Genomic DNA, 72089 nt, shown 5'->3' with positions numbered 1-72089 from the left:
ATGGTCGTACTATGGATTACTTAAATTACTTAGATTGAAGCAAATTTGCGTCAATTGACTCCAAGGGGTTAAACAGGTTAATCTTCACAGACAGATTACCAGGACGCGTACTCAGAGCATGCACTGACCTTCTTCACTGACATTTTAAAACGTCTCCCCTGACCGCGTCTGTAATACCTACATGTTTCAAGCAGAGGCATTAATATGGAGTTGGTCCCCCTTTGCTGCTATAACAGCCTCCACTCTTCTAGGAAGGCTTTCCACTAGATGTTGGAACATTGCTGCGGGACTTGCTTCCATTCAGCCACAAGAGCTTTAGTGAGGTCGGGCACTGACGTTGGGCGATTAGGCCTGGCTTGCAGTCGGCCTTCCAATTCATTCCAATGGTGTTTGATGGGGTTGAGGTCAGGGCTCTGTGCAGGCAAGTCAAGTTCTTCCACACCGATCTCGACAAACCATTTCTGTTTGGACTTTCTGCTTTACGCACAGGGGCATTGTCATGCTGAAACAGGAAAGGGCCTTCCCGAGCTGTTGCCACAAAGTTGGAAGCACAGAATCGTCTAGAATGTCACTGTATGCTGTAGCGTTAAGATTTCCCTTCACTGGAACTAAGGGGACCGAACCATGAATAACAGCCCCAGGCCATTATTCCTCCTCCACCAAACATTACAGTTGGCACTATGCATTGGTGCAAGTAGTGTTCTCCGGGCGTCCGCTAAACCCAGATTCGTCCGTCGGATTGATCACTCCAGAGAACGCCTTTCTACTGCTCCAGAGTCCAATGGCAGCGAGCTTTACACCACTCCAGCCGACACTTGGCATTGCGCATGGTGATCTGGGGCTTGTGTGCGGCTGCTCGGCCATGGAAACCCATTTCATGAAGCTCCCGACTAACAGTTATTCTGCTGACGTTGCTTCCAGAGGCAGTTTGGAACGCGCTTCAGCACTCGTGGGCCCGTTCTGTGAGCTTGTGTGGCCTACCACTTCGCAGTTCAGCCGTTGTTGCTCCTAGACGTTTCCACTTCACAATAACAGCACTTACAGTTGACCGGGGCAGATCTAGCAGGGCAGAAATTTGACGAACTGACTTGTTGGAAAGGTGGCATCCTATGACGGTGCTACGTTTAAAGTCACTGAGCGCTTCAGTAAGGCCATTCTACTGCCAACGTTTGTCTATGGAAATTGCATGGCTGTGTGCTCGATTTTATACACCTGTCAGCAACGGTTGTGGCTGAAACAGCTGAATCGACTAATTTGAAGGGGTGTCCACATACTTTTGTATATATAGTGTATTTGCAACTGCTCGAGCTAAAAAATCTCTGTCGACAAAACAGCCTATCGACCAAACAATCGACCAGTCGACTAGGGTCAGCCCTAAAAAAAATGAAAATACATTTGCAGAATATTATCCAATGACTTATCAACAGCTCCAACAATTTGACCCCCACAGGAAAGCCTCACTGGCAGATATAGAAAGACCCATATACTGTATAGCCATTGATTCCTGAAGAATATAACTTTTAAATGCCTCAAATGTTTCAACTGTCTTACCCCATCAGAAACCAAAATATAAGCTTGTATAACGCCACTGTTTGTAAACAAACACTGTATAGCCTCAATTTGGTTAAAACTGTGATTTTGACCTTATGGACGGCCAGTCCTTGTATTCATAGTGTAGTGAATTCCAGGGGTAGCCCTGAGCTGGACTCAAACCTGGGTCCAGAGACTGTCAAGCCAACACCTTATAACTGTTATACCAAGATGTCTGAACTTCTTGATGAGGTCCGCTAGGTTTTGGGTTAAGGTTGCTGCAATCGCTTTCTCTATGAATTTGAGAGTGGTTACATTTCTCCAGCCCCCATCCCTCAGCTGTTTACCAAACCAAGTCTAAGGGCAGCCATTTTGTTGCTGTTTAAATCCTAGGTTGTCCTTTTAAAAAAGCCACATCAATCAATCAACCAATCTGCAGTTCAAACAATTACAAAGCTGTCATTCTGCCACTGTTTTGGTAATAAGATGATGATGGGGGCTGAGAAATGTAACTACTCTCACATTCATAGACAGACCTATGGATGCAAGGACTGACCATCCATGATATCACCATTATAGTTTTAACCATGTTGAGGCGATACAGTGTTGGTTTACATTTACATTGTTTCTAAACATTGGAGTAAAAAAAGCTTATTTTGGGATCTGATGGGGTAAGACAGTTGAACTAAGCTCATGAGGCATGTGTTATATTCTTCAAGAATCAATGGCTATATATAAATAATTTAAAAGTCCAAATATAGATGTAGCAACTGCAGATCCCCCCTTTAACACCACACATCAGTTGAACAACTGCAGAGTTTGTGCCTCTGTTTTTAAGACAGTACTTACTAGTGTTAATCAGGGCTCGGTTTCTCAAAAGTATCTTACTGCTAAGTTCATCATTAGAACCATTGGATGCCTTAAGATGCCTTTGGGAAACCGGAACCAGATATCCAGTTTCCTCCTCTTCTTCCTCCTCCTTTTTCGATGTGACAGTCATCTCCCCCTCCTCCTCTTTCACTCCAAAAACGGGAGCCTCCTCTTCTTTCACTGTAACATCCCCCTCCTCTTTCACTCTGAACACATCTTCCTCTTCTTTCACTGTAACATCCTCTTCCTCTTTCACTCTGAACGCGTCTTCCTCTTCTTTAACTGTAACGTCTTTCTCTTCTTCTTTCACGGTAACAGCTTCACCCTCTACTTGTTTTTGTATTGTAACATCCTCCTCTTCCTCCTCCTCTTTCACTAGAGCTTCTTTCTCCGTCCAGCAGACCTCCTCTTCTTTAGCAGGAGGAGAGTAGCTTAGTGACCTCATGGTCGGGGATGTTAGCTAGCTAGGCTAGTGCTAACTTAACCAGCTAGCTAGCTGACCAATACCAACAACACCGTAAATATGAAATTAAATGAGATAACTAACTAGACGACAGAAGTAGGTTTAAAACACAGTGGCTAATATACACGAAAGCGTCTAAAGAGCTTTATTGGATCGGCTATTTTGTCTAGCAAGCTACCGAGGTGTCTGACTAACTGTTGCTGCTGTTGAAAGAAGCGTCCCGTCCACTAGATTATACGTCACACTAGCAGCATAGCCTTAAAGTCCCACATCGCCATCTGCTGACTGGAGTGGGTAACGAAGTTGAGTAAAATGTAGATTTTATTTTCAGACAAAAAGTTAAAGGGTAGGAAGCATGAGTTTTTACTCACCAATGTAACAACACAGTGTCGTTTTAAAGACGTAATAACGTAGTTGTAGTCACGATCTGGTTAACTATAAGTACAAACATTATTATGTTTTTGGGGTTATTACATATTTATTAACTTATTTCCAATATCTTCTAAACTACCCACAATGCACTATTTCTCAACATCATATTGATCTAGTCTGTGCTACAGTTTGTATGCTAGCCCCTCTAACGAAAGGTTTAATTACTCTAACCTAAAAAAAATACTTGTTACTCATTGATAATTGGCGTCCACTTTGTCTTTTAAATAACGATTCTAAGCTAATAGCTCTGGTTTTGGATGCCGTTATAGATGAGTCCCGGTCAGGGTTGATGAGAAATAGACAAATCTCGAATAATGTCACACTGGTATTAAATATCATAGATTACTCAGATTTGGTCTCTGATGAGAGTTTTATTCTCTTTTGGGATTTTATAAAGCCTTCGATACATTTTAGTCATTTTAGCAGACGCTCTTATCCAAGTTAGTGAGTGCATACATTTTCATACTGTCCCCCCCGTGGGAAACTAACCCACAACCCTGGCGTTGCAAGCGCCATGCTCTACCAACTGAGCTACAGGGATAAAGTAGAACATTACAATTTGTCATGCCCTTAAAACATTTGTCTTTGGAGATTTATTTTGTAAATATATTAATACTCTATATAGAAATGATAATAGCTCTATCAAATTGAAAGCAGAAACGTACTTAATATGCCATTTAGCAGACGCTTTTATCCAAAGCAACTTACAGTCATGTGTGCATACATTTTTACCTATGGGTGGTCCCGGGGATCGAACCCACTACACTGGCGTTACAAGCGCCATGCTCTACCAATTGAGCTACAGAGGACCACAAGGTTTGAATTAATGTGGGGTATCAGACAAGGGTGACCAAGTTCACCTCTCTTCCTATTAGACACACAGCTTCTTACTTCTCATATTAAGAGAAGTGTTTTAAAGGGTATTTCTACTGCAGGAGATCATTATTAGTCAGTTAGCGGATGACCCCACCCTCTTTCCATTGATCATCCTTGAGATGTTTCAACAACTTGAATTGGAGTCCTCCTGGGGTAAATTCAAATGATTGAACATGATTTGGAAAGGCGCACACACCTGTCTATATAAGGTCCCACAGTTGACAGTGCACGTCAGAGCAAAGACCAAACCATGAGGTCGAAGGAATTGTCTGTAGAGCTCCGAGACAGGATTGTGTCGAGGCACAGGTCTGGGGAAGGATACCAAAACATTTCTGCAGCATTGAAGGTCCCCAAGAACACAGTGGCCTCCATCATTCTTAAATGAATATGTTTGGAACCACCAATACTCTTCCTAGAGCTGGCCACATGGCCAAACTGAGCAATCGGGGGAGAAGGTCCTTGGTCAGGAGGTGACCAAGAACCCGGTGGTCACTCTGACAGAGCTCCAGAGTTCCTCTGTGGAGATGGGAGAACCTTCCAGAACGACAACCATCTCTGTAGCACTCCACCAATCAGGCCTCTATGGTAGAGTGGCCAGAGGGAATCCACTCCTCAGTAAAAAGGCACATGACAGCCCACTTGGAGTTTGCCAAAAGGCACCTAAAGGATTCTCAGACCATGAGAAACAAGATTCTATGGTCTGATGAAACCAAGATAGAACTCTTTGGCCTGAATGCCAAGCGTCATGTCCGGAGGAAACCCTGGCACCATCCCTACGGTGAAGCATGGTGGTGGCAACATCATGCTGTGGAGATGTTTTACAGCGGCAGGGACTGGAAGACTAGTCAGCATCGAAGGAAAGATGATCGGAGCAAAGAACAGAGAGATCCTTGATGAAAATCTGCTTCAGAGTGCTCAGGACCTCAGACTGGGGCGAAGGTTCGCCTTCAAACAGGACAGCGATCCTAAGCACACATCCAAGACAATGCAGGAGTGTCTCTGAATGTCCTTGAGTGGCCCAGTCAGAGCCCGGACTTTAATCCGATCGAACATCTCTGGAGAGACCTGAAAATAGCTGTGCAGTGAAGCTCCCCATCCAACCTGACAGAGGATCTGCAGAGACAAATGGGAGAAAATCCCCAAATACAGATGTGCCAAGCTTGAAGCGTCATACCCAGGAAGACTCGAGGCTGTAATCGCTGCCAAAGGTGCTTCAACAAAGTACTGAGTAAAGGGTCTAAAATACTTATGAAATGTATTATAGTGTATTGTGTGTAGATTGATGAGGGGAAAAACAATTTAATCCATTTTAGAATAAGGCTGTAACGTAACAAAATGTGGAAAAAGTCAAGGGGTCTGAATACTTTTCGAATGCAATGTAAATGCAACATTTAAAGTTTTGATTTCATGAGCCTGAAATAATAAATGTTTCATACGCACAACATTTTTGTTTATATCCCTGTCAGTGAGCATTTCTCCTTTGCCAAGATAATCCATCCACTTGGCAGGTGTGGCATATCAAGAAGCCGATTAAACAGTATGATCATTACACAGGTGCACCTTGTGCTGGGGACAATAAAAGGCCACTTTAAAATGTGCAGTTTTGTCACACAACACAATGCCACAGATGTCTCAAGTTTTGAAGGAGCGTGCAATTGGCATGCTGACTGCAGGAATGTCCACCAGAGCTGTTACCAGAGAATTTAATGTTCATTGCTCTACCATAAGCCGCCTCCAACATCGTTTTAGAGAATTTGGCAGTATGTCCAACCGGCCTCACAACCGCAGACCACGAATATGGCGTCATGTTTGCGAGCGGTCATCATTGTGAACATAGTGCCCCCATGTTGGCGGTGGGGTTATGGTATGGGCAGGCATAAGCTATGGACAACAAACACAATTGCATTTTATCGATGGCAATTTGAACGCACAGAGATACCATGAGCTGAAAATGTCCCAGTTCTTCCATGGCCTGCATACTCGCCAGATGACATGGGTGACATACCCATTGAGCATGTTTGGGATGCTGTCGTGTCTCGGCTGCTGCTGGGGGGTATTGCTGTCAATCAAGGAGTCCGCTTAGGCTGCACCGTGTTTAAAGGCTTTTATTAAAATCACGAGGTTACAGCATAAGTTACAGACCCGCGGTGTCTGGAGAAGCCCCGTCCCAAATTAATCTGAATGCTTCTGACTTGTCCTTTGTCTAACCCATACTTATAAACAATGTCAATAAATGGGTTGCTCCCTTTTTCGTCCAATCACCGGTCTCCCCTGAAGGCGTCACCCTCCAACTGCTACATTCAAACCAAGATAAACAGTTCTTCTTTGTGTCACGATCGCCAATAAAGTAGGACCAAAGCGCAGCGTTGGGAGTGAACATGATGACTTTAATGTTGAAATAACGACAAAACAAAACACGATCCGTAACGTCCTCAGTACACCGACTGAACATAGAACAAAAACCCACAACCCCCAACGGAAAACAAACAGATTAAATATGGCTCCCAATCAGAGATAACTGAGCCGACAGCTGACACTCGTTACCTCCGATTGGGAGTCACTTGACCAAACACATAGAAATACACCCAAAAGAATGAACAACCCTGGCTCAATATTCAGAGTCCCGGAGCCAGGGCGTTACAGTACCCCCTAAAGGCGCGGACCGCGACCGCGCCTCAACAAGGGCTACACAAGGGAGGGCTGGGTGGGCACACCTCCTCGGTGGCGGCTCGGCTCCGGCCCTGATCCCCACTCCCTCTCCAACCCCCAAAGTACCCCCGGTCCTGTCTAGCCCCGCTGGCCGGAGCCGGACTGACGACACGCGCCCCTGGCTTGGTGCGTGGAACAGGAATGGGCCTTACCAGGCTGACGACTCGCCCCCTGGCTTGGTGCGAGTGGCAGGAACAGGCCGGGCCGGGCTGGCGACGCGCACCGTATCCCTGGTGCGAGTGGCATGAACAGGCCGGGTCGGGCTGGCGACGCGCACCGTATCCCCGGTGCGAGTGGCCGGAACAGGCCGGGCCGGGCTGGCGACGTGCACCGTATCCCTGGTGCGAGTGGCCGGAACAGGCCGGGTCGGGCTGGCGACGCGCACCGTATCCCTGGTGCGAGTGCCCGAACAGGCCGGGCAGGGCTGTCGACGCACACCGTATCCTTGGTGCGTGGAGCAGGAACAGGCCGGGCAGGGCTGTCGACGCACACCGTATCCTTGGTGCGTGGAGCAGGAACAGGCCGGGCAGGGCTGTCGACGCTACACCGTATCCTTGGTGCGTGGAGCAGGGACAGGCCGGGCTGGGCTGTCGACGCACACCGTATCCTTGGTGCGTGGAGCAGGGACAGGCCGGGCTGGGCTGGCAAAACGCACCACAGACTTGGTGCGGGCGCAGGAACAGGCCGAGCTGGGCTGGCGACGCACCCCGTAGGCTTGGTGCGTTGAGCAGGGACAGACAGAACCGCACTGGGGACACACACCCCTGGCCCTACACGGGGATCAGGAACGGGCCGGACCGGACTGGAAACACCCCCCAGTACCTCTCGCCGTGCCTCCACACTTTCCATCCCCTTCGTAACCAGTGGCCCCTAAACTGGCGGCCATATCTGCCAACCTCTTGCACTCCTCCGGGCCGTACACCTTCTGCCCCCGACGTCGTGAGCCCCCTAAAAAAATTTCTGGGGGTCTCTCCTCTCGGTGGACCAGGCCTCCATAGTCCTCTCCCAACCTTCGCTCTTCTGGCTCCACCACTCGTTATCCAACTGCTGCTTGGTCTCGTTGTGGTGGGTTTTTCTGTCACGATCGCCAATAAAGTAGGACCAAAGCGCAGCGTTGGGAGTGAACATGATGACTTTAATGTTGAAATAACGACAAAACAAAACACGATCCGTAACGTCCCTCAGTACACCGACTGAACATAGAACAAAACCCACAACCCCCAACGGAAAACAAACAGATTAAATATGGCTCCCAATCAGAGATAACGAGCCGACAGCTGACACTCGATTACCTCCGATTGGGAGTCACTTGACCAAACACATAGAAATACACCCAAAAGAATGAACAACCCTGGCTCAATATTCAGAGTCCCGGAGCCAGGGCGTTACACTTTGTCCCTCAAGACTAGTCATAATCTTCATACACGACATATCCCCCCTTCGAGACTAAACAGTCTCGAAAACAAACAGAATAGGATTATGACAAATGACAATTTATCTTATTGAGTATCTTTAACATTAAACCAAAAACATTATTCTCTAGAGTGTAAATACCTTTCTATGAAATATGAATAACTGTTTATGAAGTGTGAATACATTACTATGAAATATGAACAAATCTTTATGGAGTGTAAGAGCGAAAAACTGTCCGGCAGCAATCTTTTCAGATATCCATCCATCAATCAAGACAGTAAAATTCTCTCACGGTCCCTCTGCCCCAGGCAACCACCTAGATACTCCAGATAAACTCATAAACCATGTAAATGCATTTGAAACTATGATGCAATTAAATACACATGTAAGCCCCTGCAAACAAAATCCTATCCAAAAATATCCACTCTAAGGCTGGTCAACCCATTGGACCCTACAGTGGACCTCTCCCTGCCTAGACTCCCTGTCCCTAAGCATTCACGAAATAAACAAAAACATCTAAGTTCCCCACATGTATTCAATAACATCAAACATCATTCTACAAAAATTAATACCTAAGAATATGACACAATTATGTATTACACATGCAAATATGTCTATATTTCATTGCAGACACTGGAATGTAGTCTACTACACTTCATCTCCCCGTAGTCTCGACTTCCAATGGATTGTTGATGATGGAATCGGCCACACCCTCCTTGTTTCATCTCCTCCAGTCATATTGTCCCTTCATATTGTCCTTGTTTGAGTATTTCAATCTCCACATGTTCCCCCAAATGCTTCTGGAAGAAAAGGAAAGACCAAACAGTATCTTTTGCAAAACAACACTTTCAAATTAAACATCAATATCAACTAAGAATATGAAAATGATATATAAATGATATCAACTAAGAATATAAAAATTATATATAAATGATATCAACTAAGAATATAAAAATGATATATAAATGATATCAACTAAGAATATAAAAATGATATATAAATGATGTATGAATCACATTATCCTCTTCCCCCCTTTGATTCATAAAATCATACTAAAAATCACACTAATATTGAAAAAAATTGAAAAATGATCAAATAATCAAAAAGGATATTTATCCATGAGTACTCCATCCAGACCCCCTTGTCCATCTTCGTCCAGATCAGGAACAGTCAACAACGGCATCTGAGTGTTGTCTCCATGTCACGCCCTGGCTCGGGGGACTCTCGTATGTTGAGCCAGGGTGTTAGTTTCTATGTTTTTGTTGTGGGTCTAGGTTACTTATTTCTATGTTGGTCTGAGTGACTCCCAATCAGAGGCAACGAGTGTCAGCTGGTTGTCTCTGATTGGGAGCCATATTTAAACAGTCGGGTTTTCATTCGTGTTTGTGGGTTTTTGTTTCGAGTCTGTTTATGGTAACCGTGAACTGTCACGTATCGTTCGTTGTTTTGTTCGTGTTGCCTTCAGTGAGAATAAATATGTTTGCATTCAACGCTGCGCATTGGTCCACTCTGTTAGACGATCTTGACAGAAAAACCCACCTCAACTGGACCAAGCAGCGAGTCGAGGAGCCATCGCCAGGGAAATCGCTGGCAGATCTCCGTGGCAGCTCGACTGGGTCCAGCCCATTGAGGAGCTGAGTGACGAGGGTTGGAGACAGAGGAGCGAGAGGTGGGGAGAATGATGGAGGCCTGGCCCACGGGGAGGAGAGACCCCCAGAACATTTTTAGGGGGGGGCTCACGACGTCGGGGCAGCAGGAGGCCGCTATGGAGCGGTCCAGCGGGGTTGCAGAGGAGGCCGCCAGGTTACGGGGGCCACTGGTAGAAGAGGGGATGGAAGGCGTAGAGGCACGGCGAGAGGTACTGGGGTGTGTTACCAGTCCGGTCCGGCCCGTTCCAGATCCCGGTGTAGGGCCAGTGGTGTGTGTCCCTAGTACGGTCCGGTCTGTTCCTGCTCCCGCATCAAGTCTGTGGTGCGTCTCGTCAGCCCGGCTCTGCCGTTCCTGCTCCCCGCACCAGGTCTGTGGTGCGTTTCGTCAGCCCTGTCCGGCCCGCTCCTGCTCCCCACACCAGGCCAGTGGTGTGCGTCGTCAGTTCAGCGCGGCCCGTGCCTGTTCCCCACACCAAGCCAGTGGTGTGCGTCGTCGGTCCGGCACGGCACGTGCCTGTTCCACTGGTGCCTGGTCCGGCGCCGGTCAGATGCGTTACGCCGGAGCTAGAGCAATCCCGCTCCACCAGTGTGCAGTCCAGCTCCGGTCAGCAGGACCAGACCGGACCAGGGGTGCTTTGGGGGTTAGAGAGCGAGTGGGGATCATGCCCGAGCCGGATCAGCCGCCTAGGCGGAGTGCCCACCGGTCCCTCCCCTGTTGTAGTCGTTGGCGCGGTCGGAGTCCGCGCCTTTAGGGGGGTACTGTCACGCCTGGCTCGGGGACTCTCGTATGTTGAGCCAGGGTGTTAGTTTCTATGTTTTTGTTGTGGGTCTAGGTTACTTATTTCTATGTTGGTCTGAGTGACTCCCAATCAGAGGCAACGAGTGTCAGCTGGTTGTCTCTGATTGGGAGCCATATTTAAACAGTCGGGTTTTCATTCGTGTTTGTGGGTTTTTGTTTCGAGTCTGTTTATGGTAACCGTGAACTGTCACGTATCGTTCGTTGTTTTGTTCGTGTTGCCTTCAGTGAGAATAAATATGTTTGCATTCAACGCTGCGCATTGGTCCACTCTGTTAGACGATCTTGACACTCCAGGCATCACAACACCAACCCATCTTAATATCATAGCTTTGCAAAAGGTCAGTAACAAAGTACAAAAGCAAAACATTACACACAACGCTATCAGAGCTGCAATTAAAATCTGAACCATCACTGCTCCTATTGGGCCTAACTGATCTTGCAACCAAGACTTCGCTGACCATCCAGCTCCCTCAGATCTCCCAAATGCATCCCTTATATTCTTCAACGCATCTATAACACTCGTGATATTATCGGAACTATCTGGGATCAAAGTATAACAATCATCCCCGTCAGATGCATAGCCAAACATAAGCCACCTTGTTTTGCCAAAATATAATCAAGAGCCATGTCATGTTTCAACAGCGTCAGTCTGTGACTTCTTTGAGTATTTGACAGAAGGTTAAACCCTCTTATTGTTTCATTCGCAAACCCCTGCAAAGTATATGTAATATTATCAATATGATCTGCTAGAAATGTTACACCATACCATGGAAAAAGACCAAGTCCCCACTTCTCTCCCAGACTTATTCTCCAATGGTAGGCTTCAAGATTATTAAATGTAGCCATATCTCTTTTCACCCGGTTTTCAACTCTAGTTTCAGATTGATCTGTGTTCGGTGCTACCCCTCTTTTAATGGTAAAAACCTCATATGGAAGCTTCAACGTCGACATGTAACAACATCCTTTCCATCCATAGGGTAAGAATATATATGCTTTATCACCACAAACCCACCAAATATCTCTAAAATTCCCAATAGTTACGTTGACAGGCAAAAGCTGATCTTTCACCATCAAAGTCCTGCTCTTCTTACTACCTGGTACATAAAAAGTTACATTATATTTGTCCTCTCTAACCTTATGTTCGTGCTTATCCAAAGTCATCATATAATCATCACAATCTGATATTCCCATGAACATACCCTTTACATTATCTGTTTTATTAGAACAAAAACAACTTTTAGCCCTCACTGCTTTCACTTCAAATGCTTCAGGGTTAGCTGCTACCTGACTTTCTTTACCATCCAACATATTCACATAGGGTAATTCATTTAACCAAGAACACTTATACCTAGGCTTAAACAAATGTTGTGACAACGACATTACCTTATCTGTCAATGCTCGTTGCTGATACAACAGCCATCTCAACGCATAGGACTGACACACACTTGATAGCGGTTGAGCGACCGTCTCTAAAATGGAACCCCACGTCTCTGGTGCTGGAATTCTCAACAGACATGGACCCTCAAGATTCCTCACTGATCTTACAGAATGAGTTAACTGCTGGAACCAAAGATTTCTCCCTGCCCATTGATCTTTAATCTTCAAAACAGACGAATCAAATCCATATGCTTTCCATTTAGCTTCTCTTTTCCCTAACGAGCGGTATTGATCAGATGTATCTTCTGATGTTAGGTTGAACCCAAAGAACTCACCCTGTACCTCCATGATATTATCCTGTACTATTTCAGATGAACCTATATTGTTCTCTACCACTATTTGCTGAGTCATTCCTGTTACATCGTTTACTTTTAGAAAAGTTGTTGTCGGTGTCGGTGTCATACCTCCTACATTTGTTATTGCCGTCGTACCATTAAATCCTTCCAAAGTTACCATTAAAGTAGTTGATTTAGTTGATGTATTAACCTTAATTATTTCTAGTGGGAAAATTACCGATTTTCTCTGTGTATTATTCATTGTTGGAGTGACTACTGTGATAAACTTATCCTGAACTCCTTTGGTGACCGTGGAGGCTACAACAGACCTCAAATCTTCCATTATAATCGTCACTTTACGAATTACATAGCCTTTTAACCAATAATTCTTAACCGGAACAAATTTTTAACGCTTGCACTAGATAAGTACACATATATTCTCCCTGATCTTTCTCTGTAACATTACGCAACATAAGTGAACAATCATTCACAACCGTCTTCCCCTCCATATTGTTGTACAAAATATACTTTTGTTCACTAGGGGGCACCGCTTCTACATCTGGTCCTGATAACAATACTTCTCCTCCATAATTATCTCTCCATGTGGGAGGAACGTCCCCTCCCCCACTCCATCTCTCACAGCTACACGGAAGATGAGCTGTCTCACCCCTCCTAACCTTAATAACAGTCTTTTGTTCTAAAATTGGTGCTGGAGCTATTGGTTCCCTTGTAATCGAATGCGATATATTTATGGTTTTAACAACTGTCAATGTTGAAAGAGTTAAATTGCTTCCCACTGTTGTTATAACAGACTGAAGTGTTGATGTTATTGTTGTTACTTCATCCCTAGTTTTCGTAACGTTTTGGTCTGACTTTTCTCCTAACTGGTCTAGGCCTACTTTGTCTAACTGAATCACTAGCTTCTCCTGTAACAGAGTTGCCCTTGGTGATCTCTGCTGCTTCACATCCCACTGAAATATTCCCTATTGCTTCTGGGACGTATTGGAAATAAATTTCCCCAAATCCCCTTTCCTTTCCATCCCCTGCATAGTCATCTCTGGCATCATCAGAAGTGTCACCAGTATCAACGTTAACCCCAACACTGACAATCTCTCCCTCTTCCTGTTCTCCCCTATCTCCATCCTCTCTCTCTCCCGCGCGTGGCACCTCTTCTGTAGGTGCTTTAACACAATGTGACAAATGATACCACGTAGGGAGACCCCTTAACCTGGACAGCTGTTCCAGTACTACGAACCACTTCAAATGGTCCTTCACGACGTTCGTTATACCACTTCCTTCTGAATACCTTTACGAATACTTTGTCTCCCGGTTGTACTGTATTCCTCTTATCCTCCTCAAGCGCCTTCTGCACCTCTTCTTGTCTTTGCCTGTCAGAAACATATGTGGACAACTTTTTATGAAAATTGGCCATATATGTAACGTACGCTCTCATTTCATCTTCCAACAGGGCCAAGCTTGGACCCTTTCCGCTTGTTCGCAAACAAGGTGTAGGCATCCTTCTTCCTGTTACCAACTCATGGGGCGTCATACGTAGATCACGTAACTCACTTGAGCGACACACCATTAGTGCTAAAGGAAGCGCCGCTATCCAGTTTAGACCTGTATGTTGACAAATTTTCACAATGCGATTTTTCAAGACACCGTTCATTCTTTCACACATCCCTTGACTTTGTGGGTGATAAACTGCTCCAAGACGTTGCTTAATTCCCAATTTTTGCAACATCAATTTAACTGATTTATCCACAAATTCCCTTCCATTGTCTGAGGATATTCAATCGGGTAATCCCCACCTGCTTATGACTTCTTTACACAAGAACTTGGCAACCGACTGAGCATCCTTACGCTTGGTTGGACAAGCTTCCGTCCATCGTGAAAATCTATCTACAACCACTAACATGTATCTTTTCCCATCAACTGGTTTTATCATATCAACAAAGTCAATAACCAACTCACGCATAGGACCCCTTGGTGTAGGAATGTAACCTGGATGAACAGGTATCCCTCTTCGAACATTATTTTTCAGACAGATAGTGCACCTTCCTATCATATAATCAATTTGTTCAAACAAATATGGAGCCCAAAAACCATATTCCTTTGTGATCTTTCTGTTAACCTCCCCCCGTAACATGAGCTAACCCATGTGCTTCTTGAATCATCAGACCTAAGAGGTCTAGAGGCGCTACTATCAACCCCTCATGGTTTCTCCACAGACCAGTAGCATCTTTGGCCACTCCTCGGTCTAGCCATAGCTGTTTGTCGATCATAGAAGCAGCTTCTTGCATCAAAATTACATCCCGAAGCGTAATTTTGTCTTCCAAGTCCACTACATGAGTGACCAGCAAAACTTTTCCCAATTTATCCGCTCCTGCGACGGCTTTTGCAGCTTCATCAGCAGCTTTGTTCCCTTGTGTCACTCTTGACATATCTGTCTTGTGAGCTGCACACTTAGCTATCGCTATCTCTTTAGGCTTCATCATAGCATGCAACAGTTTCATTATCTGCGCATGATGTTGTATCGGAGAACCATCCGTTTTTTTAAACCCTCGACCTTTCCATACTGCCCCAAACAAATGACATACACTATGTGCATATGCTGAATCAGTGTATATGGTTACTCGCTTTCCTTCTGCTAACAAACATGCTTCTGTTAGCCCCACAAGTTCAGCAAGTTGTGCAGACGCAGGCTGTGGTATTACTTCAGCCTTTTTCCACAACAAATCCCGTTCCTCTGCCTCTAACTACTGCATAACCAGCACATAATTTATCTCCCACCCGATAGCAAGACCCATCAGTCCAATACTCCAGGTCTGCCTCACGTAATGGAAAGGCTTGTAAATCTGATCTAAGCCTCGAATATCTCTCTGCTTCTTGGACACAATCATGTGGCTCACCATCCTCTGAAGTTGGTAAACTCTCGGCTGGATTTACTGTATCACACCTCACTAGGGTGACATCTTCCTGCTCTAAGAGCCTATGATAGTCTCTGAGCCTAGGCATAGTCAATGTATATTTCCCATAGTTCAGAAGATTTCTGAGACTATGATGGGTAAGAATTGTCACTGGGTAGCCCATCGTGACCGATGATGCTTTGTCATACATTGAATATACCCCCACCATTGCTCTGTAGCACAGTGGTAACCCTAGTTCTACCTCTGAATAAGCCGTAGAGTAGTAGGGAAATAGGCTGAGGATTCGTCCCCGTGCCTGTCGGTTGACAAAGAACCGCACACGCATATCTACCTCCAGTAGAAGTAGACACATATAGCAAAAAGTTCTTCGAGTAATCTGGTAGTGCAAGTGCAGGTGCCTCCTGCAACCTCTGTTTGATCGTTTCAAATGCCACATGGCCTTCCTGTGTCCAGGAAAGATTGCTATGGAGTTGACCACTCTCAGTACCCCTAACCATAGCTCTCAACGGTGCCATCAAACTAGTATAATCCTCTACCCAAGCTGAGGAATAACCAGCAATACCCAGAAATGTCATCATTTCTCTGACTGTTCTAGGTTTTGGAGCCTTACAAATAGTTTCCACCTGCTTGTCCGAAATGTTTCTGTGGCCATGAGTTATGTTTTGACCTAAATATACAACTTTCTCCTGACAATATTGCAGCTTTTTTGTGACACCTTATGCCCCTTTTCTGCCAATACCTGTAGAAATTTAATTGAGTCCCTATGACATGTTTCCTTATTTTGTGAGCAAACCATTATATCATCCACGTACTGAATGACAGTGCTCTGCAATATCTGATCTATCCCTACCAAATCTTCCTTCAGTACTTTATTGAAGATATGCGGCGAATGCCGGTACCCTGTGGCATTCTACTGTACTCATAGAACTGTCCCTTATATGTGAACCCAAATAAATCCTGACTCTCTACACTAAGTGGAACACTGAAAAATGCTCCACATAAGTCTAGTACTGTAAAATGTGTCGCATCCGGAGGAACTTGAGCTAACAAGGTATGAGGGTCTGGCACTTCTGCTGGAAAGTCAGTCACTACCTCATTTACTGCTCTCAAATAATGAGCTACACGATAACTTCTATCTGGTTTTTCTACAGGCCACAAAGGCGTGTTACTCCGAGGGTTTTTTGTTGTCCTTAAAACACCTGCTTTCGAAAGTCCTTCAATTTGTGGTTCAATCCCTTTGATTGCTTCCTCTTTCAATGGATACTGATTTTTCCATGGAGGTCTGGCTCCTGGTCGAAGTTCAACCTTCACAGGTTGGGCTGATTTCACAGGTCCAATATCAGTACTATGTTGAGACCACAACCCTTCTGGAACTTTTTGCAACATCTCCTCTTTCATAGTGTCTGAATCAATTTTCATATTGCAAATAGATTCATGTGTCATTCCTACAGCCTGTGGCTCTCCTTGTCCTTGAGCCGAAATCATTATTTTAAGAAATTGTTGATCTTCACTTCTCCAGATCGCCAAATTCTCTTTCATTGGTCTGAAACAAAGTTTCTCTGCTTCTGTCATCATTTCTCCTATTTGCTTTTGCTCATAGCCTTCCCGAAACCAACAAGGTAACATGTGGCACACTCTTCTCAATATCAAATTCTCTATTCAGATAATCGTCTGTGTTTATCTTCATAGCTGCTCCTTGTGGTCCTAAAATAATGCAACTTGAGCTAAGTTGAACATTCTTTGGTTGATGACTCAACCATTCCTCTGAGTGTGGTTGAGCAGCATTCTTGAAATACTTGAGCGTACAATGGAATGGATATTCCGAAGCTTCGCATCCGGCATATTTGCAACAATAAATCTTTCCCATATCTTAGCCTGCTTCATAAAATCTTCACTGAGATTTCCAATCCAGAATACTGAAGACGAATCCATCTCCGTCATCATCGACAATTGGTAAACCTTTTTCCTTTGGCATTTCTATCAGACAGCCGTCTGGTGTACATCTTATTGTACAGTTCAACTTACACAATGCATCTCTTCCCAATAACGCAACAGGTGTATGTTCTGATACCAGTATGGGTATTGTAATTTTCTGATCTTTATAGCATAACTCAATTGGTTCCGTAAGAGGAATCAGCTGTTTTACTCCCTCAAATCCGATTGTCCTAACGAGTTGATTGGACATAGGGAGATGTGTAGCATCTTCAGGTCGAACACAGGTGAACGCAGCTCCGCTATCCGCCATCACTTCCAATGGTCGGTTGTTTATTTTCACCTCAATTGTTGGATCTCTTTCCGGTCCTGATGCTACCAGCTGACACCCTCTTTCGGATCATCTAGGCACCTCTAGAATCCTTGCTCCGGACCCCTGTAGGGGTTCACCGGTCCTCCAGATGATCTTGACTGGCCCCTGTATCTTCCTCTGAAATTCCCTCTGATGTTTCCTCCTGACCAATTGCAGTCCCTGACATAGTGACCACCCTGTCCACAATTATAACACACATATTGAGATTGCTGGAAGTGTGGCTGAAACCTTCCTCTTCCTTCGAAGCCTTCTCGTCCTCTTCCTCTCCAATTCTGTGTCTGTCCAGATATTGGCTGTGGATATGAACCAACTGGTGCCGCCATTGGTGGCTGGTACACTTGCGGTTGGAACTGTTCTGGTTGAAGCTGTGGCAGTGATTGTTGGTTTGGTGCATACTGACTCTGCATAACCAAAGCTTGTTTCTTATCCTTTTTATTCTCCCCCAGTTGTATTTGATTGAGTTTTCTGAGAGTTTCTTCGTCCCTGCTCTTTCTGGTTGAGTTCCTTTTTCCTGTACAGATCCACTTGATGAGCTATGTGATCTGTATAGACACCTTTTGTCATGCTTCCAAGTCCAACCACTTCTGCCAGTTTGCCTCTTACTGGTGAGGGCAGTCCCATTTGCAGTTTAGCTCTCAAAATTGACTGCTCAATTTGACTCACATCTGGATCATGTCCAGTAATATTTCTCCACACTTGATGAACTCTTGACACATAGGCTCTCGGATTTTCTTGTTGTCCTAGTGGGTCAATCAGAATATTATCAGGATGCACATTTGTTGGAAATGTATCTTTCAATGCTCTCCACAGACGATTCCTACTTGCAGCCAACAGTTCAGGATCGTTCACTGCAGTCCCTACATATCTAATGAGTCCAGCTCTCTGAAAGACTTCTTCCATATCTGGAATCCCAATGAGATTAGCCAACAGTCTCTTAACGTCTCCTATGGCGGACTGTGTTCCCACCGTAATTTCTTCCAATTTCGAAATCCAAGGATAGGCCCCATTCTGAAGAATAGGCAACTTCTCAAGTATATTTGACATATCGGTATTCTGCAACGGCTTATATTCAAAGTTTTGACCTCGAATGATAACTGGTACCATTTTGCTCGTGGTATCTTTCCTTGACCTTAATGCATATTTTGTCTCACCTTTTTTGGATTCTCTTTTCAGCTGTTTCTCCTTCTGTATGGTCAGCGTCTGGAGTTCTTCCTCTAGCTCTCTTACCTCTCCTGCAGTCCTTGCACTCTTCAGTTCTGATAAGCATCGGTCTATATCTCCTTCTATTTCTTCTGTGCCAGTCTTTGCAGGATAAACTCCTTTCGAATACACAGCACCTTCAGTCTCCTCTTTATCACTGTCTTCATCTTTGCTTTCCTCAGCACTCGAATATATTGTATCCTTCTTCTTCGAACCTTCCTCAGCACTGTAATATCTTGTATCCTTCTTCTTCAAACCTTCCTTACCCCTTCTCTCCGTTCTGGCCAACCTCCGTTTGATGACAGGATCATATCCACCCATGATCACCTCTAAATCACTCTGATCATCATCGTCCTCATCCAGTTCCATCCTACTTAACCTCATTCCACCCTTAATTTTCAGACTTCTCGTTTTCTTTTTACCTTTGGAGCTTGGATGCATTTTTATGGTCGTTTCTGCTTGTCCTCTCTCTATTATTTGTTCATCTTCATCTCTGATGTAATAATCACCCTGCTGGAGGATCACTGGAAGCTGAGGATAAGCATCCCTAAGCTCTACTTCCTTCTCATAAGGTGGGGGTCTTTTCGCCGAATCCGTATGTGAGAAAGGTATACCGACTTCTACCCTCAGTTTCTCTGTCGACGTCTCTTCCTTTAGCCTTTTCTCCATAACTTTGCTTCCCTTGTCGTTGGTATCTTTCATCAGTTTTTGTCCTTCATCTTCAAACAATTTAAGAACCCCCAGCTCCCTTTGTCTCTTCTCTTTACGTCGTTCCTTTTGTTTTCCCTTCTTCTGTTCTGCCTTGTAAATTGACAGAAGCACTTTCATGATGTTGATGACGTCAGGGTTAAGAGTCCCTTCCACTGGCCATGGTTGTTCAATGTCAGGCCAATGTTTGTTCCATTTGCCGGATAATCTCGCAATACCCTTAACTAAAGGATTACTATGTTCCACTATATCAACCGGTGTAATAACTTTCATAGCCTTGCTATCCTTTCTCCCCATCGTAACTACTCTTTTATGTTCCTTTATTGTGACCTATTTTATTTTTTAGCCTATATAGCCTATGGCTTCCCCCCCTATAATTATTAATATAACCTAAACAACCCGAAAAAAAAAAAAATTAAAAAAATATCAATCAAAATATCAATTAAAAATTATGAATAATTAACACAAATCTTTTATTTCTACACCTATTTTACCAATTTATCAATGAGTGGCCCACTTACCTTAACGAATCCGGAAAGTGAATACCAGTAGTCAACTTCACAGCAATCAAAACACAAGGACTTCCAATCTACAACACCACCACACCAATAAATTCCATTGTTTAATATGAACCCAAGTATTTTAATATCACAAAATAATGTCAGTACCTGCTTTCCAACCGAACCCCCAATCAAGCCCAGTAATGCACAGAGACACCAAAATGCAAATTTTATTCAAATGATCAGTCCGCTGCCAAGCGTCTGAGAGAGTGTCATTGCATCCAACATCCTATAGGGAAGATTTGTAGACAAAAAAGCACTAGCCTGATTTTGAATGATCCTCTGCCTGCGTCACACCTCGTCACGTCACGCACCCGTTAGCCCCTCCTCTCTCTCCCTTTGCTCCGTTTCTATAGCCTCATATGACAAGGGAACAAAACGGTACAGACAAGCATTTAAAGTTTATACACTTAACCAAGTTATCCACATTCAATATTCCCCCACTCATATTTGCCATAAGACTGAACCCAGGACTAAATAGATCGCTCAAAACATTTTTATTTTATTTTAATCCGTCATTTAATTCAATTCATTATACTCCGTCAACATATATTTAATTTATAAATTTACTACATCTCAACCAATAGTTTCACGTTCGAATAACAGTCACTTTAACAATTTAGAAGATTCGTGTTACTTCCCCTTATCTGTGGCTATTTTCCCTTGCAGGGTAACCCCAAATGGGACCTATGACCCTTACCCACCATGCAGTGTTTTGTAGGCTTAGCACATAACCGCATGTCGTAGTTTTAGCCCCGTAAACTCAAGCGCATGCGCACATCCACTTAACCCCATGCTTACCATACCATAGAACGCCAGCGTCCTACCTCAGTTCTCTATTTTACCCTTATAATCAGACAATTACACATAACAGACCTTACATTTGCGTAGAACTCTGAATTCCACCCAAATGCAAACAAGTTTAAGAGGCTTTAACCCATCGCAATGGACCTCTAAGGACACGTTAGCATGTAGCACGCAACACAATTAGCATCAGCATTTAGCATTAGCCTTAGCCGCTATGTAGAATGTAGCATGACCCACACTTCAGCATTTAGAATTAGCCTTAGCCGCTATGTACCACGTGGCCTGAAACATAATCAAGCATTTAGAATTAGCCTTAGCCTTTAGCTAACTGCGGCCTACCACACAAATACATATCCTGCACTGCCCTATTTATTTTGAACATATTTATCCTACCGTTTTTGCTACCGTGGATTAATGACCATTACACCGAGAAATCAAACCCAATCAAACCCCCCATCGGACGAGAGTCGAGTCATAATCACAATCAGATAAATCCCATCAAACCGAGTTCTTCCTTTAAAAAAAAACCCACCATCTTGCAATTCTATCGTGTAAGAGGATTTGCCGCCCATCATCTAAATGGCCCCTCGGGTCTTAAGCGGTACAGTGCCCTATTGATGCGCATATCTGCCTTAATTGTACACTTTCAATACTTAATTCCTACCGTTTCATGCTCTAAATTTCCAATTACCTGCCGTTACCAATGGAATATATTTTTGAATATTTTTAAAGACCCGTAATCGACCGCAACACCCCACATCAACAACGATCCAAGTACTTTTAATCTGTACACCTTCAATGCCCTCTCCCCAATCAGCAGAATAACTAATGCCCAAATTTTGTGAGTAATCTCACCTTTAAAACCGGCTTGGGCAGTAGTCACCTCGCGCCTCAGGAAGGGAACCAGAACGATGCAATCAGAATCTCGGTAGGGACCTCCATTTGTATCGCGTCGAATGCTGGTGGGTATTGCTGTCAATCAAAGAATCCACTTAGCTGCACCGTGTTTTAGAGGCTTTTATTAATATCACGAGGTTACAGCATAAGTTAACAGACCACTGGAGATCTGGAGAAGCAGTCCCAAATAAATCTCAATGCTTTCTGCCCCTCCGTCGTTTTCCCCCCAGTATATATAACCTCCCAAGATGTGGGTGGCTCCCTCTACTGTCCAATCCCCGTGTCTACACCACACTTCCTGTCTGTTGTATGTGGCGTTACGCTAAAACATTCCCTCTTGATACCAAAATCAACATTCTTTCAGTTCCACTTAAAAAAACATTTAACACCATCATAATCTTAATACACAACACTGTTTAGGAAGAACACTTCTACAGCCAGAGAGCTGTTGAGGGACTGGTTAGGAAAGAACACTTCTACAGCCAGAGAGGTGTTGAGGGACTGGTTAGGAAGAACACTTCTACAGCCAGAGAGGGTCTTATCTGGTGTCCTGTGTGAATTTAAGTATAATCCCTCTAATTCTCCTCTCTCTCTCTTTCGGAGGACCTGAGCCCTAGGACCATGCCTCAGGACTACCTGGCCTGATGACTCCTTGCTGTCCCCAGTCCACCTGGTCGTGCTGCCGCTCCAGTTTCAACTCTTCTGCCTGCGGCTATAGAACCCCTGACCTGTTCACCAGACGTGATCCTTTGTCCCGGACCTGCTGATTTCGACCCTCTCTCCACCGCACCTGCTGTTTTGACCTCAGAATGCTCAGCTATGAAAAGCCAATGTAGTGTCGAGTCAATGTTGCTAATTATTGCTGTTAAACAAAGGAGTCCGCCCATACTGAACTTTGATCATAAGTTTTATTCATATCACTAGATTTCAGCATAAGTTTACGGATGTCATGATCACCCGGAGAGCAGTGTCCTCCAAATTACAATGTCTGCTCTAACGTTCTCTGTCTCTAGCCTACACTTATAAGATATACAACAATATGGGTGGCCCTCTACTGTCCAATCGCCTGTCTCCAACGAACAGGGGGTGTCACTACAAAATGGCTCCCTTTCTGCTAAATAAACATCCTCTCAGGTTCCACTTAAAACCTTATCAAAGTCATAATTCTTCATATACTACACCATCTCCTGAGGTACTGACCTGTTGCACACACACACACACACACACACACACACACACACACACACACACACACACACACACACACACACACACACACACACACACACACACACACACCACCCTCTACAACCACTGGGATTATTATTTGACCCTGCTGGTCATCTATGAACGTTTTAACATCAAAGGCATGGAATAATTAAACATGTATATTTTGTCAGGCTGGATGTTTGAAATATGAGTAGGTGATTTGAGTCATGCTTCTTCAGTAGTGGAATAAAGACAATTAGCACTTGAATGTTGTAATGAAATACTGGAGTGATTTAAGATTGTTAATAAAACGGTTCATAGACGCATGTGTTATCCTGCGTCAATGTTTATAGGCTGCAAGTACGTTGAAATGAAGTTGTTTTCAAGTCGTTGAAACAACGACCTAAAAATACATATTTTTAACTTTAACTTTCAACCAAAACCAAACGTGGATTGGACCTCGAGCATAGTCTTCTTTTTCAACGTCTTTTCAACTATATTTTGCAAGGTGGGATACTGCCCAATGTCAAAACACAGTTTTAACGTGTCCAAATCAATAACCAATATGCAGAAACAGTTTGTGATAAATGGAAAACCTAAACATAAAATGTACTATCTACACAAACATGTTCCACAATAGTAATCATATTGCTTGTATTTTTTAAACAACCACCTTATTAACTGCACAAGCACCAAAAACACTGTTGTTTTGACAAGTGGCAATAAATCACTAATATCGATTAGGGGGAAAAAAATCAGGTTGTACGTGCTGTTGAAACTAACACAACAAAAAATACACATGGAAACGGGCGATATCTTTTACTTCACTGGTTAGAGGACAACCTGCAGAAGACAGTCAGCTACATTTTGGAGTGATGCATTTAAATTTAGCGGTCCCCAAAACGCAAGAGAAACGCAACACTTATTTGTCATCACTCATATCGATATCACGTTGAAATCAATTGCGCGCAAGGGGGAGATGAGGTTGCACGTCCTGTTAAAACTAACAGCTCAAAAACCACACAGAATCTGGGAATAATGTGTACATCACTGGTCAGAGGACAATTTGCAGGAAACAGCTAGCTACATTTAGAAGTGTTGCATTTTGATTCAAGTGGGTCGCGCAACGTGGTAAGTGTAACACAACTCATTTCAGAGCCTGGATTTTCCCCCTGATGAGGCTAATATCCATATCACGCTGAAATCAATAGAACAGGGGGAAAACGGTTGGGGCGGCGCACAATTGGCCCAGCGTCGTCCAGGGTAGGGGAGGGAATGGCCAGCAGGGATGTAGCTCAGTTGGTAGAGCATGGCGTTTGCAACGCCAGGGTTGTGGGTTCGATTCCCACGGGGGGCCAGTATGATTTTTTTTAAATAATGTAAGTCGCTCTGGACAAGAGCGTCTGCTAAATGACAAAAAATGTAAAATGTAAATGGTTCTACATTGTGAAATTCATTAAAATACTCATACAACAATGTTAAAACATTGTGACATTATTTAATTGATATCATGAAACAACTCCTTCATGTATGTACTTTCTGATGTTTAATCAGAGTTCTTTTAGCAGCGTATCTCTTGCCACATTGATCACAGCTATAAGGTTTCTCTCTAGTGTGTGTTCTCAAATGTGCCATCAGGTTGCTTGAATCACTAAAACTCTTCCCACATTGATCACAGCTACAAGGTTTCTCTCCAGTGTGCGTTCTCAAATGTACCATCAGGTTGCTTGATCGACTAAAACTCTTCCCACATTGATCACAGCTATAAGGTTTCTCTCCTGTGTGTGTTCTCTGATGTACTATCAGGCAGCTTGATTGAGTAAAACTCTTCCCACATTGATCACAGCTATAAGGTTTCTCTCCTGTGTGTTCTCTGGTGACTAGTCAGCTGGCTAGATGTAACAAAACTCTTCCCACATTGATCACAGCTATAAGGTTTCTCTCCTGTGTGTATTCTCTGGTGTATAGTCAGACTTGTAGATGTAACAAAACGCTTCCCGCATTGATCACAGCTACAAGACTTCTCCCAGTGTGCGTTCTCAAATGTACCATCAGGTTGCTTGATTGACTAAAACTCTTCCCACATTGATCACAGCTATAAGGCTTCTCTCCTGTGTGTGTTTTCTGGTGTGATTCTAAATATTGGGACGAAACAAAACTCTTCCCGCAGTCGGAGCAGTGGTGTGGTTTCTCTCCTGTGTGTGTTCTCAAATGTACCTTCAGGCAGCTTGAGTGCGTAAAACTCTTCCCACATTGATCGCAGCTATAAGGTTTCTCTCCTGTGTGTGTTCTCAAATGTACCTTCAGGCAGCTTGAGTGAGTAAAACTCTTCCCACATTGATTACAGCTATAAGGTTTCTCTCCTGTATGGATTCTCATATGTCTTTTAAGGTCTGTAGAAGAGTTGAATATCTTCCCACAGTCAGAACAGCAGTGAGATTTCTTCCCTGTGGGTTTCCGCTGGTGTTTCTTGAGGTGTTCTGATCTGGAGGGACTCTTCTCTGCCTCCTCAGCTTCATGATGTTGTTGAGGCTCCCCAGAGGATCCACGATAGTCACGTCTCTCTCCTGTGTGAACGACAAAGTCAGACAGATGGTTAAAAGGCCCACAACAGCAGAAATACTGTTTATTTGAGGTAAAAGGTGATGCCCAGAGCGTACCCATGAAGCTGTACAACAATTGACATTGTTAAATTATTTGACAATTGTCTTAAGACAGTCAAGTGAGCAATAATAGTAATATTTTGTCTTGTTTTCACATTAGTAGTTACATCGATGATTGTAGGCTAGAAATATTAATACACACAAAACATATGAACAAAATCATCCACTGTGAAAGTTGATACTTGCAGGCCCTTCATATGTAGGCTATGAGCAGCACTTCGTTAAATTGATCAAATCAGTTATTGTTTTCTTGATCAAACCGTGAGCAACACCTGTCAAACTCATTTCTCTCAAAACACAGGGATGTCGATTCCCACGGGACTTGTATTACCAGAGGACCTTGGAGTTCGCCAAAAAACAGTAGGTTATTCTGGCTTGAATTGTTCCTCTCCTGCCATGTAAAAATGACTGACATGGCAGATTCAGACGGGACTAAAATTACAGATGTGGTGTTTTGTGCTTGTGCATATAATTACATTCAGAACCGCGGACAGCGACAGTATCCAAAGCGGGAGAAAGTACATTTGTTATAAAATAATATTAGATTTATTAGTGTTGCATCATTATTTGTACATAATATAATGTCATGTGAATTTCTATCTCTAATTCAACCTAAGCTTGAATCATTACCAGAGGTTGTAAGGCTCTGGTTTCAACCATCAATGATTCAAGGTCCACAACCCACAAGTATTATCTGTATATTTATTCATGGAGAGCTCTGACGCCAAAAACACAAACATAAGATTTTATACCTCCTGAACTTGACTCCTCCCACCTTTAGGTGACTTTTCTAAACAGTTTCCGCCTTCCCCTTCACCCTTGAATGTTTAGTACCGCCCCCTCTGTTAGTGGGTTGACATTACATGATAATTCTAACATTTATACTGTATTTGGGGTGAAATCCTTTAGTCATTATTCTTAAAATCCAAATTAATCTAACAATCCACCCCTTTGACTAAATATTCCCACATTCAGGATAAATGTATTTTACAAGCATGATTAATCTCAGAGATCACATCAGAACTAATAAACATTTCATCCGATTGCGGTCTTTCAGGGTCCAAATCCTCGTCATCCACCAAGCCTGATCGTTTTTCACATTCCCCTGGTCAGAGTCCGGAGTCAGTCCATCTCTCATCATTGTTTAGATACTGCATTTCACCAACGCCTGACTCACCAATCCTCGGACACAGGGAACAAGACAACAACCACATAATACAAGAATACCCATACAAACACTGATCGCTCCTAAGATGGTGGCTGCTAGGGTTTTCCATTTACCAAATATATCAAACCACCCTATCCACAATGTACTAACTTCTGAGTTCAGTTCATCCTTCACTTAGTGCAGTTAATTCTGTAAGAGCTCTGGTGACTGTCCCATCCAGTGTGGTGTTGTTAGGGATAAATGTGCAACAATGGCTTATCTTTCTATAGACACCGGCCCTTTCTGCCTGATCTAGAACCAACCTCTACTAAGTTATGAGCGGGATGGCGGATAATCGCTCAGAGATCCACTTTACTGCATCTCTAGTCTGGTCAATAAATCGTTGTTGGTTGTAATATATATAATTTATCCAATCCATATTTTTGTTTATTGTCACCCACCAGAAAAATGTTGTAGTAAAACTCTCCCATATTTGATTCATAGCTTTGTATTCGTCTGGAACACCCCTGGGGATGCCTATACCATCTATCCAAATTGGGCTATTTCCTTCCTGACCTATATTTCTTTTCTCCTAATTATTCTTCCTGTCACTGGTCTTTGATGACCAATTCTTACAGGTTGGACCAACAATACTGGTGCACAAGTACCCACCCATCCCTCTGGTAATGTCTGCCGAATGCTCCCTTTGTTAGTGCATGCCCACCACACATCAGTCAGAGGATGGTTAGGCTCCTAATTTTTTCCTTCCTTCCTTATCTAAATCAGTCACATTAATTATCTCCTCACAGCCATCAAAATCACCCGAGTTACGGGTGCCATTTCTATGTATGTAACACTGGTATTCGCCAGGAGTTAAAGTGAATCGAGGTGGGCTGGCTCAGTATGTCAATTTTGCCAGCCCAATCCCTGTGTAATTGTGGCTCTTTTTGATTGGACCCCAGGTCTAATACACAGGGAAACATTGCCTTTGGCATTGGGGCGGTCAACATTGTCGGTCGCCCAATGGAGCATGCATAACAATTGGTCTCCCCCAAGGCCCTAGCGGTGTATTTCATCCACTTTAACCAGAGATTCTCATCAGGGACCCCCTCCACTTCCCCTTGGTTCCATTCTTGGAGGAGAAAATCTTTCATAGTGGGCCAGGGTTAGTCGAATTGACTCCGTCATCCCTTGACTGATCTACTCGGTCTATTGCTGTTAGTGGATTAATGACAGTACCTGTGCTTTCCATATCTTTTGACTCCATCAAATGTAATCTTAGACAAGTATCCCATCCGTATTTGTCCGCGCAAGCCCAGTAAGTTGAATCTTACTCCCCACCCTTCTCTGACTCCTATTTTGTAGATCACTCGCCCTTGACGGTCAGTATGTCAGGTCGCTTCCCTTTTATTTCTTAATAATGGTAAGGCCATAGCGTAATTGGTGCGAGGTGGTGGTGGATCTTGACATACCACGACTATTGTCGAGACTATGATGCAGCTCAGGGTCACCCATATTCCCAAAAACCGCCAACCCTCTCCTGTCTTGAGTCCTTCTGCTCGGTACCACCCCATACTCACACCCTAGGAACACACTACAGTGATGATAGGTCTGGGTAGGAGATCTTCGTTGACAGAGATGACCCCCGGACCCTGTGGCCCAGTTCCGCTCGTCAACTCTGCGTGTGCTAAGTGGTGCTTGTATGTGGTCTTACCTTCTTGCAGTGGGTAACATGGACCCAGGTTCCTCTCTGCTATTCTAATGGCCAAGGTGGTTACCAACATAACCTGATAGGGCCCTTCCCAACAGGCCTGCTTCCAGTTTTCCTTCTAGTGACTGGATGCTCACCAGTCACCTGGTTAGATAGTGGGTCACCTTCTCCTTTAGTTCACCTGTGGGGCACAAAACCTCTGACATACGGGTGTGGTTAATAAACTATCTTCACACATGTTCAGATTAATCTAACAATTTCTGACTGCAAATTTTATTTTTTATTTTTAAGTATTTTGTCCTCTCCTTCGTATATTATTTAATACAATTAGCCTCTTCCTCCCTCTTGACACATAGTTCTGCTTATGTGTCAATTTTTTTCCACCTTCCTAAACATTCCCTTAGGTTATTTATCAACCAATTGCCATGCCTTTCATTTTTGAGATTGTCTTTTGCTTCTTTATTGCTCCTCCTCCTTCCTTTGTCTTTATGGCGGCTAAATTCGACTTTCATTCAGTTCAGAATCAATTAGTAATCCAACAAACAATCTCTTATCTTGTAAAAACACTTATGTTTAGTTCAACCTCTGTTCTACCCGGCCCTCCCGGGCTTGACCTGAAGACTGATTGTTGGACATGACAAGTCCATTTTTAGGTCACTTAAGTATTCTGCCTAGCAACAAAGAATAAAAACCTCTATGTTCGTGATTAACCCAGTTATCTCTAATAGCCCACCAAAAAAAAAAAAAAACTCATCTTTAAATCACGACCAATGTCATATCCCTCCATCTACCATTTGGGTAACATCCCTGATATATGTATGAAAAGCTAAGACTGTTTGGGAAGAGAGCAACAACATAACCTGTTCTTCCTCCTCAGAGTTCCAAATGATTTTATCATGGGCTGCCATTGCCTTCCCATAGATAAGATCACTTAACTCCCAGTATGCAGTGCATAATGCGGTACCCAAGCTCTACAGTAGTTTATCATCCCCAAAAAGCTCATCATTGTTTTTTTCTCCAATGGTTTTGGCGCTTCAAGTATAGCAGTTTTCCTGGATGAGTTTAACATTCGCCCCTCCTGTGTTATAGCGTGTCCTAGGTAAATCACCTCGCTCTGCCAAAGTTGAAGTTTCTTTTTGCTCACTTTGTGTCCCTGTTCTGCTAGGAAGGTTAACAATTGGATTGTATCCCTCTTACATCCCTCCTGAGTGGGATTAGCCAATAGAATATCATCTACATAAACTAACATTTGGCTTCCCCTCCTGAGGTTCAAACTTTCCCAAATTCCTAGTTATAGCCTGGGCAAAGATTGTAGGACTTTCCGAGTAGCCTTGAGGCATCCTAGCGTATGTCCATTTCCTTCCCTGAAAAGTAAAGCCAAACCACCCCTGACTATCCGGATGAACTGGGATACTAAAGAAAGCATTAGCTAAATCTATCACTGTAAAATAGGAGTTTTCTGGTTTCAATTGGTTCAGCAATGTATGTGGATCTGGTACACATGGAACTCTGGGAATGATATTTCTATTAACCCCCTGCAAGTCCATTACCATCCTCCAGTCGGCGCTAGGTGCCTGCTTTTTTAACAGGAAATTCTGGAGAGTTCCATTGTGCCTCATCTCCAGGAATTATCACCCCTCCCTTAAGTAAATGCTCAAATGTAGGTGTTATCCCTTTTATTGCTTCTGGTTTCATAGGGTATTGCTTTTGGTATGGTCTATGATCGGATCGAGGAATCACTTGTACTGGAGCTACCCCCTTAATTAGTCCCACATCGGCTGGTCCTTGTGACCATAATTTGAATGGAATTGCTGCCAACTCATCCTCCTGTTCCTGAGTTAAGAAAATCTCTTCCTGTCATCCGTTAAAATTTGTCTCCAGGTGGACCCCGGGCTGGGTTTTTGCTCTCCAATTCAATTTTCTTCTATATCTCCCGTGGGTGGCTATACTGATCCCCATTTCGTGTATTTTGCCAGTCAGTGATGTTTTTCCCCTGTTTTATCCATTGACCTAGTGATAACCCTTCCTCTGAAGGTTCTTTCACTAGGGAAACATGGGGGGCTCCACCTTTCTCTGTACAGTCTCTGGCTTTGTGGTCCTAACTCCACCTCTACAGCTGCCCGTTTTTATCATAGTGAACCCATTTTAACCCAATTGTTTTTTCTGTGGTTTTTAACAATTCTTCCTCATAATCTGGGTTAGGACCTGGGTGCTCATTACACCATAATGTACAGTGTAAGTCATCTACCGTCTTCTTGGTTGATCCAATCACTAACTCATTACTTAGGTCCATTAGTGATTTCGGTATGTCTGTGAGTCCCCCTCTTAGCAGATCCTGGCTATACCAATAGCATGGTTTTCCCTCCCGCTCAATACCATATTATCTCTTCACGACATATGCCTTCATACCCCTTAGCGTCAGGCTTTACAGCTACGTTCAACTGAGTCATGGCATCCCTTCCTAGCAAATTGACTGGACACAGGCTTGATACAAGTACAGGTATGCATACCTCTCCCCCTGAATCTTCATGTTTTAAAGTCACAGGGGCCGATAATCGCTCTACAAATTGATGGCCCGAGGCCGAAGCGTACCATGATTTTTTTCCCCATTAATTCTAATTCCTTTGGATATGTCGGCTACACAGATCGCTGTGCAACATGCCCCTGTGTCACACAAGAATTTAATATTTTTCCCCAATATTGTTAAGGTGAGGTATGGTTTCTGTTCTTGCTGCAGAGCCAATTCAATCGTTTCCAATTCAAACACTTCACACCCCGTATCAATGGTATCCTCTGATCCCTCTCCTTCCTGTCTTAGGGTGCACTACACCCTCTATAGCTCTTACTACCTCTTTCTCTCTCTAACTTCTATCATTACTGAATCAATGATAATACATTTACATTCTAGTCACCCAGCAGACGCTCCTATCCAGAGCGACCTACAGTTAGTGAATACATATTATTCTTTTTTTTTTCTACTGGCCTCCCCCCGTGGGAATCGAACCCATAACCCTGGCGTTGCAAACACCATGCTCTATCAATAATAATAATATGCCATTTAGCAGACGCTTTTATCCAAAGCGACTTACAGTCATGCGTGCATACATTTATTTATTTTATTTTTATTTTTTTTGTGTATGTGTGGTCCCGGGGATCGAACCCACTACCTTAGCGTTACAAGCGCCGTGCTCTACCAGCTGAGCTACAGAGGACCACAACTGAGCTACATCCCTGCCGGCCATTTTTCCCCCCTACCCTGGACGACGCTGGGCCAATTGTGCGCCGCCCATGGAGTCTCCCGGTCGCTGCCGGCTGCGACAGAGCCTGGATCCAACAGGATCTCTAGTGGCACAGTTAGCCCTACGATGCAGTGCCTTAGACCACTGCGCCACTCAGGATAATAATAACTGCAATAACTATCAATAATAATTATAATAACTATTATGAATTATATTGTCCTTTTTCTGATGTTCTAATTGTAGTCTATTCCATCACATTAGTTTAAAATATAAATTTATTTATAACAAATCCAGAACCCACCACAGCCTGGCGCTATTCCCCAGCACAACAGCCAATGCCACTTGCTTCCCTGTAACGAAAATAAATTATCGTTTTAAAATTTTCCAACTATTTGTATTTTCCCGCTAACCCATTTCAGTTCGCTATTCAATATCTTTAACAGTTCTCTCTGATTCGGCCCCAATCAATAAAACAAATGCTTGATATCGTTGATCAGCATACATGACATTCCTACCATCTGAACTCATTCACTGTCTCTCACCCCCCTCTCCTGCTCCTTCCTACATTATGGGGGAGGCGCGTGAAACTTCCCTACAATCTTCCTTCTTACGAAATAATGTCATTCGTACTTATAACATATTTTTCATAGACATATCTAGAATATTACTAAAGCTATCTAATGCAACTTTTAATACACGTAAAAAAAACTCTCTCTCTCCACCCATTCTCTATTGAATAAGTGCGTCTTCCCTAGTTACCCCCATAACCACGCCTCAAATCTTTTTATTCAGCATTTAACCAACCAAATACTAAGTAGTATCTGGTTATCATTCATACCCGCCCGTTGAATTCCCTCATACACACATATTTCACCTTATGCCATTCAAATGCCCAACACGACAGAATAGTTCAATGCAACTCTCTATTGGTTTTTCAAGTCGCTCCGGACCAGAGCGTCCGCCAACTGACCAAAAATGCAAATATTCTCTACTTTCTCACTCATTACGTACGTCTCCCGTTTGAGTGCTAAAGTTCATACACATAATATGCCATCTAGCAGACGCTCCTATCCAAAGCGACTTACGTCATGCGTGCATACATTTTTGTATATGGGTGGTCCCGGGGATCGAACCCACTACCTTGCGTTACAAGCACCGTGCTCTACCAGCTGAGCTACAGAGGACCACAAGCATCGTTGGACTTTATAGGTACCTCTCAAACAGTGGCGGCTGGCCGATAGAGGCGCTAGGGCGCCGCCCCTTAAATAAAATTATTTAAAAAATAAAATAAAAAATAAATAAAAATAATAATAATAATAATAAAAACATCAGTATGTCAATATTTGTGTGTTTGAAATATGGAATGCACACAGTAATATGTGTAAGATATGATAGAAAATCATATTCGCAACCTTTCCTCTGCCTGTCAAAGCGCCTCGTCAGCTCTGGGCGATACAGAAAGTGCCCCCCGAGGAGGCGGGTCTCACGTAGCAGTTAAGCCAATTGCTAATTTAAGATATGAATGTATGACATAAAATGTAGCTAATCAGCGATTTTAATTGAATCCAAGGAGGGCGATTATTTTACTCACTTCAAGCTTCGCCCTGATAAAATAAGACCGGGCTCCAGTGGCGCCATTTTACTAGACGACAATGGCGACGCAAACGTTACTCCTCCAAGACCCAACCCTAACTCGGTGAAATCTCTCCTCCAAGATCCGTTTGAGAGAGAACTTTGTCAGAGAAAGTTCGGGTGAAAGAGCTGGGCCCAGATCAACCTGACCTCTCAATCAGACAGCAGGCTAGCGAGAAAGGGAAGCAGTATATGCGCGGCTTCTCCCGTAGCTGGTACACCAGGAAGGCTTGGCTAGCTGGGTGCACCTGATGCTAATGCTTTATTTTGCTTTCCGTGCTTGCTTTTAAAACGGCGGGGTCAGATTCAGCATGGGACAGGTACCGGAGTGAGGGATATGAAGCACCTGTCAGAGAAGGTAAAGAAACATGAGAACACCAGGGCACACATGGACAACTCTGTAAAGCTAGCTGTATTAGGGAAGGGTGAACATTGCTAGGCGCAGCTGGATGACGGCCACAGGATTGCGGTGAGGAAACACAATGAGGAGGTGGATAAAAACAGGCACATTCTATCCAAAATTATCGATTGTGATGAAGTTCTGTGGGGCTTTTGAGTTGGCCTTGCGTGGGCACGATGAGACTGACTCCTCGGACAACCCCGGCATTTTCCGGGGCTTAGTGGATTTTGTTGCCTCCTCGACAGTGTGCTGGAGGAGGCACCTGAAGACAGCTACCGTTTTAGGGCACGTCAAAGACGATACAGAACGAGCTGTTGGACTGTATGCTGTCAGTGCTTAAGGATTACATCCTGGAGAAGTAAAGTGCTGATTTTAGTCGCCATTCAAGCTGACGAGACGACTGGCACGTTTCCACCCACTGCCAGTTGGTGCTTGTGATCGCTTACATCGATGCTAAAAGTAACGTCCAAGAGCGTTTTTCGGTTCATTTTGATCGAGAACGCAACCGCCGACACCATCGCTACAGCGCTGCTGGAGAGCTCAGCACCATACTCTCACATGGACAAAAGGCCAAACTTATTGCCCAGGCTTACTGACGGAGCAAGTGTGATGAGGAGCCACCGGCGGAGTGCAGCGTAAAATAGTGGATGTGTGCGAAAATGCGCACTACGTCCACTGCTATGCACATCAGCTGAACCTCATCATGCAGCAGGCTACTTCACGCATCCCCAGGATCGCACTTTCTTTTCCGACCTTGCAGGATTTTCTGCTTTCTTCTCCAGGTCTCCCAAGCGAACCACCGTGCTTGACGAGTGGTTGCGCATAGACTCCCAGAGCCTCTACAACACGGTGGAACTTCCACAGTCGCGCTGTAAACACTGTGTACGAGTACAGGGATGACCTCCTAACGTGTTTCCAGACCATCAGAGACTCTGGGAACTTTGATGCCCCGACTGTCAGAGAGGCGGGGGGCTTTGTGAGGATGCTCGAAGACGAGGCTTTCTGTTTTCCTGGCACTGTTCCACAAGATCATGCCAAATGTGGACATGCTTTTCAGCCAGCTGCAGAAGAGGAACATCGACCCTGTCTTCATTAAAGCACTTGTCCAGAGGTTCACAGACAGCATGCTAACAATCAGGTAAATAACTATATTTACTATTGGCTGATAAAGATGTTGTTAGAAAGATGAATAGTTCACTTACAACAGTTTAAAAAGCCTAAATGTGTCTGGTCATCAAAGTGAGTGATTATCAGTAGAGCCGTCACAATTATATTTGTTTTAGTATTTTAAAAGGAAAGAGAAGACACAATCAGACGTTGATAATAATGCAGGAAAGTACTACACGGTTTGTAATAATTATTCAGGTGTCCACCAGGTCAATTTCTAGAAGAGGCCTAGTTGTTATTGAAGATTAACTTTATTGCTAAGTGCACAGCAGAACAAAATGATGTTGCATCCCTCTCACAAATGTAATAGAAAAGGCTTTTAAAACGTAATAACATCAGTTAATTATGTACATCACAGGTTAAAGCAGTTACTAGACATAGTTTGTGTGTATGTACACACTATCTGTCTGTCTGTCTGTCTGTCTATATATATATATATATATATATATATATATATATATATATATATATTTGTGTGATGTCACGAGAGGCTGTGTCCTGGAGGGACCTTACATCCCCCTGAGGTGGCTGCAAACCCAGACAGCTATGGCTCCATCTGCTGGTATGGTCGGGAACTCCCACCCCTCTATGGCCAATCTTCCCACGCAGCTGAAACAAATGAGGAGCGGATGAGCTGAAGGGGTGGGAAGGAAGAGACACAGTCTCCAACCTGGGCTCTCTGGAGGACAAAGAGTGCTGCACGTCCACTTCCATGAGGAATATAAGGATTTGGAGATACTTACACTTTGGGAAATACTCACCTTTGGATATATGCACCTGTGGAAATACGTGAGAGACATTTGGAAGGACTTTTTGCTGGGTTGGCCACTAGCTGCAACGTGGACTACAGTAAGGCTGGGGAAAAAGTTATCTGAGCGAGTGAGAATTATGATTTTGGATGTGGAAGAGACATCCCTGAACTGTTAACCCTTAAAGAGCCACAAGAGAACAGAATTTTGTTATATTTTCTTAATTTCCCAAGACCTATAATAAAATCCTTGTTTTGTTTTGAACCTTGTCTCCTTGCACTACTTGAGCAATCCACCTGAAAGCTGTGAGCCTCTCGTGACGTCACAGATGGTGGAGAATACGGGCACGCTCAAGCGTTAATAGTGCATGTCAGAGAGGATACCGAAGGTTTGATCACCCAGTTTTCCAAGTTGGCCGTAGGCTCCCCGCCGACTGAAATGGAGGACATATTGAAAGCCCTTGTTGCTGGCCAGCAAGCCCAGATGCAACAACGTGGCTCTCTTGGAGGAGCAAAAGAAAGCCAACCTTCTGAAGGCAGAGGAATTGCAGTTGCAGAGACAGAGGTGGTCCAAAATACCCGCCCAATAAAGGCCAAGTGACTTTATATCTAAGATGGGAGCTACCGATGACATTGAGGCATACCTGCATGCATTTGAGGCCACGGCCACTAGGGAAGCCTGGCCCAAGCAGCAGTGGGTTGGTCTGTTAGCCCCCTTTCTAACCGGGGAATCGCTGAATGCTGTCGGGACCTGGGCCCTGACCAGGTTACTGACTATGATGCCCTGAAGTCTGAGATCCTCAGCAGATATGGACTCACAAAGTTTGGTATGGCCCAGCACTTTCACAGCTGGACCTTCCAACCAGACCAACCTCCTCGGGCGCAGATGCATGAACTTGTCCGATCGCAAGGAAATGGCTGGATCCGCGGGAATACAGCAGCGGCGGTGGTGGAGGCCGTTGTGGTGGATGCGTTACCCTACGCGCCCTGCCTTATGAGGCCAAAGGGTTCATCAGTCAACAGGCCTTGACCACGGCTGATCTGACCGTGGAAGCTGTGGAAAAGTACCAGGCCACAGCGGAGATGCTGAATGCTTCCCGAAAGACCCCAGGGGGCGGCCCCACCACAAATGGGGAAGAACCCGTCCAAAGGACCCCAAGGTCTCGAACCCAGCCACGTCAGGACTTATCCCGGCTCCAGGGGGAGCCAGAAACCAGGCGGGTCCAAGAAGAGAATACACCAGGGGGGAACCTCGACAGTGTTACCGGTGTGGGGAGATGGGACATATCTCCTGGCAGTGTGGGAAACCAGCCGATGAACCTCATGCCCACTGCGAGTCCTCCAGCTCAGCACCCACACACCGTTTTGCCTCGCTCTTGGGAGTCATAGATGGCGACCCAGATCACCCCCACCTGCCCGGTAACTGTGAATCACCATGATGTGGCGGCCTTACTGGATTCTGGTAGCCGGGCCACCCTGGTGCGTAAGATTTGGTGGGCCCAACGTGTCTGACCCGGGGAAAGTCCTCCCAGTTTCCTGTGTCCATGGGGACACCAGAGAATACCCCATTACTGAACTTACAATGACCAGCACACGGGAACCATACACACGACCACGGCGGGGTGGTTGATTCCCTCCCCGTCCCTGTCCCTAATTGGACGAACTGCCCAGCCTTTTACCCACTCTGGAGAGGTCTCAGGAGAGGATAACCCGAGTACCTCAGAAACGGAGAGGCAAGACTCATCCTGGGAGGCTCCGGTGCAATCCTCCGAGTTACTCACTCCCGCCCGGGCTCTGATAGGGATGGCAGGTGCCCAGACCGACACCGAGACTGGTCCCGATACGGGAGAAGAACGCAGCCCAGGAAAGCGCTCCGTTCTCCAGTGAAGAAGACGTCCCCAGGCACCCAAGAGCTTCCCCCTCTCACAGGCCAGTATGGTACGGCTCAATTACAAGATCCTACTCTTGCCAAATGCCTTAAGAAATGTGCAGGTATTAGAAGGTGTAGTGTTAGGTGATAAGACAAACCCTACTTACCCCCATTTCGCAGTAAACCGGGGTTAGTATATCAGATAGTCAAGAAAAATGATGAAGTGCATGAACAGCTCCTCGTACCACAGCCCTATCGGGCCACAGTACTCAACCTAGCACACACACACCCGCTAAAGGGGACCCACTTGGGGGGTGGAGAAGACTAAGGAAAGAATCATGCAACGTTTCTTTTGGCCAGGAGTACACAAAGAGATAGAGAACTACTGCCGTGAGTTGCCCTGAGTGTCAGCAGGTTGCGCCAAAGCCCACATATAGAAACCCGCTCCTTCCCTTGCCCATTATCGAAACTCCTTTTGAGAGGATTGGATTAGACATAGTCGGGCCCCTTACCGAAAAGTTCCAGGGGGACATCAATACATTCTGGTCATTCTGGACTATGCATCCGGTACCCGGAGGCCATTCCGCTGAGGAAGGCTACATCCAGACAAATCGCCAAGGAGCTGTTCCGTCTCTCAACTAGTCTGGGAATCCCAAAGAGATATTGACGGACCAAGGGACTCCATTCATGTCCAGGGTGATGAAAGAACTCTGTGCTTTACTGAAAATCAAACAGCTGAGAACCTCGGTCTACCACCCCCAGACAGATGGCCTAGTCGAACGTTTTTAACAAAACACTAAAATCCATGCTGCGGAAAGCGGTAGGGGAAGATGGGCGCAACTGGGATCTAGCTGTTACCCTACATATTATTTGCGGTGAGAGAGGTACCTCAGTCTTCTACTGGTTTTTCACCCTTTCGAGCTCTTGCTTTCCTACAGACCCAGAGGACTGCTCGAAGCATCGCCAAGGAGGCCTGGGAGGAGCAGCCATGCCAACAGCGGACACTGATCGACCATGTCGGGGCTATGAGGGAGAGAATGAAGGCCATCTATCCCATGATGCGGGAACACCTGGAGGCCAGTCAGCGGCAACAGCAAGCCTCCTACAACAGATCTGCTCAACCCAGGGAGTTTAAGCCGGGGGACAGAGTGCTGGTCCTGGTGCCAACCGTTGAGTGTAAATTCCTGGCAACCTGGCAAGGACCATATAGGTCATTGAACGCATGGGAGAAGTAAACTACAAGGTGAGGCAACCAGATAAAGAAAAACTGAGCAGATTTATCATGTTAACCTTTTAAAGAAGTGGCACGCCCAGAGAGCGCTGTTCAGCTGTCTACCCCCACAGAGACCAAGGAACCGGCGCGAAGAGGGTTCAGCTGGGTCCAAATCTGTCCCCACATCAACGACAGATGGCCCTGGAACTCGTGGAGCAGAACCAGGATGTCTTCTCCTCCTTCCCGGTCACACAGAGGTGGTCCAACATGAGATCCGCACCATGCCTGGCCGACGGTAAACCAGCGCCCGTACGCGTGCCAGAGGCTCGTAAAGTGGTTATAACAGAAGGAGGTAAGGAAGATGCGGGAGTTGGGATGATCGAAGAGTCCCACAGTGCCTGGGCAAGTCCCATCGTACTAGTTCCCAAGCCAGAGCGGTTCAGTACGATTTTTGTAATGACTATCGAAAGTTGAATGAAGTGTCTGAATTTGATGCATACCCAATGCCTCGTGTCGATGATTTAATAGACTCCTTGGGGGCATGCTCGTTTCCCTAACCACTCTTGATCTCACAAAGGCTACTGGCAGGTGCCCCTGACCCCGGCGTCTAAGGAGAAGACAGCCTTTGCCACCCCGGAGGGGCCTCTACCAGTATACCCGACTTCCGTTTGGTCTCCACGGGGCACCTGCCACGTTCCAACGCCTGATGGATCGAGTCCTTGCGCCCCACAAGAGGTACGCAGCGGCTTATTTGGATGATGTTGTTATACAAAGTCCGGATTGGGCCAGCCACATATCCCGGGTACAAGCGGTGCTGGATTCGCTCAGGGAAGCAGGGCTCACGGCAAACCCGAAGAAGTGCAAGCTGGCCTTCAGTGAGACAAACTACCTGGGGTACACCATTGGGCGGGGGTTGGTCAAACCACAGGAAGCCAAACTGCGGGCCATACAGGACTGGCCGCAGCCCATCACCAAGAAGCAAGTAAGGTCATTTTTGGGCCTCGCTGGCTACTATAGACGCTTTATTGCAGATTTTGCTACCATAGCTGCACCGTTGACGGAGCTGGCTGACCAAACGCCACTCACGAATGGTGAAGTGGAACCCTGCGGCGGGGCGGCTTTCCTCAACCTGAAGCGAGCACTCTGCTCCAGTCCGATCCTGGTGGCACCAGACTTCAAGAAGGAATTCATTGTCCAAGCGGATGCTTCGGAGGTGGGTCTGGGTGCTGTCCTCACCCAGGCACATGACGGTGAAGAGCATCCCATTCTCTACCTAAGCAGAAAGTTACTTCCAAGAGAGAAGAACTATTCAACGGTGGAGAAAGAATGTCTGGCTGTAGTCTGGGCCCTGGAGTCCCTTCGGTTCTATCTCCTGGGCCGACGTTTCATGGTGGTATCTGATCACGCCCCCTCTGCAGTGGATGGCCAAGAACAAGGAATCAAACAGTAGAGTAACCAGATGGTTTTGAGCTTGCAACCGTTTAACTTTTCTGTTGTCCACAGGGCTGGCAAGCACCACGGCAATGCGGACGCCCTCTCCCGGCGTGATGCCTTCTTCGCTGCCTTTACCCCGACGAGGACGTCGGTCCCGAGGAGGGGGATGTGTGATGTCACGAGAGGCTGTGTCCTGGAGGGACGTTACATCCCCCTGAGGTGGCTGCAAACCCAGACAGCTATGGCTCCATCTGCTGGTATGGTCGGGAACTCCACCCCTCTATGGCCAATCTTCCCACGCAGCTGAAACAAATGAGGAGCGGATGAGCTGAAGGGGTGGGAAGGGAAGAGACACAGTCTCCAACCTGGGCTCTCTGGAGGACAAGAGTGCTGCACGTCCACTTCCATGAGGAATATAAGGATTTGGAGATACTTACCTTTGGGAAATACTCACCTTTGGATATATGCACCTGTGGAAATACGTGAGAGACATTTGGAAGGACTTTTTGCTGGGTTGGCCACTAGCTGCAACGTGGACTACAGTAAGGCTGGGGAAAAGTTATCTGAGCGAGTGAGAATTATGATTTTGGATGTGGAAGAGACATCCCTGAACTGTTAACCCTTAAAGAGCCACAAGAGAACAGAATTGTGTTATATTTTCGTTAATTTCCCAAGACCTATAATAAAATCCTTGTTTTGTTTGAACCTTGTCTCCTTGCACTACTTGAGCAATCCCGCTGAAAGCTGTGTAGCCTCTCGTGACGTCACAATATATATATATATATATATATATATATATATATAAAGTCACTGGTTGTGTGTTGAGGGGGAATTACAGTGAGTTAAGAAGTCTGATTGCAAGTTATCAAATTAAACTTTATTTTTGGACCCAGGGCCTCAATTCCCTCTTTGTGTGGGGACAGCGCATCTGACGAGCAGCAACAGCCCATCAAGCGACGGAGGATGCTGGGACCAGGAGAACAACAGAGGTTGGCTATAGAGGTAAGTTGTGATGTAATTGTCAGTGTTTCCCCCTATAACTTTTTTCAGGCCTGGTAGTATGTAGCCAAAACCCTGAACAATCAGCACCTTGGTAATCATATACTTGAGTTGGACATAGGCATGTGTCAGTCAGGATCACTTGCATCAAAATAGCTTAATTGCAAATTAAAGCTGATGATGTATCTTTTACAGGTATGTGATACCATCCTGAGTCATGCCAAAGAGAGGTTCTCCTTCACCCAGCACCTCATCAGCGCAACACTATTGCACGGAGAGTTGTTCCCACAACACAGTGTGAAGTTCCCCCGATACAGCGCTTGAAACAACCGTGGAGGCGTACCCCATGTTGAACAAGGCCAAGCTCAAAACCGAACTGTCCCTCATCTATGAGAACAGTGAGTTCAAGGCTTGTAGTGGTGCAGTGCCCCTGTACCAGTTCTTCATGGAGAACAACCTTCAGAGCACTTTCACAGAGACTGCCAGCCTCCTCAAGATCCTCATCACCACACCCATGACAACTGCTGAGTCAGAAAGGTGCTTCTCTACACTGAAAAGGATCAAGACCTTCCTGAGAAACAGCATGACACAGGATCGCCTGAACGCTCTGGCCATGCTCTCCATGGAGAAGAAACTTGTCAGGGACATTCCTGACTTTAATCAAAGGGTCATTGAGAGGTTTGCCACTCAGAAGGACAGACGGGCAAAATTCCTGTACAAATAAGATGACAGACACACACACACAGAGCAGCTCTGGCCGCATGTTTCTTTGTATATAGTTGACCTTAGCATAAAAAATCCAGTTATATATGGTACTCTAGAAAGTCTTAATAGTGTCTTTGCTAATATTACTGTATATATGTTGTTTTGTATCAATTAATTGTTGCAGTTCTGGAGCACATTAACAATTAGTCACATTTAGTATGATCATAAAATACTGTATGCTATTCTTCCAGTCAAAGGTTTGAGTTCATCCACTTGATATCCATTTCTATATTATACATCCTTTTATACAGTGTAAGATTTCCTATAAACTTTATAATAATTTCATGTTATTGTCCACTTTCCACTCTGTTCTGACAGCATGCCTGTTGCGTTGCCTGTTTACTACCAATGGTGAAAAGTTCACTTTAAATGCAAATGAAAGGCTTGGGTTTGTGTAATATGTTTTTTGTGTAAGAATGCCTCAACTTTTTAATATTGGCATTAAATAATTACTGAATGTTTCACTGAGCACTGCTGTCCTGCAGTTTGTGTTAAAATATATCGCGATGGTTACAGGAAAAAAAAGTATGGCACAGCCCCACCGAGAATATTTTCACCAGCCGCCACTGCTCTCAAATAATCGCTTTGTGGTGTTTTTAGCCAATTCTTAATTGACACAAATCATTTTTTCAAACATTTTACCCGTTGAACCAAACATTTACTGTCCTCCTCCTTTTCTTTACCCATGCAGTCACAATGGTTAAATATTCCTTTGTTTACCGTTAAAGCACTTTCGCGCTTAAAAAAACACACTCGCTGTCTCCAGCCCCTCCTTTCGCTGTTTTTTTTTTTCAAATTCATTTTATATGCATCTGCCTACTAACTTTTTTACTTCGAGATGCCCAATAAATTCATACCTCTTCTCCCAAATGGATCCATAACACATATTTCTTCGATCTCCTTAGAAGTTTTATTTCCCACGGTGGAGAAATAAAAATCCCCCCTTTTAGTAATAATTCCCAGAATTATTATTCTAGGAGCTATTATTTTAGTGCGTCTTTTGAGCCAACGTATGATTTGCTTTTGTAATTAACCATTTAAAATTATTTAACCCCCTAACCCAGAGCTTTTATTTAAAACTCGGTTTCATGAAAGGGGTCGATAACCATTTTTTCTCACGCGACCTATTTTTTTAGCTCCTTCCTAGAAATAATGATCACGTATACTGATGGATTCTTAAGTCTCACACGTACACAACATTATACAATCATTTGCTAAACCTATTTGTAACCTAGAGGTCGTAACTGCTCTAGTTTCATGAAACACACAGAGTTCTAGCAAATCCCCAGCCGTATACGCGACTTTTGACCCGTCCATCCATAGCACACGACGAAAATCATCCCTTTCCCTGTTTATCGTAGTACTGTACCCAATACAGTCTCAATAAAAAACTAGTTTACATTGGTGATGGCCTTCACCCCTTGTCATTTCGGACTAGATTATTCTGGTAATAGCTATTTACCTAGGGTCAATTACGGACCCTCCTGTTTCGTAATAATTATTACTTCCTTTGAGACTTTGGTAACTAATTCAACTCATTTTACCAAAAGCCATGAATAAAAATTACTGACCTTTTCCTCGCAGTCTGGATTAAAATGCTTTTTCAAACTTGTTAACGTCTTTATCGTTCATAAAGAGTAATCACCCGGCCTGTTTATAACCTTAATGTTGAAGGCCAGGACTCTTTACTGGATGCTATGACCCGCCCGTGCACGGATTTCGGTGTCTTTAGAACGATAAAGATGTATTAAGCCCGCTCGAAGGACCAATCTGTCACGTGAATTTCTATCTCTAATTCAACCTAAGCTTGAATCATTACCAGAGGTTGTAAAGCTCTGGTTTTAATCATCAATGATTCAAGGTCCACAATCCACAAGTAATTATCGGTAAATGTTATTCAAGGAGAGCTCTGGTCAAAAACACAAACATACTGTTTTTATACCCCTTGACAAACAAAGGCACTATGCTCCTCCCACCTTTAGGTGGCTTTCTTAAAACAGTTCCCGCCTTCTTCTTTACCCTTGAATGTTTAGTAATGTTAGTGGGTTGACACTACATGATAATTCGAATATCGTTACACATTTCTACTGTATTTGGGGTGAAATCTTTTAGTCATTACTTTTAATACACAAATTCATCTATCAAAGTCTCTCCCTGTAGATTTTGCGGTGACGTAGTGTCCCCCCATGAGTGACAGAACACTGAGCCAATCACGGCCCAACTAGAGAACATTACCAACCCCTACGCTCCGTATTTTCCGCTGGCTCCCCCCACAGAAAACACTGAGCTGGTCTGAAACACGTTTTGGAGCTGCCTTTATTCAAAAAGCATTAAAAAGACCATGTTTGTATGCGGCTTTATGAACTTAATTTTTTTACATTGTTTGCAAACTGATATGTGACAAGTATTAAAGCAAAAACAACTTCTTTATTTTTTGCTAAACATGTCGCCACTGATTGTGTGTGACTTTTAAACAGTATTTCTGTTGACACACCTTGTAGCCTTATTAACACGGTATACCTACACATGTAGTGGACTGATTCTGTTGACGACACGGCGTATCCTTATTAACACATGTAGTGGACTGATTCTGTTGACGACACGGCGTATCCTTATTAACACGGTATACCTAACACACGTAGTGGACTGATTCTGTTGACGACACGGCGTATCCTTATTAACACGGTATACCTAACACACGTAGTGGACTGATTCTGTTGACGACACGGCATAGCATTATTCTCCAATGTGGACGATTTAAGGACTTCCACCAGACTGATTGGTCTTCCAACATGGTACCCCAAGTTCCACTGTAGATATATAGTCCACTACAATACATGATGGTACCCCAAGTTCCACTGTAGATATATAGTCCACTACAATACATGATGGTACCCCAAGTTCCACTGTAGATATATAGTCCACTACAATACATGATGGTACCCCAAGTTCCACTGTAGATATATAGTCCACTACAATACATGATGGTACCCCAAGTTCCACTGTAGATATATAGTCCACTACAATACATGATGGTACCCCAAGTTCCACTGTAGATATATAGTCCACTACAATACATGATGGTACCCCAAGTTCCACTGTAGATATATAGTCCACTACAATACATGATGGTACCCCAAGTTCCACTGTAGATATATAGTCCACTACAATACATGATGGTACCCCAAGTTCCACTGTAGATATATAGTCCAATACAATACATGATGGTACCCCAAGTTCCACTGTAGATATATAGTCCAATACAATACATGATGGTACCCCAAGTTACACTGTAGATATATAGTCCACTACTTGAGTTCTTGTGCTATAATTTGAAATTCCTGAAGTTCTATGACAGTTAATTAGACAGTGCAGCTTAATGAATGTAGCTGATGGGGTTAGTAAAACAGCTGTATCTCTTGATTTGTAGAAGTTATTTCTATTCTGATTTCAGATTTCAATAGCAGAAAAGTAGATTTACTTCACGCTAAGTTGTCTAACTTGTTGGGAAAGTGGTCAAAACATCAGTTGATTCATAAAGTTGAGACTTGGTTGCTAAAACGGCTAGCTGTAGCATTTGATCAGTAGAAGATAATTATGTTGAAGATTTCATACCCTCTAAGATTTTGTCTAAAGTGCTGGTAAAGTTGTCAAAGTAGCTGATTTGTGTCAAAAGTTACATTGTTTACAGTGAATAAAATGTTGAAAGTCACAGCTTCAGAATGGGAGTTTTTCACAACGGGAGGTTTAGAATATTGAATAAATCCCATTAAAGTGGATGAAGTTTAATACAAGTTCAACAGTTTAAAAAGTATAAATGTTATCAAAAAAGTTCAACGGTGTAGGAGTAGCGTGCTAAAGAACAACTATAATATCTTGGTAATTGTACATTAAATAAAACTGTGTGCCTTGCTTCAGTTCTTTACATGTATTATTGTGGTAGTGTTCTGATTTCAGATTTTAAATAGCAGAAGTAGACAAAGATTTCATATGCTATACAGTGGGGAGAACAAGTATTTGATACACTGCCGATTTTGCAGGTTTTCCTACTTACAAAGCATGTAGAGGTACACTTCAACTGTGAGAGACTGAATCTAAAACAAAAATCCAGAAAATCATATTGTATGATTTTTAAGTAATTAATTTGCATTTTATTGCATGACATAAGTATTTGATACATCAGAAAAGCAGAACTTAATATTTGGTACAGAAACCTTTGTTTGCAATTACAGAGATCATACGTTTCCTGTAGGTCTTGACCAGGTTTGCACACACTGCAGCAGGGATTTTGGCCCACTCCTCCATACAGACCTTCTCCAGATCCTTCAGGTTTCGGGACTGTCGCTGGGCAATACGGACTTTCAGCTCCCTCCAAAGATTTTCTATTGTGTTCAGCTATACGTTTTTATCAGACTTTTTTGGGAAAGTGGAAAAAAATTAACTTGCTACTTCCTACAGCATATTCATGTTCATTTTGTGGTGCGCTACAGTTTCCTGGTAAAAAACTACTTTGCCAACGACCCCCATGCAAAGTGATGGAAGTGTTGAGTTTATGGATCTACTTTTGATGAAATAAGGAAGACATTCAATTTACTTTTAGGGAAAAGATTGTACAATAAAACCGGACTAAACGTTCAAATCGCCATTTTGCTCCTTCATTATCGATAATAATTCTGGGCATTCTACCAACATATAGCGTCCGCCATTGCTCTGGGTACAGCTTACCTCTGAAAAGCCAACAGCGCAAACCTGGCTGCTGCAGACCAGGCTGGGCCACGCCTCATTTAGCAACATGTTGCCATAGCGCCAGTTGGCAGGCATTCTGGAACGTCTCTTTAGCCAGTCAACAAGTTCAAACACAACTGTTACAGTGGCTTAAACCAAGAGATGGAATTGACACTGTTAGATTCAAAATATCAGTGTTGCAAACATGTCACATCTTCTAGTCTCCCTCTTTGGAGGGAAAACTCAGGTCTGGTGATGGAGATCATTCCACACTCTGTGTTCTACTACCCAGGTCTGGTGTTGGAGATCATTCCACACTCTGTGTTCTACTACCCAGGTCTGGTGTTGGAGATCATTCCACACTCTGTGTTCTGCTACCCAGGTCTGGTGTTGGAGATCATTCCACACTCTGTGTTCTACTACCCAGGTCTGGTGTTGGAGATCATTCCACACTCTGTGTTCTACTACCCAGGTCTGGTGTTGGAGATCATTCCACACTCTGTGTTCTACTACCCAGGTCTGGTGTTGGAGATCATTCCACACTCTGTGTTCTACTACCCAGGTCTGGTGTTGGAGATCATTCCACACTGTAGATCTCCTGTGTGTATTTTTTTAGGTTTAATCAGAGAACTTGAATGAGAGTATCTCTTGTCCCATTGATCACAGCTGTAAGGTTTCTATCCAGTGTGGGTTCTCTGGTGTGATATCAGTATGTCTAATCTAGCAAAACCCTTCCCACAGTCGGAGCAGTGGTGAGGCTTCTCTCCTGTGTGTGTTCTCTGGTGTGATATCAGTATGTCTAATCTAGCAAACCCCTTCCCACAGTCGGAGCAGCGTGGTGAGGCTTCTCCTGTGTGTGTTCTCTGGTGTGATATCAGTATGTCTAATCTAGCAAAACCCTTCCCACAGTCGGAGCAGTGGTGAGGCTTCTCTCCTGTGTGTGTTCTCTGGTGTGATATCAGTATGTCTAATCTAGCAAAACCCTTCCCACAGTCGGAGCAGTGGTGAGGCTTCTCTCCTGTGTGTGTTCTCTGGTGTTTATTCAGTCCACTTGAGGTGTAAAGCTTTTTACCACAGTCTGCGCAGTGGTAAGGCTTCTCTCCTGTGTGTGTTCTCTGGTGTTTATTCAGTCCACTTGAGGTGTTAAAGCTTTTACCACAGTCTGAGCAGTGGTAAGGCTTCTCTCCTGTGTGTGTTCTCTGGTGTTTATTCAGTTCACTTGAGGTGTTAAAGCTTTTACCACAGTCTGCGCAGTGTGCGCTTCTCACGGTGTGTGTTCTCTGGTGTATATTCAGTCTACTTGAGGTGGTAAAGCTTTTACCACAGTCAGAGCAGTGGTAAGGCTTCTGACCTGTGTGTGTCAGCAGGTGTGTTTTCAGACTACTTGAATGAGCAAAACTCTTCCCACAGTCGGAGCAGTGGTGAGGCTTCTCTCCTGTGTGTGTTCCCTGGTGTGCAATCAGGTGACTTGGCTGAGTAAAACTCTTCCCACAGTCGGAGCAGTGGTGAGGCTTCTCTCCGGTATGTGTTCTCTGGTGTATATTCAGTCTACTTGAGGTGGTAAAGCTTTTACCACAGTCTGAGCAGTGGTAAATCTTCTCTCCGGTGTGTGTTCTCTGGTGTATATTCAGTCTACTTGAGGTGGTAAAGCTTTTACCACAGTCAGAGCAGTGGTAAGGCTTCTGACCTGTGTGTGTCAGCAGGTGTGTTTTCAGACTACTTGAATGAGCAAAACTCTTCCCACAGTCGGAGCAGTGGTGAGGCTTCTCTCCTGTGTGTGTTCCCTGGTGTGCAATCAGGTGACTTGGCTGAGTAAAACTCTTCCCACAGTCGGAGCAGTGGTGAGGCTTCTCTCCGGTATGTGTTCTCTGGTGTATATTCAGTCTACTTGAGGTGGTAAAGCTTTTACCACAGTCTGAGCAGTGGTAAATCTTCTCTCCGGTGTGTGTTCTCTGGTGTATATTCAGTCTACTTGAGGTGGTAAAGCTTTTACCACAGTCAGAGCAGTGGTAAGGCTTCTGACCTGTGTGTGTCAGCAGGTGTGTTTTCAGACTACTTGAATGAGCAAAACTAATCCCACAGTCGGGGCAGTGGTATGGTTTTTTCACAGTGTGTATTCGCTTTTGTACAGTCAGGTGGGCTGACCGAATGAATCTCTTCCCACATAGATCACAGCTATAAGGCTCCTTTCCTGTGTGAATTCTCAGCTGTGATTTCAATGAATGTGATTTAGAGAAACTCATTCCACACTGAGAGCAGTGGTGTGGCCTTTCTCCTGTGTGGCTTCTTTGGCGTATTTTAAGTTCTGTTGAAGATTTGCAATTCTTCCCACTATCAGAGCAGTGAGATTTCTTCCCTGTGGGTCTCCGCTCTGGTTTATTGAGGTGTTCAGATCTGGAGAGATTCTTCACTGCCTCTTCAGCATCATGATGTTGTTGAGGCTCCCCAGAGGATCCAAGATAGTCACGTCTCTCTCCTGTGTGATCAACAAAATCAGACAAATGGTTAACTTCTGACTTCTATTCCAAGCTAAATCCAACCAGGGACCTTCCATTGTGTTAAACTAGGGCAGTGTTTCTTAATATGCTTACTATAACGTGACGTTTTCACATAATAACTTGATGATTTGGGTGTCACATATTTACGTGATAATTCTATTGTATTAACGTGATAATTATCTAATTTAAATAAATACAAAAGCAGGATTAGGGGATAGACAAGCATAACTGGGAATCATTTGACTGTCAGTTTTTCTGCCACAGGGCATCTGTCTAACTTGGAGGAAATATACCAGTCTATCTTCATGTCAACTAACAGAACTCTGTCTACTGTGGTGGAAATATACCAGTCTATCTTCATGTCAATTAACAGAACTGTCTACTGTGGTGGAAATATACCAGTCTATCTTCATGTCAACTAACAGAACTATGTCTCCTGTGGTGGAAATATACCAGTCTATCTTCATGTCAACTAACAGAACTGTCTCCCTTGGAGGAAATATACCAGTTTATCTTCATGTCAACTAACAGAATTGTCTCCCTGGGAGGAAATATACCAGTCTATCTTCATGTCAACTAACAGAACTCTGTCTCCTGTGGTGGAAATATACCAGTCTATCTTCATGTCAACTAACAGAACTGTCTCCCTTGGAGGAAATATACCAGTCTATCTTCATGTCAACTAACAGAACTGTCTCCCTGGGAGGAAATATACCAGTCTATCTTCATGTCAACTAACAGAACTGTCTACTGTGGTGGAAATATACCAGTCTATATTAATGTCAACTAACAGAACTGTCTACCTGGGAGGAAATATACCAGTCTATCTTCATGTCAACTAACAGAACTGTCTCCTGTGGTGGAAATATACCAGTCTATCTTCATGTCAACTAACAGAACTGTCTCCCTTGGAGGAAATATACCAGTCTATCTTCATGTCAACTAACAGAACTCTGTCTACTGTGGAGGAAATATACCAGTCTATCATCATGTCAACTAACAGAACTGTCTACTGTGGTGGAAATACACCAGTCTATCTTCATGTCAACTAACAGGACTGTCTACTGTGGTGGAAATATACCAGTCTATCTTCATGTCAACTAACAGAACCGTCTACTGTGGTGGAAATACACCAGTCTATCTTCATGTCAACTAACAGAACTGTCTCCCTTGGAGGAAATATACCAGTCTATCTTCATGTCAACTAACAGAACTGTCTACTGTGGTGGAAATATACCAGTCTATCTTCATGTCAACTAACAGAACTCTGTCTCCTGTGGTGGAAATATACCAGTCTATCTTCATGTCAACTAACAGAACTGTCTCCCTTGGAGGAAATATACCAGTCTATCTTCATGTCAACTAACAGAACTGTCTCCCCTTGAAGGAAATATACCAGTCTATATTAATGTCAACTAACAGAACTGTCTACCTGGGAGGAAATATACCAGTCTATCTTCATGTCAACTAACAGAATTGTCTCCCTGGGAGGAAATATACCAGTCTATCTTCATGTCAACTAACAGAACTCTGTCTCCTGTGGTGGAAATATACCAGTCTATCTTCATGTCAACTAACAGAACTGTCTCCCTTGGAGGAAATATACCAGTCTATCTTCATGTCAACTAACAGAACTGTCTACTGTGGTGGAAATATACCAGTATATCTTCATGTCAACTAACAGAACTGTCTACTGTGGTGGAAATATACCAGTCTATCTTCATGTCAACTAACAGAACTGTCTACTGTGGTGGAAATATACCAGTCTATCTTCATGTCAACTAACAGAACTGTCTACTGTGGTGGAAATATACCAGTCTATCTTCATGTCAACTAACAGAACTGTCTACTGTGGTGGAAATATACCAGTCTATCTTCATGTCAACTAACAGAACTGTCTACTGTGGTGGAAATATACCAGTCTATCTTCATGTCAACTAACAGAACTGTCTACTGTGGTGGAAATATACCAGTCTATCTACATGTTAACTAACAGAACTGTCTACTGTGGTGGAAATATACCAGTCTATCTTCATGTCAACTAACAGAACTCTGTCTACTGTGGAGGAAATATACCAATCTATCTTCATGTCAACTAACAGAACTGTCTCCCTTGGAGGAAATATACCAGTCTATCTTCATGTCAACTAACAGAACTGTCTACTGTGGTGGAAATACACCAGTCTATCTTCATGTCAACTAACAGGACTGTCTACTGTGGTGGAAATATACCAGTCTATCTTCATGTCAACTAACAGAACTGTCTACTGTGGTGGAAATACACCAGTCTATCTTCATGTCAACTAACAGAACTGTCTCCCTTGGAGGAAATATACCAGTCTATCTTCATGTCAACTAACAGAACTGTCTCCCTGGGAGGAAATATACCAGTCTATCTTCATGTCAACTAACAGAACTGTCTCCCTTGGAGGAAATATACCAGTCTATCTTCATGTCAACTAACAGAACTGTCTCCCTGGGAGGAAATATACCAGTCTATCTTCATGTCAACTAACAGAACTGTCTACTGTGGTGGAAATATACCAGTCTATATTAATGTCAACTAACAGAACTGTCTACCTGGGAGGAAATATACCAGTCTATCTTCATGTCAACTAACAGAACTGTCTACTGTGGTGGAAATATACCAGTCTATCTTCATGTCAACTAACAGAACTCTGTCTCCTGTGGTGGAAATATACCAGTCTATCTTCATGTCAACTAACAGAACTGTCTACTGTGGTGGAAATATACCAGTCTATCTTCATGTCAACTAACAGAACTGTCTACTGTGGTGGAAATATACCAGTCTATCTTCATGTCAACTAACAGAACTGTCTACTGTGGTGGAAATATACCAGTCTATCTTCATGTCAACTAACAGAACTGTCTACTGTGGTGGAAATATACCAGTCTATCTTCATGTCAACTAACAGAACTCTGTCTCCTGTGGTGGAAATATACCAGTCTATCTTCATGTCAACTAACAGAACTGTCTACTGTGGTGGAAATATACCAGTCTATATTCATGTCAACTAACAAAACTGTCTACTGTGGTGGAAATATACCAGTCTATCTTCATGTCAACTAATAGAACTGTCTACTGTGGTGGAAATATACCAGTCTATCTTCATGTCAACTAACAGAACTCTGTCTAACTTGGAGGAAATATACCAGTCTATCTTCATGTCAACTAACAGAACTGTCTACTGTGGTGGAAATATACCAGTCTATATTCATGTCAACTAACAGAACTGTCTACTGTGGTGGAAATATACCAGTCTATATTCATGTCAACTAACAGAACTGTCTACTGTGGTGGAAATATACCAGTCTACCTTCATGTCAACTAACAGAACTGTCTCCTGTGGTGGAAATATACCAGTCTATCTTCATGTCAACTAACAGAACTGTCTACTGTGGTGGAAATATACCAGTCTATATTCATGTCAACTAACAAAACTGTCTACTGTGGTGGAAATATACCAGTCTATCTTCATGTCAACTAACAGAACTGTCTACTGTGGTGGAAATATACCAGTCTATCTTCATGTCAACTAACAGAACTCTGTCTACTGTGGAGGAAATATACCAGTCTATCTTCATGTCAACTAACAGAACTGTCTACTGTGGTGGAAATATACCAGTCTATATTCATGTCAACTAACAGAACTGTCTACTGTGGTGGAAATATACCAGTCTATATTCATGTCAACTAACAGAACTGTCTACTGTGGTGGAAATATACCAGTCTATCTTCATGTCAACTAACAGAACTGTCTCCTGTGGTGGAAATATACCAGTCTATCTTCATGTCAACTAACAGAACTGTCTACTGTGGTGGAAATATACCAGTCTATCTTTATGTCAACTAACAGAACTCTGTCTACTGTGGAGGAAATATACCAGTTTATCTTCATGTCAACTAACAGAACTGTCTCCTGTGGTGGAAATATACCAGTCTATCTTCATGTCAACTAACAGAACTGTCTCCTGTGGTGGAAATATACCAGTCTATCTTCATGTCAACTAACAGAACTGTCTACTGTGGTGGAAATAGACCAGTCTATCTTCATGTCAACTAACAGAACTGTCTCCTGTGGTGGAAATATACCAGTCTATCTTCATGTCAACTAACAGAACTGTCTCCTGTGGTGGAAATATACCAGTCTATCTTCATGTCAACTAACAGAACTGTCTCCTGTGGTGGAAATATACCAGTCTATCTTCATGTCAACTAACAGAACTGTCTACTGTGGTGGAAATATACCAGTCTATCTTCATGTCAACTAACAGAACTGTCTACTGTGGTGGAAATATACCAGTCTATCTTCATGTCAACTAACAGAACTGTCTACTGTGGTGGAAATATACCAGTCTATCTTCATGTCAACTAACAGAACTGTCTACTGTGGTGGAAATATACCAGTCTATCTGCAGGTTGTCCTGGGAACAGATCTATTGTATTTGTTCAGAACTGACTTTGATGTGTCAAATCTCCCTCTTCCTCCTCTTCTCCTCCTCTTGTAGGTCCACTCAGCCTCAGTGTTTTCCTGCAGTCCACCAGCCTCACAGACACCCTCTTCAGACCCAGCAGTAAGGTGCTACTGGGAGAGGTACGACCGGGGACTCTGGGAGGGTGGAGGGGGGCAGGCTAGCGTTGTCCTGTTAACCATAAAGAGGGGACACACGACACATTCACTATGGATTCTGTCATTCACTGATTTCATGAAGCACTTCACAGAAACCTGGCCAAGCTAGTACCCTGATAGAGCAAGCTGTATGCTAGACCAGACCAAGCTGTAGCAACTAGACCAGACCGAGCTGTAGCAACTAGACCAGACCAAGCTGCAGCAACTAGACCAGACCAAGCTGTATCAACTAGACCAGACCAAGCTGTATCAACTAGACCAGTCCAAGCTGAGCAACTAGACCAGACCAAGATGTATCAACTAGACCATACCAAGCTGTAGCAACTAGACCAGACCAAGCTGAGCAACTAGACCAGACCAAGCTGTAGCAACTAGACCAGACCAAGCTGTAGCAACTAGACCAGACCAAGCTGCAGCAACTAGACCATACCTAGCTGTGGCAACTAGGACCAGACCAAGCTGCAGCAACTAGGACCGGACCGAGCTGTAGCAACTGGAGCCAGACCAAGCTGCAGCAACTAGACCAGACCAAGCTGCAGCAACTGGACCAGACCAAGCTGTAGCAACTAGACCAGACCAAGCTGTAGCAACTAGACCAGACCAAGCTTCGTAGCAACTAGACCATACCAAGCTGTAGCAACTAGACCAGACCAAGCTGTAGCAACTAGACCATACCTAGCTGTAGCAACTAGACCAGACCAAGCTGTAGCAACTAGACCGTACCAAGCTGTATCAACTAGACCATACCAAGCTGTAGCAACTAGACCAGACCAAGCTGTAGCAACTAGACCAGACCAAGCTGCAGCAACTAGACCAGACCAAGCTGTAGCAACTAGACCAGACCAAGCTGCAGCAACTAGACCATACCAAGCTGTAGCAACTAGACCATACCAAGCTGTAGCAACTAGACCAGACCAAGCTGTAGCAACTAGACCATACCTAGCTGTAGCAACTCAGGACCAGACCAAGCTGCAGCAACTAGACCATACCAAGCTGTATCAACTAGACCATACCAAGCTGTAGCAACTAGTACCAGACCAAGCTGTAGCAACTAGACCAGACCAAGCTGTAGCAACTAGACCAGACCAAGCTGAGCAACTAGACCAGACCAAGCTAGCAACTAGACCATACCAAGCTGCAGCAACTAGACCACCAAGCTGGTATCAACTAGACCATACCAAGCTGTAGCAACTAGACCAGACCAAGCTGTAGCAACTAGACCATACCAAGCTGTAGCAACTAGACCAGACCAAGCTGTAGCAACTAGACCAGACCAAGCTGTAGCAACTAGACCACACCAAGCTGCAGCAACTAGACCAGACCAAGCTGCGGCAACTAGGACCAGACCAAGCTGAGCAACTAGACCATACCAAGCTGTATCAACTAGACCAGACCAAGCTGTATCAACTAGACCATGCCAAGCTGTATCAACTAGACCAAGCTGTAGCAACTAGACCAAGCTGTATCAACTAGACCAGGCCAAGCTGTAGCAACTAGACCAGACCAAGCTGTAGCAACTAGACCAGACCAAGCTGTATCAACTACGCTGTAGCAACTAGACCAGACCAAGCTGTAGCAACTCAGACCAAGCTGCAGCAACTAGACCATACCAAAGCTGTATCAACTAGACCATACCAAGCTGTAGCAACTAGACCAGACCAAGCTGTAGCAACTAGACCAGACCAAGCTGTAGCAACTAGACAGAAGCTGTAGCAACTAGACCAGACCAAGCTGTAGCAACTAGACCAGACCGCTGCCTTAGCAACTAGACCAGACCAAGCTGTATCAACTGGACCAGACCAAGCTGTATCAACTAGACCAGACCAAGCTGCAGCAACTAGACCAGACCAAGCTGGCAGCAACTAGGACCATGACCAAGCTGTAGCAACTAGACCAGACCAAGCTGTAGCAACTAGACCATACCAAGCTGTCAACTAGACCAGACCAAGCTGCTCAGCAACGCTAGACCAGACCAAGCTGTAGCAACTAGACCAGACCAAGCTGTATCAACTAGAACCAGACCAAACTGTATACAACTAGAGCCATACCAAAACTGTAGCAACTAGACCAGACCAAGCTGCATAGCAAACTAGACAAGACCAAGCTGCAGCAACTAGAGCCAGACCAAAACTGTGTAGCAACTAGACCAGACCAAGCTGTAGCAACTAGACCAGACCAAGCTGTAAGCAACTAGACCAGACCAAGCTGTATCAACTAGACCAGACCAAACTGCAGCAACTAGACCAGACCAAACTGTAGCAACTAGACCAGACCAAGCTGTAGAAACTAGACCAGACCAAGCTGTATCAACTAGACCAGGCCAAGGTGTATCAACTAGACCATGCCAAGCTGTAGCAACTAGACCAGACCAAGCTGTAGCAACTAGACCAGACCAAGCTGTATCAACTAGACCAGACCAAACTGTAGCAACTAGGGCCATACCAAGCTGTAGCCTTGGCCAGACCAAGCTGTATCAACTAGACCAGACCAAGCTGTATCAACTAGACCAGACCAAAGGCTGTATCAACTAGACCAGACCCAAGCTGAGCAACTAGACCAGACCAAGCTGTAGCAACTAGAACCAAGCTGTAGCAACTAGAACCAGACCAGGCTGTAGCAACTAGACCATACCAAGCTGTGCAGCAAATAGACCAGACAAGCTGAGCAACTAGACCAGACCAAGCTGCCTAGCAACTAGACCAGACCAAGCTGTAGAAAATAGACCAGATAAAAAGCAGTCAACTAGACCAGACCAAGCTGTATCAACTAGACAAGACCAAGCTGTAGCAACTAGACCAGACCAAGCTGGTAGCAACTAGACCAGACCAAGCTGTAGCAACTAGACCAATACCAGCTGTAGCAACTAGACCAGACCAATCTGCTAGCAACTAGACCAGACCAATCTGTTAGCACTAGACCAAGCTGTAGCAACTAGACCAGACCAAGCGTTGTAGCAACTAGACCAGACCAAGCTGTAGCAACTAGACCAGACCAAGCTTGCATCAACTAGACCAGACAAAGCTCAACTAGACCAGACAGCTGTAGCAACCGACCAAGCTGTATCAACTGGGACCAGACCAAGCTGTAGCAACTAGACCAGACCAAGCTGTATCAACTAGACCAGACAAAGCTGCAATCAACTAGACCAGACAAAGCTGTAGCAACTAGACCAAGCTGTATCAACTAGACCAGACAAAGCTGTATCAACTAGACCAGACCAAGCTGCAGCAACTAGACCAGACCAAGCTGAGCAGCAACTAGACCAGACCAAGCTGTGCAACTAGGGCCGAGACCAAGCTGTATCAACTAGACCAGACCAAGCTGTATCAACTAGTCCAGACCAAGCTGTATCAACTAGACCAGACCAAGCTGTAGCAACTAGACCAGACCAAGCTGTAGCAAAGAGACCAAGCTGTATCAACTAGACCATACCTAGCTGTATCAACTAGACCATACCTAGCTGTAGCAACTAGACCATACCTAGCTGTAGCAACTAGACCAGACCAAGCTGTATCAACTAGACCAGACAAAGCTGCATCAACTAGACCAGACCAAGCTGCAGCAACCTAGACCAGACCAAGCTGTAGCAACTAGGCCAGACCAAGCTGTATCAACTAGACCAGACCAAGCTGTACAACTAGTCCAGACCAAGCTGTAGCAACTAGACCAGACCAAGCTGTAGCAACTAGACCAGACCAAGCTGTGAGCAACTAGACACTGTGGCAACTAGACCAGACCAAGCTGCGAGCAACTAGACCAATCTGTATCAACTAGACCAATTCTGTATCAACTAGACCAGGCCAAGCTGTAGCAACTAGACCAGACCAAGCTGTATCAACTAGAGAAGACCAAGCTAGCAACTAGACCAGACCATGCTGTAGACTAGACCAGACCCCAGCTTATCAACTAGACCAGACCAAGCTGTATCAACTAGACCAGACCAGGCTGCATTCAACTAGACCAGACCAAGCTGTATCCAACTAGACCAGACCAAGCTGCTATCAACTGGACTCAGACCAAGCACTGCATCAACTAGACCAGACCAAGCTGTATTCAACTAGACAAATGACCAAGCTGACAAACTAGACCAGACCAAGCTGCAGCAACTAGACCAGACCAAGCTGTATCAACTAGACCAGACCAAGCTGTATCAACTAGACCAGACCAAGCTGCTAGATATACCATACCAAGCTGTATCAACTAGACCAGACCATGCTGTAGCAACTAGCTGTCGCTCATTTCCAGTTGTGTCTTAGCCTCTCCTAATAACACGTGACTGCTTTATGCCTCTCTCTCTATGTCAATTATGCCTTTCTATTGCTGTTTGGGTTAGTTCTTATTATACAATTTCAATGTAGAACCCTGAATCCCTCTCAAACTGTCTCACCTATAGTTCCTTTGTTCCCCCATACACGCGAGACCGGCTCAATCGATGCCTCCAATGATGCTACTCTCTTTCATTGTTACCCAACACTTAGGGATTACCTGAACTGTACTCATATCCATTCCATATCCTTTTCATGTACATAATGCCCTGAATCTTTCCTGCAAACGCCCGGAGAACTGCCCCCCTTTATTCTATGCCCAACGCACTAGAAGACCAGTTCTTAAAGCCTTTAGTCGTATCCTTATTCTTACTCCTCCTCTGTTCCTCTGTGATGTGAGGGTAACCCAGGCCCTGCAGCCCCAGTATCACTCCTACCCTCCCAGGAGCTATCATTTATTGACTTCTGTAACCGTGCAAAAAGTCTTGGTTTTCTGCACATAAATATCAGAAGCCTCCTTCCTAAGTTTGAGTTATTCACTGCGTTAGCACACTCCGCCAACCCTGATGTTCTAGCAGTGTCTGAATCCGCGGAAGGCTACCAAAAATTCTGAAATTTCCATCCCCAACTATATATTTTCCGTCTAGATAGAACTGCCAAAGGGGGTGGAGAGTTGCAATCTACTGTAGAGATAGCCTGCAGAGACTCATCATACTATCCAGGTCTGTGCCCAAACAGTTTGAGCTTTTAGTTCACAAAATCCACCTTTCCAGAAATAAATCTCTCACTGTTGCCGCTTGCTACAGACCCCCTCAGCCCCCAGCTGTAAGCCCTGGACACCATATGTGAACTGATTTACCCCCCATCTATCCTCAGAGTTCGTACTGCTTGGTGACCCAAATTGGGATATGCTTAATACCCCAGCCATCCTACAATCCAAGCTGGATGCCCTCAACCTCACGCCAAATTATCAACGAACCTACCAGGTACAACCCTAAATCCGTAAACATGGGTACCCTCATAGATATCATCTGACTAACTTACCCTCTAAATACACCTCCGCTGTCTTCAACCAGGATCTCAGCGATCACTGCCTTATTGCCTCGTCCAACGGGTCCGCGGTCAACGCACCACCCTCATCACTGTCAAACGCTCCCAAAAACACTTCAAGCGAGCAGGCCTTCCTAATTGACCTGGCCCAGGTATCCTGGATGGATATAGATCTCATTCCGTCAGTAGAGGATGCCTGGTTGTTCTTTAAAGTAATTTCCTCTCAATCTTAAATAGACATGCCCCATTCAAAAATACAGAACTAAGAACAGATACAAAGCCCCTGGTTCTCCTCCAGACTTGACTGCCCTTGACCAGCACAAAAACATCCTGTGGCGTACTGCATTAGCATCAAATAGCCCCCGTGATATGCAACTTTTCAGGGAAGTTAGAACCAATATACACAAGCAGTTAGGGAAAAGCAAAGGCTAACTTTATTCAAACAGAAATTTGCATCCTGTAGCACTAACTCCAAAAAAGTTTTGGGACACTGTAAGGTCCATGGAAAATAAGAGCACTTCCTCCCAGCTGCCCACTGCACTGAGGCTAAAGAAACACTATCACCACCGATAAATCTACAATAATCGAGGAATTTCAACAAGCATTTTGCTACGGCTGGCCATGCTTTCACCTACACTACCCCTCCCGGCCACCAGCTCTGCACCCTCCGCTGCAACTTGCCCATGCCCCCCCCCTTCTCCCTTTCACACAAATCCAGACAGCTGATGTTCTAAAGAGCTGCAAAATCTGGACCCTACAAATCATCTGGACTAGAACAATCTGGATCCTTTCTTTCTAAAACTAGCGCCGAAATTGTCGCAACCCCCATTACTAGCCTGTTCAACCTCTCTTTCGTAGCGTCTGAGATCCCCAGAGATTGGAAAGCTGCCGGTCATCCCCCTCTTCAAAGGGGGTGACACTCTAGATCCAAACTGTTGCAGACCCAATATCCATCCTGCCCTGCCTTTCACAAAAGTTTTGAAAGCCGAAAGTCAACAAACAGATCACCAACCATTTCAAATCCCACCGTGCCTTCTCTGCTATGCGAATCCGGTTTCCGAGCTGGTCATGGGTGCACTTCCAGCCACGCTCAAGGTCCTAAATGATATTATAACCACGATCGATAATAGACAGTACTGTGCAGCCGTTTTCATTGACCTGGCCAAGGCTTTCGAACTCTGTCAACCACCGCGATTCTTATTGGCAGACTAAATAGCCTTGGTTTTCTCTAATGACTGCCTCGCCTGGTTCACCAACTACTTCTCAGATAGAGTTAATGTGTCAAATCGGAGGGCCTGTTGTCTGGACCTATGGCAGTCTCTATGGGGTGCCACAGGGTTCAATTCTTGGGCCAACTCTTTTCTCTGTGTATATCAATGTATGTCGCTCTTGCTGCTGGTGACTCAGATCCACCTCTGCGTCAGACGACACCCATTTTGTATACATCTGGCCCTTCATTGGACACTGTGTTACAACAAACCTCCAAACGAGCTCAATTCCATACAACACTCCTTCAGTAGCCTCCAACTGCGATCTCTTAAACACTAGTAAAACAAAATGCATGCTCTTCAACCGAACGCTGCTTGCACCCGCCCACCCGACTAGAATCACTACTCAGACGTTGGTCTGACCTAGAGCACGTGGACAACTACAAATATCTAGGTGTCTGGTTTAGACTGTAAACTCTCCTTCAGACTCACATTAAGAATCTCCAATCCAAAGTTAAATCTAGAATCGGTTTCTTCCTCGCAACCAAAGCCTCCTTCACTCATGCTGCCAAACATGCCCTTAAAACTGACTATCCCACCGATCCTGACTTCGCGATGTCATGTTACAAAATAGCCTCCAACACTCTACTCAGCAAATTGGATGTTGTCTATCACAGTGCCATCCGTTTTGTCTCCAAAGCCCCATATAATACCCACCACTGTGACCTGTACGCTCTTGTTGGCTGGTCCTCACTACATATTCGTCGCCAAACCCACTGGCTCCAGGCCATCTATAAATCACTGCTAGGCAAATCCCGCCTTATCTTAGCTCATTGGTCACCATAGCAACTACTTCACCCGTAGTCTGCGCTTCCAGCCGGGTATATCTCACTGGTCATCCCCAAAGCCAACACTCTCCGCATTCCTTCCAGTTCTCTGCCCAATGACTGGAACAAACTGCAAAATCTCTGAAGCTGAGAACGCTTATCTCCCTCACTAACTTTAGGCATCAGTTGTCAGAGCACCTTCACGTCTCTGCACCTGCACACAGCCCATCTGAAATTAGCCCGCCCAACTACCTCATCCCTATATTGTTATTTATTTTGCTCATCTGTACCCCAGTATCTCTATTTGCACATCATCTCTTGCACATCATTCCAGTGTTAATACTAAATTATAATTATTTTGCACTACAGCCTATTTTATTGCCTTACCTCCATAACTTGCTAGAAATTTGCACACTGTATATTAATTGTATTTCTGTTGTATTTTTTTGATTTTTGTTTGTTTATCCCATATGTAACTCTGTGTTGTTGTTTTTATCACACTGCTATGCTTTATCTTGGCCAGGTCGCAGTTGTAAATGAGAACTTGTTCTCAACTGGTTTACCTGGTTAAATGAAGGTGAAATAAAAAAATAAAGACCATACCAAGCTGTAGCAACTAGACCAGACCACAAGCTGTAGCAACTAGACCAGACCAAGCTGTAGCAACTAGACCAAGCTGTGCAACTAGACCAGACCAAGCTGAGCAACTAGACCAGACCCAGCTAGTAGCAACTATCAAGCTGTAGCAACTAGACCAGACAAAGCTGGCAACTAGACCAGACCAAGCTGTATCAACTGGACCAGGCCAAGCTGCAGCAACTAAACCAGACCAAGCTTGTATCAACTAGACCAGACCAAGCTGTAGCAACTAGACCAGACCAAGCTAGCAACTAGACCAGGCCAAGCTAGCAACTAGACCAGGCCAAGCTATAGCAACTAGACCAGGCCAAGCTGCAGCAACTAGACCAGCCAAGGTATCAACTAGACCAGACCAAGCTGTAGCAACTAGACCATACCAAGCTGTAGCAACTAGACCAGACCAAGCTGTAGCAACTAGACCACAGACCAAGCTGTAGCAACTAGACCAAGACCAAGCCGCAGCAACTTCAGACCATACCAAGCTGCAGCAACTAGACCAGACCAGCTGTAGCAACTAGACCAGACCGCTGCAAATAGACCAGAGCTAGCAGCAACTGGGGCCAGACCAAGCTGTAGCAACTAGACCAAGCTGTATCAACTAGACCAGACAAAGCTGTATCAACTAGACCAGACCAGCTGTAGCAACTAAACCAGACCAAGCTGCAAACGTAGACCAGACTGGGCTGCAGCAACTAGACCAGACCGGCTGTCAACTAGGACCAGACCAAGCTGTATCAACTAGAGCCAGACCAAGCTGTATCAACTAGACCAGACCAAGCTGTATCAACTAGACCAGACCAAGCTGTATCAACTAGACCGGACCAAGCTGTGCAACTTGACCCAGCTGCTTAGCAACTAGACCAGACCAAGCTGTAGCAACTAGACCAGACTAAGCTGTATCAACTAGACCAGAACAAGCTGCACTCAACTAGACCAGACCCAAGCTGTATCAACTAGACCAGACCAAGCTGCAGGCAACTAGACCAGACCAAGCTGCTCCTAGCAACTAGACCAGACCAAGCTGCAGCAACTAGACCAGACCAAGCTGCGATCAACTAGACCAGACCAAGCTGCCATCAACTAGACCAGACCAAGCTGTGGCAACTCAGGACCAGACCAAGCTTGCAGCGAACTAGACCAGACCAAGCTGTAGCAACTAGACCAGACCAAGCTGTATCAACTAGACCAGTCCAAGCTGTATCAACTAGACCAGCTGTGGGCAACTAGACCAGACCAAGCTGTATCAACTAGACCAGTCCAAGCTGTAGCAACTAGACCAGACCAAGCTGTAGCAACTAGACCAGACCAAGCTGTGCAGCAACTAGACCAGACCAAGCTCGCAGCAACTAGACCAGACCAAGCTATCAACTAGACCAGACCAAGCTGTATCAACTAGACCAGACCAGCTGCTTATCAACTAGACCAGACCAAGCTTGTAGCAACTAGACCAAGCTGTCAGCAACTAGACCAGACCACGCTGTATCAACTAGACCATACCAAGCTGTAGCAACTAGACCAGACCAAGCTGCTTAGCAACTAGACCAGACCAAGCTGTAGCAACTAGACCAGACCAAGCTGTATCAACTAGACCAGACCAAGCTGCTAGCAACTAGTTACCAGACCCGGCTCTAGCAACTAGACCAGACCAAGCTGTAGCAACTAGACCAGACCAAGCTGTATCAACTAGACCAGACCGGCTGTATCAACTAGACCAGACCAAGCTGTAGCAACTAGACCAGACCAAGCTGTATCAACTAGACCAGACCAAGCTGTAGCAACTAGACCAGACCAAGCTGCTATCAACTAGACCAGTCCAAGCTGTATTCAACTAGACCAGAAGCTGTAGCAACTAGACCAGACCAAGCTTCGTATCAACTTAGACCAGTCCAAGCTGCGAACAACTAGACCAGACCAAGCTCTGTAGCAACTAGACCAGACCAAGCTGTAGCAACTAGACCAGACCAAGCTGAGCAACTAGACCAGACCAAGCTGTATCAACTAGACCAGACCAAGCTAGCAACTAGACCAGACCAAGCTGTATCAACTAGACAGTCCCAGCTGTATCAACTAGACCAAGCTCCACACTAGACCATACCAAGCTGCAGCAACTAGACTAGACCAAGCTGCAGCAACTAGACCAGACCAAGCTGTAGCAACTAGACCAGACCAAGCTGTAGCAACTAGGACCAGACCAAGCTGTATCAACTAGACCAGACCAAGCTGTAGCAACTAGACCAGACCAAGCTGTACAACTAGGACCAGACCAAGCTGTAGCAACTAGACCAGACCAAGCTGTAGCAACTAGACCAGACCAAGCTGGCAACTAGGACCTACCAAGCTGTATCAACTAGACCAAGCTGTATCAACTAGACCAGACCAAGCTGCTAGCAATAGACCAGACCAAGCTGTAGCAACTAGACCAGACAGGTTGTCATGTTAGGTAAGTACCATCTGGTGTTCTGATGTGGAGAGACTCTTCTGCCTCGTCTAGCACCATGATGTTGTTGAGGCTCCCCAGAGGATCCAAGATAGTCACGTCTCTCTCTGTGTGAACGACAAAGTCAGACAGTCAATGTAGTGAATGTTTAAATGCTTTCACAAACTTTGACAATTGTCTTCTACAATTAATAAGACAGTCAAGTGAGCAACAATAGTCATATGTTGTCTTCATTTTTCACATAGTAGTAATGTCTATGATTTTAGTCTTACAATAAGTTATTCCAGTTGCTGAAACCTTAGACAGTGTTCCAGAGAACTTTAGGTCACCAATATTATTATGGTTATTATTTCATTATCAGCTTTACAACAGAGAGAAAACCACTGGAAATATGGATCAATAATCAATATTACAAGATCAGACTTGATAATAAATATATATATAGTGTTATAAACTATCCATGGTCTCCCGAGTGGTGCTAGAATCCAGGCTCTGTCGTAGCGCTCAATTGGCCCAGCTCGTCCAGGGTAGGGGAGGAAATGGCCGGCAGGGATGTAGCTCAGTTGGTAGAGCATCGCTTCCAACGGGGGCCAGTATGAAAAATATATATAATGTATGCACTCACTAATTGTAAGTTCGCTCTGGATAATATAAATTACGGATAGCACAGGGGCACACTCGCAACACAATTTACAAACGATGTATTTGTGTTTAGTGAGTCTGCTAGAATCAGAGGCAGTAGGGATGACCAGGATGTCTTGATAAGTGCGTGAATTGGACCATTTTCCTGTCCTGCTAACCACATTAATGTAACGAGTACTTTGGGTATCAAAGAAAATGTAGGGAGTAAAAGTACATTATTTTCTTTAGGAATCTAGTGAAGTAAATGTAGTCAAAAATATAAATAGTAAAGTAAATTACAAATACCCCTAAAAACTACTTAAGTAGTACTTTAAAAGTATTTCTACTTAAGTACTTTTAGGCCACTGCAATTAATGTATTGTTTAGTGTTGTGTAGTGGTTTTTTGCTGGTATGCATCTAAAAACATTTTAAAGTTTGCCCACCAAGATTGACATACTAAAATCGCCACTGCTCAAAAATACCATTCAATGGGTAGAATTTCGTGCAAATCATGGTCTTTTTGTCCTGGTTTCATGAGGAATCACTCCAGTACTTACTGGGTGTTAATCAGATCTCTCTCCTCCTCTTCTTGTTCTTCCTCCTCTTTCGATGTTGACAGTTTTCTCCTCCTCCTTGACTCTAAAAACTGCATCCCTCTTCCCTCTCTTCTTTCACTGTAACGTCTTTCTCTTCTTCTGTCACGGTAACAGCTTCACCTCTACTTGTTTTTGTATTGTAACATCCTCCTCTTCCTCCTCCTCTTTCACTAGAGCTTCTTTCTCCGTCCAGCAGACCTCTCTTCTTTAGCATTGAGGAGAGTAGCTTAGTGAGCTCATGGTCGGGGATGTTAGCTAGCTAGGCTAGTGCTAACTTAACCAGCCAGCTAGCTGACTATTAACAACAACACCGTAAATATGAAATTAAATGGGATAAATAGCTAGACGACAGAAGTGTGTTAATAAAACAAACAGTGACTAATATAAACTGAAAAAGGATGTAAAGAGCTTCCAATATTTGGGTTTTATTTAGTCTAGCAAGCTACCGAGGTGGTTAAATCCATAGAATCAGTAACAGCCGTATTGCTGTTGAAGAAGCGTCCCGTCCACTACATTATACGTCACACTGGCAGCACCAAATGAAAGATCCACATCGCCATCTGCTGACTGGAGTGGGTAATGTTTATTTTAATTTCAGACCCAAAAGGAAATCACTTTCAATTACTGTTTTTCTTTTATTTCAAGAATAACATTTTATAACATTACAATATACAGTATAATAGTGATAATACATATATGAAGCCTACATATAGGGAACAATGATTTGATTAATGCAAATTCACATTCATTGAAACAATCCTGAAAAGGTTTAGGGTCGCTAGCGTGTCCTGATAAGGGTTAGGTCACTACGTGTCCTGATAAGGGTTAGGTCACTACGTGTCCTGAATAGGGTTAGGGTCAGGGTCACTGTCCAGTGTCCTGATAAGGTTAGGTCACTACGTGTCCTGATAAGGGTTAGGGTCACTACGTGTCCTGATAAGGGTTAGGGTCACTACGTGTCCTGATAAGAGTTAGGGTCACTACGTGTCCTGATAAGGTTAGGGTCACTACGTGTCCTGATAAGGGTTAGGGTTAGGGTCACTACGTGTCCTGATAGGTTAGGGATTAGGGTCACTACGTGTCTGATAAGGGTCACTACGTGTCCTGATAAGGGTCACTACGTGTCCTGATAAGGGTCACTACGTGTCCTGATAAGGGTCACTACGTGTCCTGATAAGAGTTAGGGTCACTACGTGTCCTGATAAGGGTTAGGTCACTACGTGTCCTGGATAAGGGTTAGGGTCACTCGTGTCTCAGATAAGGGTTAGGGTCACTACGTGTCCTGATAAGGGTTAGGGTCACACGTGTCCCTGATAAGGGTCACTACGTGTCCTGATAAGGGTCACTACGTGTCTGATAGAGGGTTAGGGTCACTACGTGTCCTGATAAGGTTAGGGTCACTCACGTGTCCTGATAAGGGTTAGGGTCACTACGTGTCCTGATGAGGTTTAAGGTCACTACGTGTCCTGATAAGGTCACTACGTGTCCTGATAAGGGTCACTACGTGTCCTGATAGTAGGGTCACTACGTGGCCCTGATAGGTTAGGTCACTCGTGTCCTGATAAGGGCTAGGGTCACTACGTGTCCTGATAAGGGTTAGGTCACTTCGTATCTGATAAGGTTTAAGGTAACATCGTGTCCTGATAAGGGTTAGGGTCACTACGTGTTCTGATAAGGGTTAGGGTTAGGGGTCACTCATCTGTCCTGATAAGGGGTTAGGTCACTCATGTGTCTGATAAGGGTTAGGGTTAGGGTCACTACGTGTCCTGATAAGCATGGTCACGATGCTCAGTGTCCTGATCAGGGTTAGGGTCACTCGTGTCCTGGATAAGGTTTTAGGGTCACTACGTGTCCTGATAAGGGTTAGGGTCACTACGTGTCCTGATAAGGGTTAGGGTTAGGGTCACTACGTGTCCTGATAAAAGGGTTAGGGTTAGGTCACTACGTGTCCTGATAGGGTTGGGGTCACTCATGTCCTGATAAGGGTTAGGGTCCTCGTGTCCTGATAAGGAGTTAGGGTTAGGTCACTCACGTTGTCCTGATAAGGGTTAGGTCACTACGTGTAATGATAAGGGTTAGGGTTAGGGTCACTACGTGTCCTGATAAGGGTTAGGGTCACTACGTGTCCTGATAAGGGTTAGGGTGCCACTACGTGTCCTGATAAGGTTAGGGTCACTACGTGTCCTGATAAGGTTAGGGTCACTACGTGTCCTGATGGGGTTAGGGTCACTACGTTGTGCTGATTGTGGATAATGATTTGATTAATGCATACCAAGTACACACACATCTCCTCATTCTGATCCCCACTACCACACATAGTGGACTGATTCCTGATCCCCCACTACCACACATAGTGGACTGATTCTGATCCCCCACTACCACACATAGTGGACTGATTCTGATCCCCCACTACCACACATAGTGGACTGATTCTGATCTTCCACTACCACACATAGTGGACTGATTCTCTGATCCCGGTACCACACATGTGGACTGATTCTGATCCCCCAGTACCAAACACATGTAGTGGACTGATTCCTGTTCCCCAGTACCTAACACATGCAGTGGACTGATTCTGTTCCCAGTACCAAACACATGTAGTGGACTGATTCTGTTCCCCAGTACCAAACACATGTAGTGGACTGATTCTGTTCCCGGTACCAAACAGTGTAGTGGACTGATTCTGTTTCCCGGTACCAAACACATGTAGTGGACTGATTCTGTTCCCAGTACCAAACACACATAGTGGACTGATTCTGTTCCCCAGTACCAAACACATGTAGTGGACTGATTCTGTTCCCCCAGTACCAAACACATGTAGTGACTGATTCTGTTTCCCAGTACCAAACACATATAGTGGACTGATTCTGTTCCCCCAGTACCAAACACATGTAGTGGACTGATTCTGTTCCCCGGTACCAAACACATGTAGTGGACTGATTCTGTTCCGTACCAAACACATGTAGTGGACTGATTCTGTTCCCCAGTACCAAACACATGTAGTGGACTGATTCTGTTCCCCCAGTACCAAACACATGTAGTGGACTGATTCTGTTCCCCAGTACCAAACACATGTAGTGGACTGATTCTGCTCACCTACACCACCACATAGTGGACTGATTCTGATCCCCGGTACCACACATAGTGGACTGATTCTGTTCCCCCGGTACCAAACACATGTAGTGGACTGATTCTGCTCCCCCACTACCACACATAGTGGACTGATTCTGATCACCCGGTACCAAACACATGTAGTGGACTGATTCTGTTCACCCAGTACCAAACACATGTAGTGGACTGATTCTGTTCCCCAGTACCCAAACACATGTAGTGGACTGATTCTGTTCCCCCGGTACCAAACACATGTGGTGGACTGATTCTGATCCCGGTACCAAACACATGTAGTGGACTGATTCTGTTCACCCAGTACCAAACACATGTAGTGGACTGATTCTGCTCACCCAGTACCAAACACATGTAGTGGACTGATTCTGCTCACCCAGTACCAAACACATGTAGTGGACTGATTCTGTTCCCCCAGTACCAAACACATGTAGTGGACTGATTCTGTTCCCCGGTACCAAACACATGTAGTGGACTGATTCTGTTCCCCCCAGTACCAAACACATGTAGTGGACTGATTCTGTTCCCGGTACCAAACACATGTAGTGGACTGATTCTGTTCCCGGTACCAAACACATGTAGTGGACTGATTCTGTTCCCCGGTACCAAACACATGTAGTGGACTGATTCTGTTCCCCGGTACCAAACACATGTAGTGGACTGATTCTGTTCCCCCGGTACCAAACACATGTAGTGGACTGATTCTGTTCCCGGTACCAAACACATGTAGTGGACTGATTCTGTTCCCGGTACAAACACATGTAGTGGACTGATTCTGTTCCCCATACCCAACACATGTAGTTGGACTGATTCTGTTCCCCAGTACCTAACACATGTAGTGGACTGATTCTGTTCCCCAGTACCTAACACATGTAGTGGACTGATTCTGTTCCCCCAGTACAAACACAATAATCCCATTAGGTACCGCGTTATTTTTGAGTTTGCTCAATTTCTAAAAAGAATGGAGAGGCGTACATAATTATATGTCACGTGCATTTGTTTATGTCTGATTTTGAGACTTGACACTTGTAACAGATGAAATACCTCCCAAATTAAATGTTTAACTGTAACTGAGGTTTATATCTTGTGAAACGACCGGGGGATTGGAATCTCTGCGCTTGTTTTATTATGCAAAGTGGAACATGAAATGAATCATTCAAGTCACGAGTCCCGAAGTCACCACTTTCTGGAAGTCACCCTCAGAGTTTCAGTCAGCAACATATGACAATGGAAGGATCTCCAAGAGTGTTGGTAGAGAGCAGGGGGTGGTTTGGGACTCAGAGTAAACCTTGAGCGCTAAAGACTCTCAAACCTTAAATGCGGCAGCTTATAATGTGTATGAATGGATCTGATTTATAAACGAAAACATGGTAAACAATACATGATGGTACTTTAAGTTCCACTGTAGATATATAGTCCACTACAATACATGATATTACTCCCAAGTTCCACTGTAGATATATAGTCCACTACAATACATGTATGGTACCTCAAGTTCCACTGTAGATATATAGTCCACTACAATACATGATACCCCAAGTTCCACTGTAGATATAGTCCACTACAATACATGATGGTACCCCCAAGTTCCCTGTAGATATATAGTCCACTACTTGAGTTATTGTGCTATAATTTGAAATTCCTGAAGTTCTATGACAGTTAATCTGACAGTGGGAAGTTAGTTTGAAGTTCCTGAAGTTCTATGACAGTTAATTTGACAGTGGGAAGTTAGTTAGAAATTCCTGAAGTTCTATGACAGTAAATTTGACAGTGGGAAGTTAGCTTAATGAATGTAGCTGATGGGGTTAGTAAAACAGCCGTATCTCTTGATTTGTAGAAGTTATTTCTGTTCTGATTTCAGATTTAAATAGCAGAAAAGTAGATTTACTTCACGATAAGTTGTCTAACTTGTTGGGAAAGTGGTCAAAACATCAGTTGATTCATAAAGTTGAGACTTGGTTGCTAAAACGGCTAGCTGTAGCATTTGATCAGTAGAAGATAATTCTGTTGAAGATTTCATACCCTCTAAGATTTTGTCTAAAGTGCTGGTAAAGTTGTCAAAGTAGCTGATTTGTGTCAAAAGTTACATTGTTTACAGTAAATAAACAAAAATCCAGAAAATCATTCATTGTATGATTTTTTTAAGTAATTAATTTGCAATTTATTGCATGACATAAGTATTTGATACATCAGAAAAGCAGAACTTATTATTTGGTACAGAAACCTTTGTTTGCAATTACAGAGATCATCGTTTCCTGTAGGTCTTGACCAGTTTTGCACACACTGCAGCAGGGATTCTGGCCTCCTCCATACCGACCTTCTCCAGATCCTTCAGGTTTCCCGGGGACTGTCGCTGGGCAATACGGACTTTCAGCTCCCTCCAAAGATTTTCTATTGTGTTCCAGCTATACGTTTTTATCAGACTTTTTTTGGGAAAGTGAAAAAAAAATTAACTTTCTACTTCTACAGCATATTCATGTTCATTTTGTGGGGGCGCTACAGTCTCCTGGTAAAAACTACTTTGCCACACTCCCATGCAAAAGTGATGGAAGAGTTGAGTTTATGGATCTACTTTTGATGAAATAAGGAAGACATTCAATTTACTTTTAGGAAAAGTTGTGCAATAAAACCAGACTAAACGTTCAAATCGCCATTTGCTCCTTCATTATGGATAATTCTGGGCATCCTACCAACATATAGCGTCCGCCATTGCTCTGGTACAGCTTACCTCTGGAAAAGCCAACAGCGTAAACCTGGCTGCTGCAGACCAGGCTGGGCCACGCTTCATTTAGCAACATGTTGCCATAGCGCCAGTTGGCAGGCATTCTGGAACGTCTCTTTAGCCAGTCAACAAGTTCAAACACAACTGTTACAGTGGCTTAAAACCAAGAGATGGAATTGACACTGTTAGATTCAAAATATCAGTGTTGCAAACATGTCACATCTTCTAGTCTCCCTCTTTGGAGGGAAAAACTCCAGGTCTGGTGATGGAGATCATTCCACACTCTGTGTTCTACTACCCAGGTCTGGTGATGGAGATCATTCCACACTCTGTGTTCTACTACCCAGGTCTGGTGTTGGAGATCATTCCACACTCTGTGTTCTACCCCAGGTCTGGTATTGGAGATCATTCCCACACCTGTGGATCTCCTGCATGTATTTTTTTAGGTTTAATCAGAGAACTTGAATGAGAGTATCTCTTGTCCCATTGATCACAGCTGTAAGGTTTCTATCCAGTGTGTGTTCTTTGGTGTACTGCCAGATTGTGTGAGGTAGCAAAACTCATCCCACAGTCAGAGCAGTGGTAAGGTTTCTCTCCAGTGTGGGTTAGCTTATGATAAGTCAGGCTACTTGAGAAAGCAAATCTCTTCTCACACCGATCACAACCAT

General features: G+C 44.4%; 1 protein-coding gene and 1 long non-coding RNA gene across 2 annotated transcripts; one reads left to right on the top strand and one right to left on the bottom strand.

The window, feature by feature from the left end:
- Positions 1 to 48050: 48050 nt before the first annotated feature.
- LOC121555592 (zinc finger protein 239-like) lies at positions 48051 to 49384 on the bottom strand (the record flags this gene model as incomplete). Its single annotated transcript, XM_045219030.1, has 1 exon — positions 48051 to 49384. A coding segment is annotated over exon 1 (975 nt), but the record flags the coding sequence as incomplete, so codon positions are not given.
- A 17365-nt stretch (positions 49385 to 66749) lies between these two features.
- LOC123488004 lies at positions 66750 to 67474 on the top strand. Its single transcript, XR_006659934.1, has 3 exons — positions 66750 to 66788; positions 67149 to 67176; positions 67438 to 67474. It is a non-coding gene; the product is annotated as an uncharacterized LOC123488004 (long non-coding RNA).
- Positions 67475 to 72089: the final 4615 nt, after the last annotated feature.

This window comes from Coregonus clupeaformis, unplaced genomic scaffold (genome assembly GCF_020615455.1).
Source record: "Coregonus clupeaformis isolate EN_2021a unplaced genomic scaffold, ASM2061545v1 scaf1989, whole genome shotgun sequence".
NCBI classification, from domain to species: Eukaryota; Metazoa; Chordata; class Actinopteri; order Salmoniformes; family Salmonidae; genus Coregonus; species Coregonus clupeaformis.
Note: the sequence above shows the minus strand (reverse complement) of the source record. Positions and strands in the feature narration are given on the sequence as shown.